Source organism: Astatotilapia calliptera, chromosome 16 (assembly GCF_964374335.1).
Source record: "Astatotilapia calliptera chromosome 16, fAstCal68.1, whole genome shotgun sequence".
NCBI classification, from domain to species: domain Eukaryota; kingdom Metazoa; phylum Chordata; class Actinopteri; order Cichliformes; family Cichlidae; genus Astatotilapia; species Astatotilapia calliptera.
The window spans coordinates 28340604-28412692 of NC_137437.1; the positions used below are offsets into that span (position 1 = coordinate 28340604).

The window sequence follows — 72089 nt, forward strand, 5'->3', positions numbered from 1 at the left end:
TATTTTAATTTATATTTAATTGTGTTGTGGTTTGCAGTGTTTTGTGTTGTTTCACGTTAAATTTGTTTCAAAGGAAAAAGCTGAAAATTTAAATAGTTAAAAGTTTAAAATGTAAATAGTTGTTTTTTGTATTATATGATTTATTTATTAAATTTTATGTGGAGTGAATAAATAAAGTATATTCATGGTGGCCATTAGAGACAAAGCACGTACAAAGTCCAAAACACATACAAACTCAGAAACACGTACGAACTCAGAATACGTACAAAAGACATCAGAAGTGCTCCAGGATGCTAGGGCGCAGTGTTGAGCTTTTGTTACCTAGTGGCTACACAAGCCAGGAAGTATCAACAACCGGATTTGGTGTGTGGTAGTAACAGGTAAATGAACTTTTTTTTTTTTTTAATTATTTGAATAAATATGAGTGCTTGTCTATAAATACACAAACAATACACACATGCTTTCAATTGTGTAATTTAAGTGATCTGGGTAGCTCTGTTTTGGAAGTTCGGTTAACGCTAGAAATGTGTTTTGGAGTTTGTACGTGCTTTTTGGAGTTTGTATATGCTTTAGAGTTTGTACGTGCTTTGTCTCTAGGGGCCATATATAAACATATATTAATAAAATCACTTTTTTTACATTAGTAATTCCTTTTCTGCATAATTTTATATTATTGTTAATGATAAATTAATTAAAGCAACAAAACAACCTGAAGAGCCGGTTCGGAGCCAAAAGAACCGGCTGTTTTTAGTGAGCCGAGCCGAAAGAGCTGGATCTCTAAAAAGAGCCGGAAATCCCATCACTAGATCTGACACACCAACTCGAAAACTGAACGCGATGGTCCTGAAGGAGTCCCCGGTGGCAAGGAACCTGGACAAAATTGTTTAAAATTAGTATTATGTGTACTGCAGTTACAAAATACATTATTGAAATTCCAAAATTACAAATTACAAAACATAAATCTTACATAAAACATTTTGTAATTATAAGGATAATTACATGATATATATTAGATATAATCTAAAACAGTCTGCGGTGATTATATACAAATATTCAACTATCCCAGAATTAAACCAGGTCTAAATAAAAAGGAGTGAGTATCACTACAAAGGTTAACTCAGTGGTCCTAATGCTACAGTTTGATATCAGCAAACACCGAGCGCATACATTGATATGACACCACAGCCATGCTGTCATTGCAAACACTGATAACAGCATAAATCGAATTAAATCAGGACTTCATGAGACCGTCTGAGTATCACTAGAAATATTATAAACAGTCGTCTCTGTACCACAGTTTGCTATCAGTAAACACCGAGAGCATTCACTGTTAGCATAGCACATCCATGTTAGCAGTGTATAAACAGATGGTTTAGCATATATTAGCACAGGTATCAATAAAGGACTACTGTATTAAATACTTTTACTAACCTCAGGCAGATGGACAGGCGCTCTGCAGGTGGGATTGAGCGCCTGTAATTGGTGTCTAGGCGGGCGATTCTGGGACCAACGCGGGCAAGCAGGTCATCAAACTGGCCGAGTGAAAGACGGTGATATCGCTGGAATTGGCCGTCATCCAGGCGCAGCTCCTGGAGCAAATGGTGAAACTCACCAAACTGCTCACGCCTCTGGAGGACCTGATGGACCCAGGTATGGCGAGGACGTCTTTTACGTCACTGGTCTGCTCTCCACAGTACATAGAGAAGGGAGACTCTCTCTTCAAGCGCTAGCTCGACAGCTGCCATCTTGCAAAGATACCGTCTGGCAAAACTTCCTCCCACATTCCCCGTTCACGCACGTCAAAATGGATTTTTCTTGGACACGCGTTGAGGCGCGAATGTGCACATGTCAAATTAGGGGCGTTTGGGGCGTTTTTGTTCGCGTCTATCGCGTTCTAGTGATGGGATTTCCGGCTCTTTTTAGAGATCTGGCTCTTTCGGTTCGGCTCACTAAAAAGAGCCGGCTCTTTCGGCTCCGAACCGGCTCTTCAGGTTGTTTTCTTTCTCTAGTTAATTTATTATTAACAATAATATAAAATTATGCACAAAAGGAATTACTAACGTAAAAAAAAAAAAGTTTTTATTTATATATGTTAATATATAAATATATGCGGTGGCCCCTAGAGACAAAATGTACAAACGCCAAAACACATTTCTAGCATGAACTGAACTTCCAAAGCAGAGCTACTAGATCACTTAAATTACACAATTGAAAGCATGTGTGTATTGTTTGTGTATTTATACACAGGCACTCATATATATTCAAATAATTTAAAAAAGGTTCATTTACCTGTTACTACCACACACCAAATCGGTCGTTGGTACTTGCTGGCTTGTGTAGCCACTAGGTAACAGCTCAACACTGCGCCCAGCATCCTGGAGCACTTCTGATGTCTTTTGTACGTGTTTTGAGTTTTTATGTGCTTCTGAGTTTTAACGTGCTTCGTTTGTACATGTTTTGGAGTTTGTACGTGTTTTTACTTGTTTTGGAGTTTGTACGTGATTCAGAGTTTTTACATGCTTTGTCTCTAGGGGCCACCATAAATATACTTTTATTTATTCACTCCACATAAAATGTAATAAATAAATCATATAATACAAAGATCAACTATTCACATTTCAACTTTTAACTATTTAAATTTTCAGCTTTTTCCTTTTACAAATTTAAAGTGAAACAACACAAAACACTGCAAACCACAACACAATTAAATATAAATTATAATATGAAAACAAAAAGAACAAGCATATTCTCTGTCATATGGACCTGCATGAATAAACTTTCAGAATCCTTTATCATCTGCAACTGAATATAGTTGTGGATGATTACTATACCTTTCTAATGTGACGTTGTTGCCCCTGGCTCTCTTTATCTCTCTCTCCCTCTGGCTCTTAACACCCACTCACATCCTGGGCTATCTGACCAGTGTTGCCAACTCCTCAGTAAGGAAAATCGCCATTGGTTGTCCTAAAAGTCGCTAGAAGTCGCTAAATGACGTCATCGCCTAATTTGCATAATTGGTCATGCTAATCTAATTGTAACCTATGTTGTTGGAGAGAGAAATAACATCGTGGAAGAGACATAAAGTGAGTAAAAAATGTCCTAAATGCATTTAGAGTTTATTTAGAACTACAAATTAAATTTATTTTAGCAATTATTGTTTTTTTTTAATGTCACAATTCCAACCTTGCTCCTTTACCCGGGCTTGGACCGGCAAAAGTGACCCGAAATAGGCACTGTGGTGGAGCTACTTTGTGTGTGTTTGTTTATAAGTAGTTTTAAACCTCGTGATCCACAAAACAGCACAAGAGTAAAAGAGTAAAAGAAGAACTGACTGCGTTATAGCACCCGCTGCTTGTTGAGAATAAAAGCGATACGCGCTTTCACGTCTTTTTGTAGCGCCTTTTTTTTTAGAAAAAAAGTTGCTAAGGGGTCTGAAAACTCGCTAAATATAGCGACAAAGTCGCTAAGTTGGCAACACTGCATCTGGCCTCAGGAAATCACATGATAGGGTGGGGCCAGGTTTCACAATGAGCTCACCCGAAACCCTGGCTGATTGTGACCCACACCTGTTTTCACACCTTGGCACATGTGATTAGGTAGAGGATCATCAGGGGGTCCTTGTCCCTCTTTGGGGGGGTACTCTCACTGGGTTTAAATCTGGGACTCTCCACCATTTGACTCTTAGAACTGAAGAAGCCTCTCGGATGAGAGGTGAAACGCCTTCAAGCAACTAAAAGAAGTCCAGACGCTTTTCTTTCCAAGCTCCTTAATTTTAAGCATTATATTTTTGATCTAACTATTACAGAAACATAAAATCATATTTTGAAATCACCAGTACTGTTAATCTAGGGCAACTGTTGCATAAAGCTTAACAACAGTGGTTCTGTTCTGTTTTTAAAAAGTCACACCTGACTTGACTAATTCACTGAACGGACATACACGCAAATTCAATCCAAGCTCAGATTGAGATATAGTTTTTGAGATTGTTTTTGTCAATCTCTGCAGTCCTCAGTGAGGATGTTGAATATTTAGGTTAAGTACAAGGAACAAATGTGGAATTCACATATATATATATAGAAATATTTATAGAAATAAATAAATAAACACAGTTTGTTAAATTATTACGTTATGTCTTAACAGTAGCTTAACCAATATTGCATGAATTACATCATTTTTAAATCCGGTAAATTGCCTCTGCTTCTGCACATCTCCGATAAATTGCAGCAGTAATTTTATGGCCAACCTTTGCAGACAGGTAAGAGAGCGCAGACTGTCATTAGCATCACAGCGCATTCTTTTATCACACATTAGGTGATCAGTCAAACAGCTCACAGTTCACACTGAGCATAGACGGATATTAAGAAATATCAAACTTTCTTGAACGGACATTAACAAATAAATTCAATCGTAACTATAGCATCAAATCACATCCGTCGCTTTACATCGTAAGGTAGAGATTCCACCATATTAGAGAAAGAATCCCACCAATCAGACAGCCCACTATGAGCAAACAATCAGCAACAGTGGGAAGGAAAAACTGCTGCAACCTCTGCTAGAATCTGTCAAGACTGGTTGGGGGTTAGGGCAACAGATGCAAGTCTTCAGAGCAGTGGCAGCGTGACTTTTTTGTATATACCTGAACCTGATTTACCTTTTAATTTGCTTACTTTTCAAAACACATTGTAGGTAAAATACAATCCTTGAAATAGTAATAACACAGTATCCTCAGCAAAGATGAATTAAACAAGTTTTATTTTAATGGAAGTTTACTTCAAGTCTTCAGATTTTTACTGTCTTTTATTTGATTACTTTAAAGTATATGATTACATTAGAGTAATTAAATAAAGACAGTTTTGATGGAGCTCCTGACCCAGCCCAAGCTCTCTATGAAGACGAGGAAAAACTCCCCTCGGGGGGCCAGATTGACGGGAAGAAACCTCGGGAAAGCCCATTCAAAGAGAGATCCCCTTTCCTGGGATGGCTGGGGGGGTTACAGGAATTCCAAAACACTGAAATTTAAAGTGGGCCAATTAAAAAAATTATTTCCTGAAAAAAAGCAAGGTAATTCATACATCACACATAAATGATAACGTCTGAATTGTGTGTGTTTGTGTGTGTGTGTGATATGCTTATCTCAGCCACGTGTGATGCTGTAGCTCCTCCAGCGTTGGCCGCGTCTCCGGGACTTTGGTTAAACACGCGTCCAAGAAATCCCGGCAGTCTGGAAAGAAAGGAAAGAGAAAAAACATGAAGATGATAGTTCCAGTGGTCCAAGCCATCAGTCAGTCTTGAAGTGTGACGTTTTCTTACTTTTGGACAGATGTCTTTTGAATTTCAGGCGCTTTTTGAGGAAGCTCGTGGTGTTAAAGTCCCCCGCATGAAGCGCTTCGTACAGAACCACTCCCATTTGCCATACCGTGGTGGGTCCACACCTGTAGCAACTGCGCCCGTACCACTCGGGAGGGGAGTAAATTTCTGTACCTAATAAACAGAGACAATTGCAATTTCTTCTAAAACAAAAGGCGAAAATTGTGACATCTGTGAAGAGCAAGAGCAGAATATGTTACCATAGAAGACGCGGTACTGCGACTGCTCCTTAACAAAGCAGCTCAGTCCAAAGTCGATGATACGAACACGCGGTACATCTGAGCCGGTCTCAATTAGAATGTTCTCACTCTTGATGTCCCGGTGAAAGATGTGTTTATCCTCCAGGTGCTTCGCAGCATCAACCAGCTGCTTCAGAATGACCTGGAAATAGAGCAGGGCGATATGACCAAAAATATTTATCAAGATATACATTTGAAAAGTTGCGATAACGATATAACTGACGATATAATTGACACTAGACAAAATACTTTACAACTCTACAACTTTATTAGTGCAAAAAACCCCATCAATGTATTTTCACTTAAACAAGCAGCTGTTTTTTTATGTCCATTATAGTTATATAAAAATGTAACAGTGCAAATTCCTCGCTGACAGTTTAACCAAAAGGCATTTCCAGTGGAAATTGGCCGACATATCCTCAGCATAACCATGTATAATATCCACAAAACTTAAAAAGAGGTTATACACACACAATACGGTAATATAATGTTGAGGTGCAGTACGTATCACTCCGCGAGGCGCCTGTCTACGATAGCCGTAATGCTCCGACAATCCATCGAGCGGTGCAGCTTTGTAGCTTAGCAAAGTTGCCGTGTACATAAAATCGTTTTGAGGTCAGTAAACACAACCAGAATTCATCAATAAGTCACACGGGATTATAAGGGGCACTGTCGAGTTTCAGAAAAATCAAAGGATTGATTTTAAGTGTGCCGTATTTTCCAAACAACACGGTAATAACGACGCCCCGCTAGCATTCGCTACCAAAAATTGTGCTTTGTTGTGTATCTGACGGACAAAAGCTAAACCAGTTCCACACCACTAAAGTTGCAGCATTTTTACAAACCAGTTCTGGTTCATCCGTTTCATTCAACGATCCACTTTTGCTCTTCTCTTTCTGCGTCACCGCCATGTGCGTATGTAAACAAGGGCACTGCGCATGCGCGTTTTACCCATATTCTATCGTGATATTTCATTTTCCTATCGTTGCCCAAATTACCCCGGTATTACCGTGAACGGTATGATATAGCCCAGCCCTACCTGGAAACGATGAAAAAGACAATAATCAATCAATGGGTTAATGTTTCTCTAACACTCTGTGCTTTGATTGAATGATGTAGAGTCTAAGACTCTTCTAAGGCAAGTCAACTTGCCTTGGCCTTGTCCTCTGGCAAAAATCCTCCATTTTCTTCTATATATTTATCCAGGTCCACAGCGGGGACAGGTCTCTCCATCACCAGGATCAGCTCTCTGCCAAAGTCAAACCACTCCAACAGAGACACTGGGGCTGATGTTTCCACTGATCCATCTGCTTCAGCTGCAAGCTTCAGCATGATGGCAACTTCCACTGACACATTCTTCCCGTTATCATCCTGAAATATTTCAACAAAGTGGATGATGAGGCACAGACGTTCCACAGGTGAACGCTGCATGCAATCCACTAATGTAAAAGCAATTCAAGTTTTGCATATTTACCTTCACTTTGCAGTACACGTTCCCCTTTGGGATGTGTTTGATGGCCACCTAAAAGACACAGGGCATTGATGAGCATTTCCTCAGTATGACATAATTAAAGGTGTAAAACAGCTTACGATATTATCCCTTATCTGCGTTACTGCCTGTCTTACTACCACCATCTGAACACTTACTGGTAAATGATCCTTTATGCGGTAGCCAGCAAATACTGCTCCGCATCCTCCTTCTCCAAGCCGGTGCTCCTCCACGTATCTCGCTTGGAAGTCACCTAAACAGACAAACACAAATTGGGTTTTACTACAGCTGTCACACAAATTACTCTCTGCTGTACCCTAAATGTTCATTTTGCTCTTCACCTGAATATAAAAGCCAAGCTGCTTGCTACTCACGTTTCTGTTCAGCCACTGACTTTTTGGCAACAGTTTTGGTTTTGTCCTGGTCCACTTTCTTTTTCTTAGGTGGGTCCCTGGTGTCTCCCGCAGCTTTCCTTTTGCCAGCCTTTTTGTTTTTACTGCAGCTCTCTGAAATCTCTATGCTGCAGTCTGCAGATGTGGAAAACACCAAAAGCACGTCAGCTTATTAGATAATAGACACAAATATCTCCCAAACGCTAATATCTTCAAACTAGCAACCAGATGTACACTTAATCTACCTCTCACTCAACTAATTAGCCTACCTTTACCAGTGTCCAACCAGGAAGATGCCTGCCCCTTGTCACCGCTCACATGGTCAAGAAGTTTACGCTTCTTTGCTGTGTTGGCTGTCCCCGCTTCATCTTGTTGGACCTTTCGCTTGACTCCCCTGACCACATGAGCATCTGAGCTGGTGGAAGGACCAGCCTGCTCAGAGGCCCTCCTTCTTTTTATGGGGGTCGTTTTTTCAGGACTGGCCTTTCTTTTAGCCATCCTGCTCTTACAATCTATAAACAACAACAACACATTAGTGAAAAAGAGCGCTCGACATCAGGACTAGAAGGATTTTGATGTCACTGAATTTTAAATTATTTTTTTCTTACAATATAATAACAAGTTTATCCTTTTGATAAAAAACACACCAACACGAGTCCATACTAGGTCTACTAAGTCTAGATACTGATGACACTTGTTGCTCTGTTTTCACTGCTCAGTCCAAGAATAAACTTGTCACATTATTTTACCAAAAGACAAAGTGCCCCAGTAACCTTTCTTTGATTAGACATGTTGCACTTAGGTTAGTTTCAATCAAAACCAGGATTTAAATCCTCTAAAAATGAATCGTTTTATACACAGAGCCTCAACATTGTTAGAAATGTACATTCTGTTATTTGGGGGATTTTTTTTTTTTTACTTACTTTGATCTCCTGGATCTTTCTTATCTGCCTCAGTCGTAACTTTTCTTGTTTCCCTTTTCATCTTAATTTTTTGAGAACTTTTAAAATAGAAAATGTCACCTTAATGAGTGAATAGTCCTTCAAATGTCTGGATGCTTGACTTTTCTAACTAAGCTGTATAAGTCAGTTCTGTAAGTGAGCTTTAAAAGTAAACTCCGGAGACTATGGCAACACAACATTAGAACCTTGCCTTTTAGTGACATCACTAAAAGGCAGTGTCCCAAGTAGTTTAAAGAAAAACACTCTGGCAGACAAAGCCATAATATTTCATATAATTCAGTAATTTCACATTAAACTTTCTTTCATTATCCTTTCATTATTTGTTTAAAGACTTGATGTGTGGATGCTACTATGAAGACTTCTAGTTGAGCAAACACTAATAAACACTGACTAGTTTATCTGAGATAAAATATAACACTTTTTTATTAAGTCAGTGTTAACTCTTTTTTTTCTGTTAGGATCATTCAATAGTACAAAGCGAGGGTAGGTCCACGCAGCAGGAAGTGATCATCAATTTCTATCACTTTGTCAAAGGCTGAGCGTAGGGTGTCACCAGTGGAAAATCTTCTGTGGGGCGAATCATTGGAATCAGCGTCGGACAACCCTGCATCACCGCAGAGCGCCACGCCGACACTACACACTACTTAATATCGTGATCAGAACCCCACTTACTGCCCCAAAAGTTTATTAAATCCCTGCCAACGTGTTCCTAAAATTAGAGGACGCCACAGGTACAAACTGACTGCAGCCTTTATTCCATGTGTTTTGTCTGTGAATGCCCCCATGTACACATTTAACCTCCACCCACTCCAACACCAATAATGTCCCGGGGCAAAGCGGGGTTTGGTGAACCAGGAGCTGTGCGCAGCCCGTGTCCACCAAAGCCTGGTGTATACCCCCTTGACACCTTATTAGAATGCTGTACCTCCATGACTGCCTGGCATGCTCTGCTCCTTCTGCCCTGGCAACCAGATGATCCTCAGCCAGGGTGGCTTGCTGGTTGATGGCAGGGGACCCCTCGGGTGGGCCACTTTGTCCAGCAAACCAATGACTGTAGAAAACATGGATGATCTAACAGTTCTCCAAAAGTATATAAAGTACTTACCTAAAAAGCAGTTAATGTCATGTTGCATTTATTTATTGTTATTACATTGTTTTACAGCAGCTAATTAAAAACCATCATCTTAACTACATGTTTTGTTTTTTTATTCTTTGTTGTTATTGTTTTTTTTTTTTTTTGGAAGTTGTCCTGTAGGTGATGGTGTAGCACAGAGACTGAACTAGTGGCCAGCTAACATAAGAAGGATGTACTTGAAATGTACTGTATTTGAAACTTGCATCTCATCTTTGCAGCGTTCACTTTGAAGAGAATGTCTTTACCAAGGACTCACAGGTTAAGTAACTTTACAATTTTCCTATTACAATATATAATTTTAGAGCACGATTACAGCTCTGCCATCTTGATTGCAAATTAAATACATCTGGAATACGAACAGCTGATCGGATCGGCAAAGCGTGTTTCTGGAATATTATGTTTTTGTTACTGCAAGCGCTTTTAATGCAATTTTTGCAAAGCTATATGTGGAAGGAAAGCGTGACCTAGGACAAGCTGATGGCATAAGATTTAAGTACAACTCTGGTTTCATATGCAAAAAAAATTATTGTGCTAGCTTACGCGGTTCCCGGTTCTACAGGGATTTCAAAATAGTTACGCAAAACAGAGCGTGCCTGCTCCGACCGACTTTAAAGGGTTAAACATGTAACAATCAAATTGCATCTTTCCATTGCCAGCCTTCTCATTTTGTACAAATCCAGCCAACTCTTCCAAGTTTGTGTATTTTTTAAACCCTTACAAGAATTGAAATGTGTCCCAAATATCTGTATCCCATCAGAGGCTAGTTTCTTAAAGGAGAGGTAATAGCTGCTCCACCATAGGACCAGTAGGACCTCCAGCACACAATGAACACTTAATTAACATTAACACATTTATTAAAACACAATTTTAAACAATAACCCTTTTCTTTTAGTGTGTTTCAATTTGTTCCTACCGCTCCATTGGAACGGTGTACTATCCAGTAACAGCATCCAGCTGGCAGAAGCATACACCTGCAGCAAGGAGAATCTACCAGGCAGGATAGCACAGCGGAGTCATCAGATCAGGATTATCATGAAGTGGTTCATCCAGCAGGAACAGGATACCAAAAGGGGAGAGAAAAAACACAGAAAGCATAGTCATGACTAACTCAGTGTCACTAACAGCTCATCTAGCAGTCTTAACAACTGCTAGACGGGCGACCGTGGCTCAGGGGGTTGGGAATCGCATCTGTAACCGGAAGGTCGCCGGTTCGATCCCAGGGCTCTCTGTCCTGGTCGTTGTGTCCCTGGGCAAGACACTTTACCCTACTTGCCTACTGGTCTTGGCCAGAGGGGCCGATGGCGCGATATGGCAGCCTCGCTTCTGTCAGCCTCGCTAACAAAAACATCGCAGTTGTGGATTTGAATCTCGCTGCAGCATAATAAGACCCAGAACATTCAGTTTGAACATGTGCTGCAAGCTAACTCCCCAGAGGAGTTCATGCAATGGCCTGTCGGATTCGGCTCATGACTTCTACTACCGAATTATGTGTATGTATCCTCTCTTGATTTATTTCCAAAGTTTACTCACTTGATTTGGATTACTGAATGGAACCTAATCATTTTATTAATCTATACACACAGAAATAGCCACACAAACTAAATTAGTTGGTCAAATTTTATTCAGACACTTGGTGAAATAATCACACAATGTGGTCCTTCTAGGGCTGGGCGATATATCGAGTTTTTTAAAAATATCGATATATTTTCATACGAGATATAAGATGTGGCAATATCGTTTATATCGATATAGCCTATGTTACGTTATAATTATACTTGTGGAGCCGCAGGTTTGCCTCTCTTTCGTCCACTTTTGTCTCTACGCAACGTTACTCGGCCTCGCCTCTCCTTCACTGAACACAACTCCGCCTCCCCCATAGCTTCACCTGCAGGCAATGACAAGATGAAAGCGGAAAATCTCCGTTAGCGAGTTACCGCGGATGGCCCCGTGCGTGGGGCTGGACGGCGTCAACGTGTTAGCGAGCTAACCGCGCTAACGACATGCAGCCCGGAGGGGCTGCACGGCCTAAAATCCTTTCATTTTCTCAAAACTCGACAGTGCGCCTTATGTATGAATTCTGGTTGTGCTTACTGACCGCGAACCGATTTTATGTGGTACACAGCGCTCAGCAATCTGTCAAAAAATGTTTTAATATGACTTTGCTAAGCTACGGAGCTGCACGGCTTGATGTCGGAGGATTACGGCTACCGGGGAGGAGCCTCGCGGAGTGATACGTACTGTGTGTGTATAAGGACCACAAATGGCACCTGTTTAGAGACGTGGTGCAGCTGTGAAATCTGTCTCTTTGTTATTACGCTCAGCGTCTATTAGTTTACATTTTGACTGCACAATTGTGAGCTTTTTGTTATGCACAAAAACAACATTGTTTTCTTTTATTTATGGACCATGATTATTTAATAAATGCTGATAATTTATTTTTGAGTAATTTCTTCATGTACATCTACGCTGTATGTAAATAAAAGTGCCCGTGTGACATCTGGGACACAGTGTGACTAAGAACTCTCTTTTTGTTCTTAACTTATGGCTTAAAAAAAAAAAATCGAGATATATATCTTATATCGCCATCCAGCTAAAAAATATCGAGATATGAATTTTGGGTCATATCGCCCAGCCCTAGGTCCTTCTAATGACAGCAACATACTGTTGTTAGGAGGTGGTGGGATTGTCACATGCAGTGAGCTAGCATGATTTACTTAAAGCTGATGTGATTCCCAGATTGGATGAACTATTTGCATTTTCCTCATCATTATTTTTATTTTGGTTTTCTGATTGCTGATTGGTAGTGGTTGCCAGAATTATGCTTTCGCTTAAAATACAGTGTTAGCCACTAGTGCCTCAATTTCTTGGTTGTCTAAGAAATTCATCCTATCAGAGCCTTCAAAAACAAAAAATAAAAACAAAAAATATACTTTACAAAACATAATTCCAACTAGAAAGTGCATTTTCTGAAGAAACTGCAGTGTGAATGCTTGAATCTGAATGTATGTACTGAAATGAATAAATTGCTGAATTTTGAGTTTAAAATATTGAATGAGATAAAAAAAAAACAAAAAAAAAAACCCGAATTTAACCTGAAAACAAAGGTGCTGAACTGCTAAAAGCTGAAGGTTACACAGAAGAAGGAGTTGGAAAAAAACTGAAAATGTTTAAAATGTAAATTAGAAAACCCTAAGAAATGAGAAAAGAACATTTAGAGTCAGAAAACATCTGAATGAATATTAAAAGGTCATATTCTTTGAATCACTGAATGACTCAAATGTGATCCCTCCGCTTGGATCCACACAGTTTAAAAAGTTTACATCTCTGAGCTTTGAAAGACAAGATGTTGGAAAGAGAACAATAATGGCGACAATTTGAGGGTAAAATGATGGCTGTAACACTGTGGACACAGCAGCAGTTGAAAGAGAAGTGCTTAAGATGAATCTTGGACAGTGGCAGGCAGAGCTCGTTAAGCAGGCAGGTGTGAGCCTGGTTGCTATAGTGACCGCACCCAATGGCTCCATACACACGTACACAGACATGCACCTCACTTTTGCTGCTTAAAATGAACAGAAAAGTCAGGCCGAAACAAATCGTTCCCAAATGAAAAGTAAAAGTCGTATTGACAAAATTCTTTCACCGTGAGCGACAGCAGCTTCTAGTCTACTGAATTCTCAGTTTTCATGCCTGTGGAGTTTATTATATGGACGTGGTGACAGTGGAAAGACACCATGCTCTTCTGATTTTCAAACGAACCTTCTGAGCCATTTTAACATTAGAGTCTATGGAAGAGTTGGAGGGAGGAGGCTGTGCATTGGTGACATTTATGAAAGAACCATAAGACCTAGTACAATAGTAAACACATTGGATGAAAGAGGACAGCGATGGCTACGTTTTGAGGGTAAAATCATACCTGTAGAGCAAACGCTGCGGACACAGCAGCAGTTTTAAAAAAGATTTTAAGATTAATTTTTTTGCTCCTCTCACTCTAGCAGTTGAGCTGTCTCACTCTAGCCCCAACATTCCGTCCCATACACACCCATTATAAATTTTGAAACGGGTGAAAAAACATCATGAAACTTAAACTGGAACTGAAGAAAAAGTATAATAGATATTGAAAAGATAAATACAAGTTGAATAGTTGAATGTCTTGTCTTCGTTTTAAAGTTTGAATGGTGGCTCTATGCCAATGTATGTGGAAGTAGTAAGAGTTTAAAAATGAGTAAGTTGAATGAGGATTTGAAGGGTCTCCCCATTGAAATACATTATAAATTTTTGTTGAATAAAGTTGAATAAAATTAGAAATATAAATGTTAAAAATATGAAAAATAGAAGCAGTGTTGTCCAAAAGAATAGGAATCTAACGGTGTTTGAATGGTTTTTCTAAGTTGAACGGTTTTGAAGTTATAGGATTACAAAAAACGTACGGAATACAGAATAAAATATAATAACTAGAAAGTGCATTTTCTGAAGAAACTGCAGTGTGAATGCTTGAATCTGAATGTATGCACTGAAATGAATTAATTGCTGAATTTTGAGTTAAAAATATTGAATGAGATAAAAAAAACAAAAAAAAAAAAACCGAATTCAACCTGAAAACAAAGGTGCTGAACTGCTAAAAGCTGAAGGTTACACAGAAGAAGAAGTTGGAAAAAAGCTGAAAATGTTTTAATTGTAAATTAGAAAAACCTAAGAAATGAGAAAAGAACATTTAGAGTCAGAAAACATCTGAAAGAATATTAAAAGGTCATATTCTTTGAATCACTGAATGACTAAAATGTGATCCCTCCACTTGGACCCACACAGTTTAAAAAGTTTACATCTCTGAGCTTTGAAAGACAAGATGTTGGAAAAAGAACAACGATGGCGACGTTTTGAGGGTAAAATGATGGCTTTAACACTGTGGACACAGCAGCAGTTGAAAGAGAAGTGTTTAAGATGAATCTTGGTACAGTGGCAGAGAGAGCTCGTTAAGCAGGCAGGTGTGAGCCTGGTTGCTATAGTGACCGCACCCAATGGCTCCATACACACGCACACAGACATGCACCTCACTTTTGCTGCTTAAAATGAACAGAAAAGTCAGGCCGAAACAAATCGCTCCCAAATGAAAAGTAAAAGTCGTATTGACAAAATTCTTTCACCGTGAGCGACAGCAATGTCTAGTCTACCTAATTCTCAGTTTTCATGCCTGTGGAGCTTATTATATGGACGTGGTGACAGTGTAAAGACACCATGCTCTTCTGATTTTCAAACGAACCTTCTGAGCCATTTTAACATTAGAGTCTATGGAAGAGTTGGAGGGAGGAGGCTGTGCATTGGTGACATTTATGAAAGAACCATAACACCTAGGACAATAGTAAACACATTGGATGAAAGAGGACAGCCATGGCTACGTTTTGAGGGTAAAATCATACCTGTAGAGCAAACGCTGTGGACACAGCAGCAGTTTTAAAAAAGATTTTAAGATTAATTTTTTTGCTCCTCTCACTCTAGCAGTTGAGCTGTCTCACTCTAGCCCCAACATTCCGTCCCATACACACCCATTATAAACTCTGAAACGGCTGAAAAAACATCATGAAACTTAAACTGGAACTGAAGAAAAAGTATAATAGATATTGAAAAGATAAATACAAGTTGAATAGTTGAATGTCTTGTCTTCGTTTTAAAGTTTGAATGGTGGCTCTATGTCAATGTATGTGGAAGTAGATACAGTTTAAAGAGGATGAAGTTGAATGAGAATTTGAAGGGTCTCCCCATTGAAATACATTATAAATTTTTGTTGAAAAAAGTTGAATAAAATTAAAAATATAAATGTTAAAAATGAGAAAAAATAGAAGCAATGTTGTCCAAAAGAATAGGAATCTAATGGTGTTTGAATGGTTTTTCTAAGTTGAACGGTTTTGAAGGAGTAGGCTTTCAAAAAACGTACGGAATAGATAATAATAATAATAAAATATAATAATAAAGATTACAACAACAATACTGTGAATGCTTTTCAAGCATTCACACTAAATATAATAACTAGAAAGTGCATTTTCTGAAGAAACTGCAGTGTGAATGCTTGAATCTGAATGTATGCATTGAAATGAAATAATTACTGAATTTAAGTTAAAAATTTTGAATGAGATAAAAAAAAAACCCGAATTTAACCTGAAAACAAAAGTGCTGAACTGCTAAAAGCTGAAGGTTACACAGAAGAAGAAGTTGGAAAAAAGCTGAAAATGTTTTAATTGTAAATTAGAAAAACCTAAGAAATGAGAAAAGAACATTTAGAGTCAGAAAACATCTGAAAGAATATTAAAAGGTCATATTCTTTGAATCACTGAATGACTAAAATGTGATCCCTCCACTTGGACCCACACAGTTTAAAAAGTTTACATCTCTGAGCTTTGAAAGACAAGATGTTGGAAAAAGAACAACGATGGCGACGTTTTGAGGGTAAAATGATGGCTTTAACACTGTGGACACAGCAGCAGTTGAAAGAGAAGTGTTTAAGATGAATCTTGGTACAGTGGCAGGGAGAGCTCGTTAAGCAGGCAGGTGTGAGCCTGGTTGCTATAGTGACCGCACCCAATGGCTCCATACACACGGACACAGACATGCACCTCACTTTTGCTGCTTAAAATGAACAGAAAAGTCAGGCCGAAACAAATCGTTCCCAAATGAAAAGTAAAAGTCGTATTGACAAAATTCTTTCACTGTGAGCGACAGCAATGTCTAGTCTACCAAATTCTCAGTTTTCATGTCTGTGGAGTTTATTATATGGACGTGGTGACAGTGGAAAGACACCATGCTCTTCTGATTTTCAAACGAACCTTCTGAGCCATTTTAACATTAGAGTCTATGGAAGAGTTGGAGGGAGGAGGCTGTGCATTGGTGACATTTATGAAAGAACCATAACACCTAGTACAATAGTAAACACATTGGATGAAAGAGGACAGCCATGGCTACGTTTTGAGGGTAAAATCATACCTGTAGAGCAAATGCTGCGGACACAGCAGCAGTTTTAAAAAAGATTTTAAGATTATTTTTTTTGCTCCTCTCACTCTAGCAGTTGAGCTGCCTCACTCTAGCCCCAACATTCCGTCCCATACACACCCATTATAAACTCTGAAACGGGTGAAAAAACATCATGAAACTTAAACTGGAACTGAAGAAAAAGTATAATAGATATTGAAAAGATAAATGCAAGTTGAATAGTTGAATGTCTTGTCTTCGTTTTAAAGTTTGAATGGTGGCTCTATGTCAATGTATGTGGAAGTAGTAAGAGTTTAAAAATGAGTAAGTTGAATGAGGATTTGAAGGGTCTCCCCATTGAAATACATTATAAATTTTTGTTGAATAAAGTTGAATAAAATTAAAAATATAAATGTTAAAAATATGAAAAATGGAAGCAGTGTTGTCCAAAAGAATAGGAATCTAACGGTGTTGGAATGGTTTTTCTAAGTTGAACGGTTTTGAAGGAGTAGGATTACAAAAAACGTACGGAATACAGAATAAAATATAATAATAATAATAATAATAATAATAATAAAGATTACAACAACAATACTGTGAATGCTTTTCAAGCATTCACACTAACTAGAAAGTGCATTTTCTGAAGAAACTGCAGTGTGAATGCTTGAATCTGAATGTATGCACTGAAATGAATTAATTGCTGAATTTTGAGTTAAAAATATTGAATGAGATAAAAAAACAAAAAAAAAAAAACGAATTTAACCTGAAAACAAAGGTGCTGAACTGCTAAAAGCTGGACGTTACACAGAAGAAGAAGTTGGAAAAAAACTGAAAATGTTTTAAATGTAAATTAGAAAACCCTAAGAAATGAGAAAAGAACATTTAGAGTCAGAAAACATCTGAATGAATATTAAAAGGTCATATTCTTTGAATCACTGAATGACTCAAATGTGATCCCTCCACTTTGATCCACACAGTTTAAAAAGTTTAAATGCCTGAGCTTTGAAAGACACGGTGTTGGAAAGAGAACAATAATGGCGACAATTTGAGGGTAAAATGATGGCTGTAACACTGTGGACACAGCAGCAGTTGAAAGAGAAGTGCTTAAGATGAATCTTGGTACAGTGGCAGGCAGAGCTCGTTAAGCAGGCAGGTGTGAGCCTGGTTGCTATAGTGACCGCACCCAATGGCTCCATACACACGTACACAGACATGCGCCTCACTTTTGCTCCTTAAAATGAACAGAAAAGTCAGGCCGAAACAAATCGTTCCCATATGAAAAGTACAAGTCGTATTGACGTAATTCTTTCACCGTGAGCGACAGCAGCTTCTAGTCTACTGAATTCTCAGTTTTCATGCCTGTGGAGTTTATTATATGGACGTGGTGACAGTGTAAAGACACCATGCTCTTCTGATTTTCAAACGAACCTTCTGAGCCATTTTAACATTAGAGTCTATGGAAGAGTTGGAGGGAGGAGGCTGTGCATTGGTGACATTTATGAAAGAACCATAACACCCAGTACAATAGTAAACACATTGGATGAAAGAGGACAGCCATGGCTACGTTTTGAGGGTAAAATCATACCTGTAGAGCAAACGCTGCAGACACAGCAGCAGTTTTAAAAAAGATTTTAAGATTAATTTTTTTGCTCCTCTCACTCTAGCAGTTGAGCTGCCTCACTCTAGCCCCAACATTCCGTCCCATACACACCCATTATAAACTCTGAAACGGGTGAAAAAACATCATGAAACTTAAACTGGAACTGAAGAAAAAGTATAATAGATATTGAAAAGATAAATACAAGTTGAATAGTTGAATGTCTTGTCTTCGTTTTAAAGTTTGAATGGTGGCTCTATGTCAACGTATGTGGAAGTAGTAAGAGTTTAAAAATGAGTAAGTTGAATGAGAATTTGAAGGGTCTCCCCATTGAAATACATTATAAATTTTTGTTGAATAAATTTGAATAAAATTAAAAATATAAATGTTAAAAATGAGAAAAATAGAAGCATTCATGTCCTAAAGAAGAGGAATCTAATGGTGTTTGAATGGATTTTCTAAGTTGAACGGTTTTGAAGGAGTGAGATGCCAAAAAACGTACGGAATATATAATAATAATAATAATAATAACTAGAAAGTGCATTTTCTGAAGAAACTGCAGTGTGAATGCTTGAATCTGAATGTATGCACTGAAATGAATTAATTGCTGAATTTTGAGTTAAAAATATTGAATGAGATTAAAAAAAACAAAAAAAAAAAACGAATTTAACCTGAAAACAAAGGTGCTGAACTGCTAAAAGCTGAAGGTTACACAGAAGAAGGAGTTGGAAAAAAACTGAAAATGTTTTAAATGTAAATTAGAAAACCCTAAGAAATGAGAAAAGAACATTTAGAGTCAGAAAACATCTGAATGAATATTAAAAGGTCATATTCTTTGAATCACTGAATGACTCAAATGTGATCCCTCCACTTTGATCCACACAATTTAAAAAGTTTAAATGCCTGAGCTTTGAAAGATACGGTGTTGGAAAGAGAACAATAATGGCAACAATTTGAGGGTAAAATGATGGCTGTAATACTGTGGACACAGCAGCAGTTGAAAGAGAAGTGCTTAAGATGAATCTTGGTACAGTGGCAGGCAGAGCTCGTTAAGCAGGCAGGTGTGAGCCTGGTTGCTATAGTGACCGCACCCAATGGCTCCATACACACGTACACAGACATGCGCCTCACTTTTGCTGCTTAAAATGAACAGAAAAGTCAGGCCGAAACAAATCGTTCCCAAATGAAAAGTAAAAGTCGTATTGACAAAATTCTTTCACCGTGAGCGACAGCAATGTCTAGTCTACCTAATTCTCAGTTTTCATGCCTGTGGAGCTTATTATATGGACGTGGTGACAGTGGAAAGACACCATGCTCTTCTGATTTTCAAACGAACCTTCTGAGCCATTTTAACATTAGAGTCTATGGAAGAGTTGGAGGGAGGAGGCTGTGCATTGGTGACATTTATGAAAGAACCATAACACCTAGGACAATAGTAAACACATTGGATGAAAGAGGACAGCGATGGCTACGTTTTGAGGGTAAAATGGCGGCTGTAGAGCAAACGCTGCGGACACAGCAGCAGTTTTAAAAAAGATTTTAAGATTAATTTTTTTGCTCCTCTCACTCTAGCAGTTGAGCTCTCTCACTCTAGCCCCAACATTCCGTCCCATACACACCCATTATAAACTCTGAAACGGGTGGAAAAACATCATGAAACTTAAACTGGAACTGAAGAAAAAGTATAATAGATATTGAAAAGATAAATACAAGTTGAATAGTTGAATGTCTTGTCTTCGTTTTAAAGTTTGAATGGTGGCTCTATGTCAATGTATGTGGAAGTAGTAAGAGTTTAAAAATGAGTAAGTTGAATGAGAATTTGAAGGGTCTCCCCATTGAAATACATGGGAAATTTTTGTTGAATAAAGTTGAATAAAATTAAAAATATAAATGTTAGAAATGAGAAAAATAGAAGCAGTCATGTCCAAAATAATAGGAATCTAACGATGTTTGAATGGTTTTTCTAAGTTGAACGGTTTTGAAGGAGTTAGATGCCAAAAAACGTACGGAAGATGATATAATAATAAAGATTAGAATAACAATACTGTGAATGCTTTTCAAGCATTCACACTAATAATAACTAGAAAGTGCATTTTCTGAAGAAACTGCAGTGTGAATGCTTGAATCTGAATGTATGCACTGAAATGAATTAATTGCTGAATTTTGAGTTAAAAATATTGAATGAGATTAAAAAAAACAAAAAAAAAACGAATTTAACCTGAAAACAAAGGTGCTGAACTGCTAAAAGCTGAAGGTTACACAGAAGAAGGAGTTGGAAAAAAACTGAAAATGTTTTAAATGTAAATTAGAAAACCCTAAGAAATGAGAAGAGAACATTTAGAGTCAGAAAACATCTGAATGAATATTAAAAGGTCATATTCTTTGAATCACTGAATGACTCAAATGTGATCCCTCCACTTTGATCCACACAGTTTAAAAAGTTTAAATGCCTGAGCTTTGAAAGATACGGTGTTGGAAAGAGAACAATAATGGCGACAATTTGAGGGTAAAATGATGGCTATAACACTGTGGACACAGCAGCAGTTGAAAGAGAAGTGCTTAAGATGAATCTTGGCACAGTGGCAGGCAGAGCTCGTTAAGCAGGCAGGTGTGAGCCTGGTTGCTATAGTGACTGCACCCAATGGCTCCATACACACGTACACAGACATGCGCCTCACTTTTGCTGCTTAAAATGAACAGAAAAGTCAGGCCGAAACAAATCGCTCCCAAATGAAAAGTAAAAGTCGTATTGACGAAATTCTTTCACCGTGAGCGGCAGCAATGTCTAGTCTACCTAATTCTCAGTTTTCATGCCTGTGGAGTTTAGTATATAGACGTGGTGACAGTGTAAAAACACCATGCTCTTCTGATTTTCAAACCAACCTTCTGAGCCGTTTTAACATTAGAGTCTATGGAAGAGTTGGAGGGAGGAGGCTGTGCATTGGTGACATTTATGAAAGAACCATAACACCTAGTACAATAGTAAACACATTGGATGAAAGAGGACAGTGATGGCTACGTTTTGAGGGTAAAATCATACCTGTAGAGCAAACGCTGTGGACACAGCAGCAGTTTTAAAAAAGATTTTAAGATTAATTTTTTTGCTCCTCTCACTCTAGCAGTTGAGCTGCCTCACTCTAGCCCCAACATTCCGTCCCATACACACCCATTATAAACTCTGAAACGGGTGAAAAAACATCATGAAACTTAAACTGGAACTGAAGAAAAAGTATAATAGATATTGAAAAGATAAATACAAGTTGAATAGTTGAATGTCTTGTCTTCGTTTTAAAGTTTGAATGGTGGCTCTATCTCAATGTATGTGGAAGTAGTAAGAGTTTAAAAATGAGTAAGTTGAATGAGGATTTGAAGGGTCTCCCCATTGAAATACATTATAAATTTTTGTTGAATAAAGTTGAATAAAATTAAAAATATAAATGTTAAAAATATGAAAAATAGAAGCAGTGTTGTCCAAAAGAATAGGAATCTAACGGTGTTTGAATGGTTTTTCTAAGTTGAACGGTTTTGAAGGAGTGAGATGCCAAAAAACGTACGGAATATATAATAATAATAATAATAAAGATTCGAATAACAATACTGTGAATGCTTTTCAAGCATTCACACTAATAAAGATTCGAATAACAATACTGTGAATGCTTTTCAAGCATTCACACTAATTAGTGTGAATGCTTGAAAAGCATTCACAGTATTGTTATTCTAATCTTTATTATTATTATTATTATTATTATTATATTTTATTCTGTATTCCGTACGTTTTTTGTAATCCTATAACTTCAAAACCGTTCAACTTAGAAAAACCATTCAAACACCGTTAGATTCCTATTCTTTTGGACAACACTGCTTCTATTTTTCATATTTTTAACATTTATATTTTTAATTTTATTCAACTTTATTCAACAAAAATTTATAATGTATTTCAATGGGGAGACCCTTCAAATCCTCATTCAACTTACTCATTTTTAAACTCTTACTACTTCCACATACATTGACATAGAGCCACCATTCAAACTTTAAAACGAAGACAAGACATTCAACTATTCAACTTGTATTTATCTTTTCAATATCTATTATACTTTTTCTTCAGTTCCAGTTTAAGTTTCATGATGTTTTTTCACCCGTTTCAGAGTTTATAATGGGTGTGTATGGGACGGAATGTTGGGGCTAGAGTGAGAGAGCTCAACTGCTAGAGTGAGAGGAGCAAAAAAATTAATCTTAAAATATTTTTTAAAACTGCTGCTGTGTCCACAGCGTTTGCTCTACAGCCACCATTTTACCCTCAAAACGTAGCCATCGCTGTCCTCTTTCATCCAATGTGTTTACTATTGTCCTAGGTGTTATGGTTCTTTCATAAATGTCACCAATGCACAGCCTCCTCCCTCCAACTCTTCCATAGACTCTAATGTTAAAATGGCTCAGAAGGTTCTTTTGAAAATCAGAAGAGCATGGTGTCTTTCCACTGTCACCACGTCCATATAATAAACTCCACAGGCATGAAAACTGAGAATTCAGTAGACTAGACATTGCTGTCGCTCACGGTGAAAGAATTTTGTCAATACGACTTGTACTTTTCATATGGGAACGATTTGTTTCGGCCTGACTTTTCTGTTCATTTTAAGCAGCAAAAGTGAGGTGCATGTCTGTGTGCGTGTGTATGGAGCCATTGGGTGCGGTCACTATAGCAACCAGGCTCACACCTGCCTGCTTAACGAGCTCTCTCTCTCACTCTGCCAAGATTCATCTGAAACACTTCTCTTTCAACTGCTGCTGTGTCCACAGTGTTACAGCCATCATTTTACCCTCAAATTGTCGCCATTATTGTTCTCTTTCCAACACCGTATCTTTCAAAGCTCAGGCATTTAAACTTTTTAAACTGTGTGGATCAAAGTGGAGGGATCACATTTGAGTCATTCAGTGATTCAAAGAATATGACCTTTTAATATTCTTTCAGATGTTTTCTGACTCTAAATGTTCTTTTCTCATTTCTTAGGTTTTTCTAATTTACAATTAAAACATTTTCAGCTTTTTTCCAACTTCTTCTTCTGTGTAACCTTCAGCTTTTAGCAGTTCCGCACTTTTGTTTTCAGGTTAAATTCGTTTGTTTTTTTTTAATCTCATTCAAAATTTTTAACTCAAAATTCAGCAATTAATTCATTTCAGTGCATACATTCAGATTCAAGCATTCACACTGCAGTTTCTTCAGAAAATGCACTTTCTAGTTAGTGTGAATGCTTGAAAAGCATTCACAGTATTGTTATTCTAATCTTTATTATTATTATATTTAGTGTGAATGCTTGAAAAGCATTCACAGTATTGTTATTCTAATCTTTATTATTAGTGTGAATGCTTGAAAAGCATTCACAGTATTGTTATTCTAATCTTTATTATTAGTGTGAATGCTTGAAAAGCATTCACAGTATTGTTATTCAAATCTTTATTATTAGTGTGAATGCTTGAAAAGCATTCACAGTATTGTTATTCGAATCTTTATTATTATTATTATTATATTTTATTCTGTATTCCGTACGTTTTTTGTAATCCTATAACTTCAAAACCGTTCAACTTAGAAAAACCATTCAAACACCGTTAGATTCCTATTCTTTTGGACAACACTGCTTCTATTTTTCATATTTTTAACATTTATATTTCTAATTTTATTCAACTTTATTCAACAAAAATTTATAATGTATTTCAATGGGGAGACCCTTCAAATCCTCATTCAACTTACTCATTTTTAAACTCTTACTACTTCCACATACATTGACATAGAGCCACCATTCAAACTTTAAAACGAAGACAAGACATTCAACTATTCAACTTGTATTTATCTTTTCAATATCTATTATACTTTTTCTTCAGTTCCAGTTTAAGTTTCATGATGTTTTTTCACCCGTTTCAGAGTTTATAATGGGTGTGTATGGGACGGAATGTTGGGGCTAGAGTGAGGCAGCTCAACTGCTAGAGTGAGAGGAGCAAAAAAATTAATCTTAAAATATTTTTTAAAACTGCTGCTGTGTCCACAGCGTTTGCTCTACAGGTATGATTTTACCCTCAAAACGTAGCCATCGCTGTCCTCTTTCATCCAATGTGTTTACTATTGTACTAGGTGTTATGGTTCTTTCATAAATGTCACCAATGCACAGCCTCCTCCCTCCAACTCTTCCATAGACTCTAATGTTAAAACGGCTCAGAAGGTTCGTTTGAAAATCAGAAGAGCATGGTGTCTTTCCACTGTCACCACGTCCATATAATAAGCTCCACAGGCATGAAAACTGAGAATTAGGTAGACTAGACATTGCTGTCGCTCACGGTGAAAGAATTTTGTCAATACGACTTTTACTTTTCATTTGGGAGCGATTTGTTTCGGCCTGACTTTTCTGTTCATTTTAAGCAGCAAAAGTGAGGCGCATGTCTGTGTACGTGTGTATGGAGCCATTGGGTGCGGTCACTATAGCAACCAGGCTCACACCTGCCTGCTTAACGAGCTCTGCCTGCCACTGTACCAAGATTCATCTTAAGCACTTCTCTTTCAACTGCTGCTGTGTCCAGAGTGTTACAGCCATCATTTTACCCTCAAATTGTCGCCATTATTGTTCTCTTTCCAACACCGTATCTTTCAAAGCTCAGGCATTTAAACTTTTTAAACTGTGTGGATCAAAGTGGAGGGATCACATTTGAGTCATTCAGTGATTCAAAGAATATGACCTTTTAATATTCATTCAGATGTTTTCTGACTCTAAATGTTCTTTTCTCATTTCTTAGGGTTTTCTAATTTACATTTAAAACATTTTCAGTTTTTTTCCAACTCCTTCTTCTGTGTAACCTTCAGCTTTTAGCAGTTCAGCACCTTTGTTTTCAGGTTAAATTCGTTTTTTTTTTTGTTTTTTTTTTAATCTCATTCAATATTTTTAACTCAAAATTCAGCAATTAATTCATTTCAGTGCATACATTCAGATTCAAGCATTCACACTGCAGTTTCTTCAGAAAATGCACTTTCTAGTTAGTGTGAATGCTTGAAAAGCATTCACAGTATTGTTCTTCTAATCTTTATTAGTGTGAATGCTTGAAAAGCATTCACAGTATTGTTATTCGAATCTTTATTAGTGTGAATGCTTGAAAAGCATTCACAGTATTGTTATTCGAATCTTTATTATTATTATTATTATATTTTATCTATTCCGTACGTTTTTTGTAAGCCTACTCCTTCAAAACCGTTCAACTTAGAAAAACCATTCAAACACCGTTAGATTCCTATTCTTTTGGACAACACTGCTTCTATTTTTCATATTTTTAACATTTATATTTTTAATTTTATTCAACTTTATTCAACAAAAATTTATAATGTATTTCAATGGGGAGACCCTTCAAATCCTCATTCAACTTACTCATTTTTAAACTCTTACTACTTCCACATACATTGACATAGAGCCACCATTCAAACTTTAAAGCGAAGACAAGACATTCAACTATTCAACTTGTATTTATCTTTTCAATATCTATTATACTTTTTCTTCAGTTCCAGTTTAAGTTTCATGATGTTTTTTCACCCGTTTCAGAGTTTATAATGGGTGTGTATGGGACGGAATGTTGGGGCTAGAGTGAGGCAGCTCAACTGCTAGAGTGAGAGGAGCAAAAAAATTAATCTTAAAATCTTTTTTAAAACTGCTGCTGTGTCCGCAGCGTTTGCTCTACAGGTATGATTTTACCCTCAAAACGTAGCCATGGCTGTCCTCTTTCATCCAATGTGTTTACTATTGTACTAGGTGTTATGGTTCTTTCATAAATGTCACCAATGCACAGCCTCCTCCCTCCAACTCTTCCATAGACTCTAATGTTAAAATGGCTCAGAAGGTTCGTTTGAAAATCAGAAGAGCATGGTGTCTTTACACTGTCACCACGTCCATATAATAAACTCCACAGACATGAAAACTGAGAATTTGGTAGACTAGACATTGCTGCCGCTCACGGTGAAAGAATTTTGTCAATATGACCTATACTTTTCATTTGGGAACGATTTGTTTCGGCCTGACTTTTCTGTTCATTTTAAGCAGCAAAAGTGAGGCGCATGTCTGTGTGCGTGTGTATGGAGCCATTGGGTGCAGTCACTATAGCAACCAGGCTCACAGCTGCCTGCTTAACGAGCTCTGCCTGCCACTCTGCCAAGATTCATCTTAAACACTTCTCTTTCAACTGCTGCTGCGTCCACAGTGTTAAAGCCATCATTTTACCCTCAAAACGTTGCCATCGTTGTTCTCTTTCCAACACCGTGTCTTTCAAAGCTCAGACATTTAAACTTTTTTAAACTGTGTGGATCAAAGTGGAGGGATCAGATTTTAGTCATTCAGTGATTCAAAGAATATGACCTTTTAATATTCTTTCAGATGTTTTCTGACTCTAAATGTTCTTTTCTCATTTCTTAGGTTTTTCTAATTTACAATTAAAACATTTTCAGCTTTTTTCCAACTTCTTCTTCTGTGTAACCTTCAGCTTTTAGCAGTTCAGCACTTTTGTTTTCAGGTTAAATTCGGGGTTTTTTTTTTTATCTCATTCAAAATTTTTAACTTAAATTCAGTAATTATTTCATTTCAATGCATACATTCAGATTCAAGCATTCACACTGCAGTTTCTTCAGAAAATGCACTTTCTAGTTCTATTTTATTATTATCTATTCCGTACGTTTTTTGTAATCTATCTCCTTCAAAACCGTTCAACTTAGAAAAACCATTCAAACACCATTAGATTCCTATTCTTTTGGACATGACTGCTTCTATTTTTCTCATTTTTAACATTTATATTTTTAATTTTATTCAACTTTATTCAACAAAAATTTCCCATGTATTTCAATGGGGAGACCCTTCAAATCCTCATTCAACTTACTCATTTTTAAACTCTTACTACTTCCACATACATTGACATAGAGCCACCATTCAAACTTTAAAACGAAGACAAGACATTCAACTATTCAACTTGTATTTATCTTTTCAATATCTATTATACTTTTTCTTCAGTTCCAGTTTAAGTTTCATGATGTTTTTTCACCCGTTTCAAAATTTATAATGGGTGTGTATGGGACGGAATGTTGGGGCTAGAGTGAGACAGCTCAACTGCTAGAGTGAGAGGAGCAAAAAAATTAATCTTAAAATCTTTTTTAAAACTGCTGCTGTGTCCGCAGCGTTTGCTCTACAGGTATGATTTTACCCTCAAAACGTAGCCATGGCTGTCCTCTTTCATCCAATGTGTTTACTATTGTACTAGGTGTTATGGTTCTTTCGTAAATGTCACCAATGCACAGCCTCCTCCCTCCAACTCTTCCATAGACTCCAATGTTAAAATGGCTCAGAAGGTTCGTTTGAAAATCAGAAGAGCATGGTGTCTTTCCACTGTCACCACGTCCATATAATAAGCTCCACAGGCATGAAAACTGAGAATTAGGTAGACTAGACATTGCTGTCGCTCACGGTGAAAGAATTTTGTCAATACGACTTTTACTTTTCATTTGGGAGCGATTTGTTTCGGCCTGACTTTTCTGTTCATTTTAAGCAGCAAAAGTGAGGCGCATGTCTGTGTACGTGTGTATGGAGCCCTTGGGTGCAGTCACTATAGCAACCAGGCTCACACCTGCCTGCTTAACGAGCTCTGCCTGCCACTGTACCAAGATTCATCTTTAGCACTTCTCTTTCAACTGCTGCTGTGTCCACAGTGTTACAGCCATCATTTTACCCTCAAATTGTCGCCATTATTGTTCTCTTTCCAACACCGTATCTTTCAAAGCTCAGGCATTTAAACTTTTTAAACTGTGTGGATCAAAGTGGAGGGATCACATTTGAGTCATTCAGTGATTCAAAGAATATGACCTTTTAATATTCATTCAGATGTTTTCTGACTCTAAATGTTCTTTTCTCATTTCTTAGGGTTTTCTAATTTACATTTAAAACATTTTCAGTTTTTTTCCAACTCCTTCTTCTGTGTAACCTTCAGCTTTTAGCAGTTCAGCACCTTTGTTTTCAGGTTAAATTCGTTTTTTTTTGTTTGTTTTTTTTTATCTCATTCAATATTTTTAACTCAAAATTCAGCAATTAATTCATTTCAGTGCATACATTCAGATTCAAGCATTCACACTGCAGTTTCTTCAGAAAATGCACTTTCTAGTTAGTGTGAATGCTTGAAAAGCATTCACAGTATTGTTGTTGTAATCTTTATTATTATAATATTTTATTATCTATTCCGTACGTTTTTTGAAAGCCTACTCCTTCAAAACCGTTCAACTTAGAAAAACCATTCAAACACCATTAGATTCCTATTCTTTTGGACACTGTTGCTTGTATTTTTCTCATTTTTAACATTTATATTTTTAATTTTATTCAACTTTATTCAACAAAAATTTCCCATGTATTTCAATGGGGAGACCCTTCAAATTCTCATTCAACTTACTCATTTTTAAACTCTTACTACTTCAACATACGTTCACATAGAGCCACCATTCAAACTTTAAAACGAAGACAAGACATTCAACTATTCAACTTGTATTTATCTTTTCAATATCTATTATACTTTTTCTTCAGTTCCAGTTTAAGTTTCATGATGTTTTTTCACCCGTTTCAGAGTTTATAATGGGTGTGTATGGGACGGAATGTTGGGGCTAGAGTGAGACAGCTCAACTGCTAGAGTGAGAGGAGCAAAAAAAATAATCTTAAAATCTTTTTTAAAACTGCTGCTGTGTCCGCAGCGTTTGCTCTACAGGTATGATTTTACCCTCAAAACGTAGCCATGGCTGTCCTCTTTCATCCAATGTGTTTACTATTGTACTAGGTGTTATGGTTCTTTCATAAATGTCACCAATGCACAGCCTCCTCCCTCAAACTCTTCCATAGACTCTAATGTTAAAATGGCTCAGAAGGTTCGTTTGAAAATCAGAAGAGCATGGTGTCTTTCCACTGTCACCACGTGCATATAATAAACTCCACAGACATGAAAACTGAGAATTTGGTAGACTAGACATTGCTGTCGCTCACAGTGAAAGAATTTTGTCAATACGACTTTTACTTTTCATTTGGGAACGATTTGTTTCGGCCTGACTTTTCTGTTCATTTTAAGCAGCAAAAGTGAGGTGCATGTCTGTGTCCGTGTGTATGGAGCCATTGGGTGCGGTCACTATAGCAACCAGGCTCACACCTGCCTGCTTAACGAGCTCTGCCTGCCACTGTACCAAGATTCATCTTAAGCACTTCTCTTTCAACTGCTGCTGTGTCCACAGTGTTAAAGCCATCATTTTACCCTCAAAACGTCGCCATCGTTGTTCTTTTTCCAACATCTTGTCTTTCAAAGCTCAGAGATGTAAACTTTTTAAACTGTGTGGGTCCAAGTGGAGGGATCACATTTGAGTCATTCAGTGATTCAAAGAATATGACCTTTTAATATTCATTCAGATGTTTTCTGACTCTAAATGTTCTTTTCTCATTTCTTAGGTTTTTCTAATTTACAATTAAAACATTTTCAGCTTTTTTCCAACTTCTTCTTCTGTGTAACCTTCAGCTTTTAGCAGTTCAGCACTTTTGTTTTCAGGTTAAATTCGGGTTGTTTTTTTTTATCTCATTCAAAATTTTTAACTTAAATTCAGTAATTATTTCATTTCAATGCATACATTCAGATTCAAGCATTCACACTGCAGTTTCTTCAGAAAATGCACTTTCTAGTTATTATATTTTATCTATTCCGTACGTTTTTTGAAAGCCTACTCCTTCAAAACCGTTCAACTTAGAAAAACCATTCAAACACCATTAGATTCCTATTCTTTTGGACACTGTTGCTTGTATTTTTCTCATTTTTAACATTTATATTTTTAATTTTATTCAACTTTATTCAACAAAAATTTCCCATGTATTTCAATGGGGAGACCCTTCAAATTCTCATTCAACTTACTCATTTTTAAACTCTTACTACTTCAACATACGTTCCCATAGAGCCACCATTCAAACTTTAAAACGAAGACAAGACATTCAACTATTCAACTTGTATTTATCTTTTCAATATCTATTATACTTTTTCTTCAGTTCCAGTTTAAGTTTCATGATGTTTTTTCAGCCGTTTCAGAGTTTATAATGGGTGTGTATGGGACGGAATGTTGGGGCTAGAGTGAGACAGCTCAACTGCTAGAGTGAGAGGAGCAAAAAAATTAATCTTAAAATCTTTTTTAAAACTGCTGCTGTGTCCGCAGCGTTTGCTCTACAGGTATGATTTTACCCTCAAAACGTAGCCATGGCTGTCCTCTTTCATCCAATGTGTTTACTATTGTCCTAGGTGTTACGGTTCTTTCATAAATGTCACCAATGCACAGCCTCCTCCCTCCAACTCTTCCATAGACTCTAATGTTAAAATGGCTCAGAAGGTTCGTTTGAAAATCAGAAGAGCATGGTGTCTTTACACTGTCACCACGTCCATATAATAAGCTCCACAGGCATGAAAACTGAGAATTAGGTAGACTAGACATGGCTGTCGCTCACGGTGAAAGAATTTTGTCAATACGACATGTACTTTTCATTTGGGAAGAATTTGTTTGGGCCTGACTTTTCTGTTCATTTTAAGCAGCAAAAGTGAGGCGCATGTCTGTGTACGTGTGTATGGAGCCATTGGGTGCGGTCACTATAGCAACCAGGCTCACACCTGCCTGCTTAACGAGCTCTGCCTGCCACTGTGCCAAGATTCATCTTAAGCACTTCTCTTTCAACTGCTGCTGTGTCCACAGTGTTATAGCCATCATTTTACCCTCAAATTGTCCCCATTATTGTTCTCTTTCCAACACCGTGTCTTTCAAAGCTCAGGCATTTAAACTTTTTAAACTGTGTGGATCAAAGTGGAGGCATCACATTTGAGTCATTCAGTGATTCAAAGAATATGACCTTTTAATATTCATTCAGATGTTTTCTGACTCTAAATGTTCTTTTCTCATTTCTTAGGGTTTTCTAATTTACATTTAAAACATTTTCAGTTTTTTTTCCAACTCCTTCTTCTGTGTAACCTTCAGCTTTTAGCAGTTCAGCACCTTTGTTTTCAGGTTTAATTCGGTTTTTTTTTTGTTTTTTTTTAATCTCATTCAATATTTTTAACTCAAAATTCAGCAATTAATTCATTTCAGTGCATACATTCAGATTCAAGCATTCACACTGCAGTTTCTTCAGAAAATGCACTTTCTAGTTATTATTATTATTATATTTTATCTATTCCGTACGTTTTTTGTAATCCTACTCCTTCAAAACCGTTCAACTTAGAAAAACCATTCAAACACCGTTAGATTCCTATTCTTTTGGACAACACTGCTTCTATTTTTCATATTTTTAACATTTATATTTTTAATTTTATTCAACTTTATTCAACAAAAATTTCCCAAAATTTCCCATGTATTTCAATGGGGAGACCCTTCAAATTCTCATTCAACTTATTCATTTTTAAACTCTTACTACTTCCACATACATTGACATAGAGCCACCATTCAAACTTTAAAACGAAGACAAGACATTCAACTATTCAACTTGTATTTATCTTTTCAATATCTATTATACTTTTTCTTCAGTTCCAGTTTAAGTTTCATGATGTTTTTTCACCCGTTTCAAAATTTATAATGGGTGTGTATGGGACGGAATGTTGGGGCTAGAGTGAGACAGCTCAACTGCTAGAGTGAGAGGAGCAAAAAAATTAATCTTAAAATCTTTTTTAAAACTGCTGCTGTGTCCACAGCGTTTGCTCTACAGGTATGATTTTACCCTCAAAACGTAGCCATGGCTGTCCTCTTTCATCCAATGTGTTTACTATTGTCCTAGGTGTTACGGTTCTTTCATAAATGTCACCAATGCACAGCCTCCTCCTTCCAACTCTTCCATAGACTCTAATGTTAAAATGGCTCAGAAGGTTCGTTTGAAAATCAGAAGAGCATGGTGTCTTTACACTGTCACCACGTCCATATAATAAACTCCACAGGCATGAAAACTGAGAATTTGGTAGACTAGAAGCTGCTGTCGCTCACGGTGAAAGAATTTTGTCAATACGACTTGTACTTTTAATTTGGGAACGATTTGTTTCGGCCTGACTTTTCTGTTCATTTTAAGCAGCAAAAGTGAGGCGCATGTCTGTGTCGTGTGTATGGAGCCATTGTCACTATAGCAACCAGGCTCACACCTGCCTGCTTAACGAGCTCTCTCTCACTCTGCCAAGGTTAAACCTAAAAATGTTAGATTGTAGTAAGATTAACTTTTTCAAAAGTACAATAAGACAGATTTGACAGGGTTTTGCCACAGATTAATAGTTTGTCACTAGTTAGTATATGCCAACTAAGTAGAGCATTGTGATTGGCACAAAGGTTTTTCAGATCTGGGCAGTTGGAGTCAGTTGATGACTTCAAAATCATCCTTTCTGACTGGATAATTAAAGCTCTCAGCATCTATCGGTCTGTAGTTAATTTCCCCACCTTTTAACTAACGTTTCACTAACCTAATCTCATTTAATGTCTCTGTTTATAGTCTGTATAGTTTATCTCCCCACGAATATACTCAAAGTAGTCTTAAAATAAAACCCACAAAACAGTTCAAGATTTAATACTTTTTATTTGCTCATTTAATGCCAGTTGCCCTGTTTTTCTGTATGTCACTCATTCGCTTATACTTGGGGAAAAAGGACCAATTTTTACACTAGTATAGTGTATTTTTTCCCTCTATCTCTCTATGTCTGTCACACACAGAGACCAACACACAGACATGTATATGCTCATTATTGCTGTTCAAACTGATGGTCAAATTTCCAAGCACCACCTGAACGCCTCATCTGTTTTTAACCTATCACTGGACCAACTGTCGTCATTCCGCTTTGCTCTCTGCTGTGGTAAGTACAGTACACTCAGTACTGCAGTGTTTTATTTTTATGATGGAAAAAATACATGTTTGACATTTAAACTCACATATCAAGTCCAACAGAGTTAAAAACAATTCAAAGAAGAAAGAAAGAAAAAAGAATAACCTTCGCTATCATTTATATACGTTTATTACGTTTTGCTGTTAGCAGCAGTGCTAACGCTAGCTTCAATGCTAATGCTAGCAACAATGCTAACGCTAGCTATAGTGCTAACACTAGCCTTAGCAGTTGTTAACTGACAAAAATAATATTCCTGTGATATTTCTTGCCGGTCAGTGAGACAAAAGTAAGAAATTAGCTTTATTATTGCCATTGTGGCTCAGTTTTAACAGTAAGAGTGCTAGCGCTAGCAGCATTGCTAGCGCTAGCAGCATTGCTAACGCTAGCTGCAATGCTAACGCTAGCTGCAATGCTAACACTAACTGAAGTGCTAATGCTAGCCGGAATGCTAGCGCTAGCAGCAATGCTAAGGCTAGTAACAGTCTAACAGTAGCCTTACATAAGTGGCAATACTTCAGTTAACTAGTTTGAATTGTAAAATGACTGCTGTATCAGTTGGTGTGCTATATTACTCTATAATTACCCTGCTGACTAGAAGTTCAGTGTATCATGTCGTGTGGGCTTTGTATTTCTGTTAGTCTGATAACACTGTACAGACAACTAACGTATTATTTCTCGTTTCTTTCAGGAACCTGACTGACACTGTGCTTTGCCTGGTAGGTGTGCACATACTGTAAGAGAAGTAGACCAAAATAAAAAAATTATATGACTAATATAAGCTGTAAAGTGATGGGTTCAAACTTTGTGCTAGACCTTTTAAACACAATTTTATAATAAATACACATAAGTGCAGCTTAACAATTGGGCTAAAATATTTTTTTCGTACATTTTTGTAGTCACACTACATGTGATTAATTAATGATTCACTCAATCATATTTGTATTTAAAAATATTATTGCTGAATTTAATTAAATATTTATTCTTTTAAAAAGTGCCCAATTATGCAACTTTTTGCACATGGCAGCCGACAACAGTTTAGCTTGAATATTTGTTTTGTCCTTTTGCAGTAGTCACATTTAGTTCATACAATTACCATGTGATATAATTTTAATAAAATTATTTTTTTTTCTTGTTTTTTGTTCAGAGTGTGTAGAAGAAGAAGAACAAGGACCAGATCTCCAGTCTTCTCTCTCACATCCCAACCCCCCAACCCCTCTATCCTCTGTCCTGCTCCACCTATTGTCTCTGCCTTCTTTCCATCTGTATTTCACTCTGTGGTTTGTGAGAAATTTTGCCAAACCAACAATCCTTTTGCGGTTTGATTTAAAGCCGTGTCTCTCCTGCTCTGTCTGTTCTCTCTGCTAAATTTTCTCTCTACCTGTTTTTCACTCTTGGCTTGCTGCTGAAAAACGCCAAGCCAACAAAGCAATAAAGAGTGCATATTTTGCCTCAACCTATGAACAAACTGAACAAACAAAGAAAAATCTGCGGTTTGATTTAAAGCCGTGTCTCTCCTGCTCTGTCTGTTCTCACTGCTAAATTTTCTCTCTACCTGTTTTTCACTCTTGGCTTGCTGCTGAAAAACGCCAAGCCATTAAAGCAATAAAGAGTGCATATATTGCCTCTACCTGAGAACAAACTGAACAAAGAAAACTAATTCACGGTTTGATTGTGATTTCCCAGCCGTGTCTCTCCTGCTCTGCCTGTTCTCTCTTCTAAATTTTCTCTCTACCTGTTTTTCACTCTTGGCTTGCTGCTGAAAAATGCCAAGCCAATAAAGAGAGTGCATAATATTCTCTCAACTGAAGAACAAACTGTCAAACGAAAGACAACTGTTTAAGACAAATAAAAACTGAAATATAAAAACAAAGACAACATCTCCTGGTGTGTGCCACTCTTATCTTGTGAACATATTTTCTAAAGACTAAGAAACACTTGCAGGTGTGTGAAAATGCCAAGGAAGCAGAAAAAGTCACAAGCTGCAAAACAACGCTGGAAAAAGTTTCATGAGTTTCACAAAGTACCAACATGTGAACAAGCTGAGTTTGATTTTCCTCAGAGCTCTGCAGAAGACAGTGTGTCTACAAAGACCAATTCTGACAGTGTCAAACAGGCAGGTCAACATGTTCCTGCACATGTACAACAGGTATCTTATGCTGATGCTGTAAAGAGTGGACTGCAGCATAAAGTTAATGAACAACATGAGGTGTCAAGTGCCCCACAGGTGGGTTATGCTGACTTTTTGAAAAGAGGCTGTCACAGTGATGTGGCAGGACCATCTCATGCAGAAAGAGTGAACCTTGAAAACCAGCCCTCTGTTATACATGTCTGTGCATCTCGCAGCCAGGCTCATCCTAAATATGGAGACTCCAGAAACAAGCAGTGCACATGTAACTCACTCACATTTCTTGCTTTCCTTCATGAGAATGAAAACATGACTACAGCTGACCTTAATCTGGTCTTGGATAAAGGTGATGTGATGTACAAAGAGGCCAAGAAAAGATTTCCTAAAAATATTCATTTGGCAACCGATGAGCTGCCAGACAAAGTTGATGCTCGCTGGTCTATGTATGATGTCGACATGACACAGCCTTCCCGGTATGGGACATTTGAAGAACCTCCAGAGGAAGCAGTAGATACCTTTCTCAGCTTAGAAGCAGGACTGAGCTGCCTGTTGTCAGATGTGCAGTATGCCTTATTGATTATGAGTGGATTGTGTATCGCAGTGTTCAGATCCACATCAGGCAAATATGGTTTCTTTGATCCACACTCCAGAACACCCAGTGGTCTTCCTCTATTACTACAGTCACGTAATCGTGGTACAGCTGTGATGCTGAAATTCACACTCCTCAGTGACATGATTAAGAGGATCCAAGATTCTTATGAAATGATGGAGATATCACCCTCTTGTAACTATGAACTGAAGCCTGTGCAGTTCTACAGTATGAGCACAGTCAACCTGAGTGATACTATCACAGACACAGTCTGCAGACCAACAGCTGCCACTGCTGTGGCATCTACTCACTCTGATACAACTGTTGATGAAGCAAACTCCTCTACTCCAAGGAGAAACACAACGACTGATCTGACTGAGAACATCTTTTGTCAAATGTCCATTTGTACGCCACCGGTGAAACAAAAAGAAGTTCACGTGACTCAGTTCACATCATATGAAGATCAGAATGAACCTCCTAATATACCAACTGAAGAACTATGCAGTGAATTAAGTTTCCTTCCATCAAGTGATGCTTTTTCATGTCAATCAAATGCTGCCATAACAAATGTTGCTGCCTGTGACCTTTCTGATATAGTTTTACAAAAACTGAAAAAAGTTAATAAACAACAAAGGCACAAAATGAAAAGAAGATTAATGGCATCAGAGAAACCCAGAAATCAGAGAAAAGAAAACCAAAAAAGGAGAGAACAACAAAAGTATGCTTCAAATAAAGATTACAAAGAAAAGAAAAAATCTTGCGCAAGCGAGACATATAAAAACAATCCTGAAGTTAAACAAAAACAACAACAGTATATGAAAAGACGTTACTGTGAAAATGATGAATTCAGAAAGAAACAAAAACAATATGTTAAAAAACGTTTTTCTGAGAATGCTACAGTTAGAAAGAAACAACAACAATATATTAAAAGACGCTACTGTGAGAACGATGAATTCAGAAAGAAACAACAACAATATATTAAAAGACGCTACTGTGAGAACGATGAATTCAGAAAGAAACAACAACAATATATTAAAAGACGCTACTGTGAGAACGATGAATTCAGAAAGAAACAACAACAATATATTAAAAGACGCTACTGTGAGAACGATGAATTCAGAAAGAAACAACAACAATATATTAAAAGACGCTACTGTGACAATGCTGACTTTAGACAAAAACAAAAAAACTATATAACTAAAAGGTATCAAGAAAACCCTGAATTCAGAGAGAGACAGAGATCTCGAGTGACTCAGCGTTATGCACGTGACAATGCATTCAGAGTAAGACACAGACAACTAATGAAACAACTAATGCGAGACAGGTATCAAAGTAATCTTGCATTCAGGATTATGCACAACATGAGATGTGCAATGAAAATAAAAAGGAAATACAGATGGGTGAACAGACAAACCCAAGAGAGTGACAACAGTGTGATCAACGAGGCCATATCTGTGTTCAAATCACAAATCAAAGCTGGACCATCATACCCATGTACTGTATGCTTCAAGGCTTCATTTCCAAACCAAGTGCGACCCTGCACAAGGTCAAAGTATGTCAAAAACCCACATGTAGTTGCAACATGTTTGACAGGAAAGTTTGTTCATGTTTGTGATGAAAACTGCAGAAATGAGCAGTGCAAAGTGCCTGATGAGAGAAAGAGAGAGTGGATATGTCACACCTGCCACGATCATCTTAAAAATGGATCCATGCCAGCACTTGCTGTTGCCAATAAGTTGGATCTTGCTGATATTCCAGCTGAACTTTCTGATCTCAACATACTGGAGAGACATCTCATAGCCAAGTGCATACCATTTGCCAAGATCATTCCTCTTCCCAAAGGCAGACAAAGAGCAATTAGAGGAAATGTGGTCTGTGTCCCATCAGAGGTACAGGAAACTGTTGAAACACTACCTCGACTGAGAATTAATTCTCAGGTGATCAGAGTAAAATTGAAGAGACGCTTGTCTTACAAAGGTCATCAGCTGTTTCAGACTGTAAGCTGGTCTAAACTTGTGCAAGCACTGCATAAACTCAAGCAGATTCATCCACAGTATAAGGATGTGAGCATCAGAGATGATGCTGAGCTGTGTGATCCAACTCTTCCTGATGAAGATGATGAGGATGATGATGATGAAAACATGAATGAGGACGATTATGATGAGGCTGATTTAATGGAAATTGACAGCTGTGAGAAAAATGCACTGAGTGAAGCACAAAATATAAATGAACAGGACATTGACATGTTACCCTGTGATGGTGAACAATCGCATGAACAGATGAGAGATGATTCAGAGCAAGCAGATGGACTGACTAATGGTGGTTTTGCACTCGAGTCCTGTTTGCAGCCCCCTGATGTGGCTGAGGAGATATTATGTTTCAGTGAAGGAATCTACTCTGTTGCTCCTGCAGAGAGAAACAATCCAATAAGTTTTTTCAAAACACCTAAACTGGAGGCCATGGCCTTCCCTGTGCAGTTTCCTACAGGCCAAAACACACTTGATGAAAGAAGGCTGATCAAAGTATCCCCCAGTGGGTATTTCAAATCAAGACTTTTCTGCATTGATGATCGTTTTGCCAAAGACACAAACTATTTATTCTTTGCACAGTTTGTGACTGAAATACACTTGGCTACATCCAGCATGACAGTACAGTTAAGGAAGGCAAAGCCTCTGACCAGAGATGGTAGAAAAATAACCTCAGGCATGTTACAAGATAAACATGAGGTGGAGAAACTGGTGCGAAATAAAGATGCAGTGAGATTCATGCAGCCTCTGAGAGGAACCCCAGCCTATTGGGAGAAAACAACAAGAGATCTTTTTGCCATGATCAGACAGTTGGGAACTCCCACGTTCTTTTGCACATTTTCAGCTGCTGAAATGCGCTGGCCTGAAGTGATCGAGGCAATAACAAGGCAGCAAGGTGAACAAGTGAATTTTGAAGGACTCGACTGGTCAGCAAAGTGTGACATCCTGAGAAGCAATCCTGTCACAACAATGCGCATGTTTGACAAGAGAGTTGAAGCATTATTCAGAGATTTACTCTTATCTCCTGCAGAGCCACTTGGCAAAGTCATTGACTACTTTTACAGAGTTGAGTTTCAGCACAGAGGAAGCCCACACATACACTGCCTCCTGTGGGTAGAAGGTGCTCCTGTGTTTGAGGAGGATGATGAGCAAACTGTTCTTGATTTTATAAACAAATACATCACAGCTCAGCTGCCTGATCCACATAAACAACCTGAACTGTACAAAAAAGTAACAGAAGTGCAAAAACACAGTAAGAACCACACAAAGACGTGCTTTAGGAGTTTAAGCTCCGGGTGCCGTTTTGGTTTTCCCAAACCACCCTGCAATGAGACAATGATCACAAGACCCAGTGAGGATGATGCACTGGAAGTAGAAACGGCAAAGAACAAGCTCAGACCACTGAACCAGCTGCTGAATGAACCTGAAACTGCTTCCATGAGTTTAGAGCAGCTCTTGGAAAGATGCAAGTTGACACATGCAGAATATGAGAGATACCTGAATAAAATGAACATGAGGAGTACGATCATACTAAAGCGTGATCCAAAAGACTCTTGGATAAACGGCTATAATCCACATCTGCTTGAAGCCTGGAACAGTAATATCGACATAAGCTTTGTTTTAGATGCTTTTGGTGCTGCAAATTATTTAATGAAATATATATCAAAAAAAGAGGGCGGGCTATCTGAGTACCTGAAAACTGTCATTGAGAACTCCCATAAGGACAGTGTAAATGAGTGCGATGAAATGAGAGCCGTCATGCAGGCATATTCAAAGAAGCGAGAGATCAGTGCACAGGAGTGTGTTGCTCGTGCATGTGGTCTTCACATGAAGCAATGCTCACGTGCTGTAATATTCATTCCAACTGATGATAATCCTGTGAAAATGAGTCGTCCCCTGTCAGTTCTGGACAACACAACACCTGAGTCTTCCAATGTTTGGATGACATCTTTGAATGACAAATACAAAGCCAGACCTGAAACACCAGAGTATGAGGAGATGTGCATGGCAGACTTTGCTGCTACTTGCAGGATTGTCTATGGCCAACAGAAAAAAGGTAAAGATGTTTTGCCCCTTCTCAATGAGATGGGGTTTGTGCAAAGGCGCAAAAACAATAAGCCTGCTATCATCAGATTTCACCGCTGCTCACAAGAAAAACATCCAGAGCAATATTACGGAAGACTGCTTAAACTGTACCTTCCTCATCGTTCAGACCACGAACTGAAAACACCATCGTTGCCAACCTATCAGGCTTTCTATGGTGCTGGCTGTGTACAGCTACCAGGTACTGACCATCTTGAGTACGTGCAACACATTGTCAAAAGAAACAGAGAAAAATATGAGAAAAACAGTGAGGAGATCGAGAGCGCTGTTGAGGAATATGAGCAGAACAGAGGTGTGACTGACGAATGGTGTAATCTGGCACCTGAATCAGATCTCGTAAGGTTGCCACTTGTCGAACAAGAAAGAGAGCGAGACAATGAAAATGAACAGGAAGATGTGCCCGACTACAGCCGTCAGGCTGATGCTTCAACAGAAGTCAGAGCCATCAGGGAACCCCCTGCTATTGATCCCACATTGTTACGTCAGATGTTTCAGAATCTGAACAAGAAGCAAGCCTGCATATTTTATGCAGTTAGAGACTGGTGCATTAAAAGAGTCTGTGCTCTAAATCCAGAGCAGTTTTTCTTTTATATTAATGGTGGTGCTGGAACAGGAAAATCACATCTTATCAAATGCATCTACTCAGAAGCATCTAAGATACTGAGCAAAGTGCCCAGATATGCAGACGACGTTGACATATCAAAACCCACCGTCCTGTTAACTGCTTTCACTGGGACTGCAGCTTTTAACATTTCTGGAACAACACTGCATTCTCTTCTCAAGCTGCCTAGAAGCTTAAAACCTCCCATTCAGGGACTTGGCAATCAGCTGGATGAAGTCAGATCAGAACTTTTGAATGCTGAAATAATCGTCATTGACGAAGTGTCTATGGTGTCAAGACATCTGTTTGCATATGTAGATGCAAGACTCAAACAGATCAAAGGGACTCGGAGACCCTTTGGAGGCATGTCAGTCATTGCTGTCGGAGACTTCTATCAGCTACCCCCAGTGCGACAGTCTAAACCTCTCTGTGTGCACGACCCGTCTGAGATCGACCTGTGGCGGGAGCATTTTCAGATGATCACTCTGACTGAGATTATGCGTCAGAAAGATGATGTTGTCTTTGCTGAGATGCTGAACAGAATTCGTGTAAAAGGAAAGTTGGATGAGCTTTGCGAAGCAGATAGAAATTTGTTGTTACAGGCCATAACTGAACCAGCCCATTGTCCGACTGATGCATTGCACATTTTTGCAACTAATAAAGAAGTGGATGCACACAACTCTTCAACACTGGCTCTGCTCCACACTCATATCATTGACATCCATGCAGATGATTATAGAAAAGATCCTAGAACTGGCAGAATGGCACTTCAAGACAGACCATTGAAAGGAGGTAAAAACGAGTTACCAGACACACTGAAAGTTGCAGAAGGAGCTCGTGTCATGCTCACCAGAAACATTGACATACAAAATGGTTTGGTTAATGGAGCTTTTGGAATACTACTTAGAGTAGTTTACTCTGAAAATGACCAACACATCATCAAGCTTGGACTTAAAATGGATAATGAGACATCTGGAAAGAATAACCGCACACCAGCAGACGACATGGTGTACATTGAGAGAGCAGAGGAGAATCTGAAGCAGAAAGGAGTGGTACGAAGACAGTTCCCAGTGAAGCTGGCCTTTGCATGTACAATACATAAGGTACAGGGTATGACAACTACATCAGCTGTTGTCTCTCTTAAGAGCATTTTTGAGCCCGGCATGGCCTACGTAGCTGTCAGTAGAGTGACGTCTCTCAGTGGACTGTATCTTCTTGATATGGAGGAGAAAAAAATATTCACCAACCCAGAAATCACTGCAGCGCTTGAGAACATGAGACAAGCCAACCTTGATGACATGATGCCTCTTCTACACGTGAGGCAAACACTGAGCAGGTCAGAGGTTTTCACCATTGTTCATCATAATACAGAGGGACTGCCAGCTCACATTAATGACATCAAAAGTCACCATGAATTGTGTCTAGCAGATGTTTTGTGCCTAACAGAAACACACCTGCGGGGCTCTTTTGTCGCAGAGAGTCTCCACTTGGAAAATTACAATTTGTTCAAACGCAACAGACACCTGTCCTACACAAACTTTCCCCAGATGGCAAACAGAAGTGGTGGTGGAGTTGCTGTTTATGTGAAAAGTGACATTCAAGTGCATGAAAAACAGTACATCCATAATGTAACTGACCTTGAATTTCTGGCTTTAAAGGTTGAAGCACCAGTCAGTGCTCTGATTGCAGTTGTATACAGACCTCCAGACTACACTCTGAGGCCATTCCTGAAAAACCTGGTAAGCCTATTAGACTCATTGGAGATCATGGACTGTCATCCCATCATAGTTTGTGGTGATTTTAATGAGAATGTTTTATCCAGTGCAAACAAACTAATCCTGGAGCTGTTTGAGTCTAGGGGATACGCACAGGTCATCACTGCCCCTACCACAGAGAAGAACACACTGCTTGACCTAATTTTCATTTCTCAGTCAGATCGATGTCTCCATTCTGGAGTCATGAAGACCTACCATAGTTACCATGACCCAGTATACTGTGTATTGTCCTGTGATGATTCATGATCTAGATCTTTGAATACAGTAAGTAATATCTATATTTTTGAATGACTTAAGAAAGTAGAGCGATATTTAAAAGTTGACGCCCTGCATTGCAGTATAATGTTTGAATTGTTTACATAAAATACAATTACATGAATTAAGTAATGATATCAGTAAAAGATGACAATTTTATTTATTACAGAAAATCTAAAATTCACTAACAGTAACCTATAAATGTCAGAAAAATCAAATATAGCAGTTTGAAACGAACAGTGTAGGCATATCCTCTCTGCAGCCAGGCTTCAACATCCTGCCAGGCTGCCCCAGTCTCACTGTGGCTGGGAGGGAGGGAGGGTGGACCAGAGGATTGCCTACACAACACATAAATGTTCAACAGCTTCTTCATTGTTTCTGAGAGAACAATAATGACTAAAGGTTGCTTTTTAAAAAAACAAACAAACAAACAAACAAACCTAATTACAGCAATAATGACAGTTAAGCCACTTTATGTGTGCCTCTATTTTGAAATAATATTTACAAAAATATTATTATTTTGGTTTGTTATAAACTTTAAACTTTTTCAAAAGTACACAATTATATTTTTGGACAAATTTTTCTATGAAACATAAATTTTTATGAGCTTTTATCATGTTTCTGGCCAGTGCAATCATCAGGGTGGGTCTGGGTTGATAACTGCACATTTCTGGCCAGAAATGTTTCAGCAGTGTTACATATGTAGTGCATATGTTACACTTGCTTTCTGTTACCAGCTGATACCCTACATTTGTATAGACATTTGATGGTGTGAGGTTGGGGAGTTGAGTGGGAGGGGGGGGGGGGGGGGGAGGGTACGGTGGGAGTCGAGGGGGGGGGGTTTCCTTTCCTGTTAGGTTTCCTTTGTTTTTCTTTTTTTTTTCTTTTTAAGAGAGACACAGTCCTCCTGTGTCTTCTCCAAGCTTCACATGTAAAATCCAACAATGTGAAGCACATAGCAGCCAGAAACTGTAATGCCACAGATCAGAGAAACTTCATCATCACCATCTTCATCGCCATACGATCAGAGCGTGAGACTTCACATCTGGAGCACAGGAGAGATTCTGTGATAAGTCTTCCTTCTAGCTTGTCCCACAAGCAGTCGGTGAGATTTACTCACAACAAAAAGGGTTAATGACATTATTTCCATGAAAACATGTATTCATTCTTTGTGAAGTGTTTAAATTGTGTTTTCACTTGACCTTAGGAGTGTTAGAGTGTATTGTAATGTCTGTACTCAGGTGTTTCCCTCTGTGATCCATCCCCTTCAGAGCCGAGACACTCAGGACTGAACAGACTGCACAGTTTCTGTGACTGAGCCTCCAAAACACCTTCTTTGAAACCACTCATGATAGAAGGGCTTCATATTTGCAGCAGCACTACTACAGGTATTCAGTTTATTACAGGATGTGTTTGTTTCTTAGGACCAGCTCTGAGTGCACACTACCTAATATATACACCTTTCTGTTTATTACAAACCAACTACTCTGGATCATACGGCCAGTTGGCAGGAATGTTGCTGCAGGAAAACATCCCTGGAGATCACCATCATTGTCAGACTGACTGTGCCTCCTCTGTGCAGTGTCAAGATCCTCCCTAAATGAGTGTGTAAGTTAACATTTTCATTATTTTATTCCCTTTGACAAGACAAGTATCACTGATATTTACATTTACAACTACATATTCCTGTTTTCTGCTCTTCTTTTAAAGTCCTCAGCTATCCTGCTTCTGTGCTGCTTGCCACACATCAAACACTGGCCGGATGACAGGGAGGATCCACTCTGAAGTCACTGGACATGATGAGGATCATATGGGACTTCATAGTTTCACAGAAACGTTGTGCTCTGTGATTACAGGTTTTAAATGGACATAATGACTGCCTCTCTCTGATCAACAGGCTAAAGGATTGTTGTCATTGTTAGTGCTCTGTACAATGTATGCTTATTTAGTATTTCATCACAGAGCAAACCTTTTTTTCTTTAACATATTTTTATTTTTTTATTTGTGGGGATAGGTTAATTGATTAATCCAAATTGTCACTAGGTGTGAATGTGCGAGTGAATGTGAGTGTGAATGGTTGTCTGTCCCTGTGTGTTGGCCCTGTGACAGACTGGCGACCTGTCCAGGGTGTACCCTGCCTTTCGCCCTATGACAGCTGGGATAGGCTCCAGCGCCCCCCGCGACCCTGGAAAGGATAAGCGGAAGCGAATGGATGGATGGATGGATATTTTTATTTTGTTCTAATGTTGAATTAACTGTGGGGATTTTTTTTAAGTGGGCACTCGGGATGTCATATGACCAGAAATGTGGTAACTGGAATTCAACAGTATGGAAGAAAAAATCTGCTAAGAACAAAACACACACAAAACCCCCCAAGAAAATTCAAATTCATTCCATGTAATCCAATCTAAAACATTTTAAACTGCTGAACAGCAACACAAACAGCGTTAAAAAACAGTGTTAACAGAATGATTATGATGATTTTGTACCAAAGTTTCAGGTCACATGGCACACCTAGTGTGTAGTGTGGGGTATCAGCTGGTAAGTATAGGTTTTTTTTTTCATATTTGTGTCCTTAGAGTTCAGATAGATAAAGCCTTGTGTATAATAATTAGTCATAACCACAACTCAAAGTCAGGGACTAACTAATTTTGGGACTTTGTGTCTGAGCCCAGGTTAAAACAATGTGTAAAAAAGCATTTAGTGGCATGGCTGAACAATGCTGTATTGATACTTATTTATCCATGTTCACAAAAAGGACTAATGTGTTTATTTGATTATTTGCATGTGTTAAACTGTGTCACCACCTTACGCTTTCATTTGACTTTACTCAAAAATCTCTATACAGTTCTCTTTTACCACTGTGTGGACTCTGTTTACATTAAAACATAAAGAAGAATGAGTAATAAAAAGATGTGTAGACAGATTAAGTAGGACGATAGAAACAGCTGTTTAGCCATGTTCTAAGAAACCAACACAATTTAAAGGTTCAGGATTGTGGTTTTAAAAGTTGAATTTTCATGTATTTCATATCTTGCTTATTATTTTTTATTTAGTTATTTAATTTAGTTATTTTTATTTATTCTACTAGTCCTTTTCAGAAAGAAGCTGTAAAATATGACTTAAGATTTTTATGTTATTTTCTATGACATACAAAATAAATTGATGTATGTAATACTATTAAACATGATATACACATGTGTATATGTCTGAAAAACATTATGCTGTATATTAAAGTTTGTATTTTCTCCAGAATTTTTGTTCAACTCTAAATTTTCTTTTGTCATTACTCATCTTTTTATTATTTACATTTTAAACATGTTTAGCTTTTTTCCAACTTCTTCTGTGTGAACATCAGCTTTCAAAAGTTCTGCACTTTTGTTTTCAGGTGAAAATTTCTGTATTTTCCAGCTCATTCGGAATTTTTAACTTAACATTCAGCAATTAATTCATTTCAGTGCATACATTCAGATTCAAGCATTCACACTGCAGTTTCTTCAGAAAATGCACTTTCTAGTTATTAGTGTGAATGCTTGAAAAGCATTCACAGTATTGTTATTCGAATCTTTATTATTATTATTATTATATTTTATCTATTCCGTACGTTTTTTGTAATCCTACTCCTTCAAAACCGTTCAACTTAGAAAAACCATTCAAACACCGTTAGATTCCTATTCTTTTGGACAACACTGCTTCTATTTTTCATATTTTTAACATTTATATTTTTAATTTTATTCAACTTTATTCAACAAAAATTTCCCAAAATTTCCCATGTATTTCAATGGGGAGACCCTTAAAATTCTCATTCAACTTATTCATTTTTAAACTCTTACTACTTCCACATACATTGACATAGAGCCACCATTCAAACTTTAAAACGAAGACAAGACATTCAACTATTCAACTTGTATTTATCTTTTCAATATCTATTATACTTTTTCTTCAGTTCCAGTTTAAGTTTCATGATGTTTTTTCACCCGTTTCAGAGTTTATAATGGGTGTGTATGGGACGGAATGTTGGGGCTAGAGTGAGGCAGCTCAACTGCTAGAGTGAGAGGAGCAAAAAAATTAATCTTAAAATCTTTTTTAAAACTGCTGCTGTGTCCGCAGCGTTTGCTCTACAGGTATGATTTTACCCTCAAAACGTAGCCATGGCTGTCCTCTTTCATCCAATGTGTTTACTATTGTCCTAGGTGTTATGGTTCTTTCATAAATGTCACCAATGCACAGCCTCCTCCCTCCAACTCTTCCATAGACTCTAATGTTAAAATGGCTCAGAAGGTTCGTTTGAAAATCAGAAGAGCATGGTGTCTTTACACTGTCACCACGTCCATATAATAAACTCCACAGGCATGAAAACTGAGAATTCAGTAGACTAGAAGCTGCTGTCGCTCACGGTGAAAGAATTTTGTCAATACGACTTTTACTTTTCATTTGGGAACGATTTGTTTCGGCCTGACTTTTCTGTTCATTTTAAGCAGCAAAAGTGAGGCGCATGTCTGTGTACGTGTGTATGGAGCCATTGGGTGCGGTCACTATAGCAACCAGGCTCACACCTGCCTGCTTAACGAGCTCTCTCTCTCACTCTGCCAAGATTCATCTGAAACACTTCTCTTTCAACTGCTGCTGTGTCCACAGTGTTAAAGCCATCATTTTACCCTCAAAACGTCGCCATCGTTGTTCTCTTTCCAACATCTTGTCTTTCAAAGCTCAGAGATGTAAACTTTTTAAACTGTGTGGATCCAAGTGGAGGGATCACATTTTAGTCATTCAGTGATTCAAAGAATATGACCTTTTAATATTCTTTCAGATGTTTTCTGACTCTAAATGTTCTTTTCTCATTTCTTAGGTTTTTCTAATTTACAATTAAAACATTTTCAGCTTTTTTCCAACTTCTTCTTCTGTGTAACCTTCAGCTTTTAGCAGTTCAGCACCTTTGTTTTCAGGTTAAATTCGTTTTTTTTTTGTTGTTTTTTTTAAATCTCATTCAATATTTTTAACTCAAAATTCAGCAATTAATTCATTTCAGTCCATACATTCAGATTCAAGCATTCACACTGCAGTTTCTTCAGAAAATGCACTTTCTAGTTATATTTTATTCTGTATTCCGTACGTTTTTTGTAAGCCTACTCCTTCAAAACCGTTCAACTTAGAAAAACCATTCAAACACCGTTAGATTCCTATTCTTTTGGACAACACTGCTTCTATTTTTCATATTTTTAACATTTATATTTTTAATTTTATTCAACTTTATTCAACAAAAATTTATAATGTATTTCAATGGGGAGACCCTTCAAATCCTCATTCAACTTACTCATTTTTAAACTCTTACTACTTCCACATACATTGACATAGAGCCACCATTCAAACTTTAAAACGAAGACAAGACATTCAACTATTCAACTTGTATTTATCTTTTCAATATCTATTATACTTTTTCTTCAGTTCCAGTTTAAGTTTCATGATGTTTTTTCACCCGTTTCAGAGTTTATAATGGGTGTGTATGGGACGGAATGTTGGGGCTAGAGTGAGACAGCTCAACTGCTAGAGTGAGAGGAGCAAAAAAATTAATCTTAAAATCTTTTTTAAAACTGCTGCTGTGTCCACAGCGTTTGCTCTACAGGTATGATTTTACCCTCAAAACGTAGCCATGGCTGTCCTCTTTCATCCAATGTGTTTACTATTGTACTAGGTGTTATGGTTCTTTCATAAATGTCACCAATGCACAGCCTCCTCCCTCCAACTCTTCCATAGACTCTAATGTTAAAATGGCTCAGAAGGTTCGTTTGAAAATTAGAAGAGCATGGTGTCTTTACACTGTCACCACGTCCATATAATAAACTCCACAGGCATGAAAACTGAGAATTAGGTAGACTAGACATGGCTGTCGCTCACGGTGAAAGAATTTCGTCAATACGACTTATACTTTTCATTTGGGAGCAATTTGTTTCGGCCTGACTTTTCTGTTCATTTTAAGCAGCAAAAGTGAGGCGCATGTCTGTGTACGTGTGTATGGAGCCATTGGGTGCGGTCACTATAGCAACCAGGCTCACACCTGCCTGCTTAACGAGCTCTGCCTGCCACTGTACCAAGATTCATCTTAAGCACTTCTCTTTCAACTGCTGCTGTGTCCACAGTGTTAAAGCCATCATTTTACCCTCAAAACGTCGCCATCGTTGTTCTTTTTCCAACATCTTGTCTTTCAAAGCTCAGAGATGTAAACTTTTTAAACTGTGTGGGTCCAAGTGGAGGGATCACATTTTAGTCATTCAGTGATTCAAAGAATATGACCTTTTAATATTCTTTCAGATGTTTTCTGACTCTAAATGTTCTTTTCTCATTTCTTAGGTTTTTCTAATTTACAATTAAAACATTTTCAGCTTTTTTCCAACTTCTTCTTCTGTGTAACCTTCAGCTTTTAGCAGTTCAGCACTTTTGTTTTCAGGTTAAATTCGGGTTTTTTTTTTATCTCATTCAAGATTTTTAACTTAAATTCAGTAATTAATTCATTTCAGTGCATACATTCAGATTCAAGCATTCACACTGCAGTTTCTTCAGAAAATGCACTTTCTAGTAATAATAATAAAGATTCGAATAACAATACTGTGAATGCTTTTCAAGCATTCACACTAATTAAAATAGTTAGCTGGGTAAAATGCCACATGTTTTATGTCATGGTACAGTTAGTGCGATTCTTGATTCTTATGATAAAATGTAATTATATTTTAATCCCACAAGTTTCTTTTTTCTTTTTATGAGAGCTCACACACTTAAAGGATAACCCAAAGTCACACACTTTACAACAGCAACCTCATTTTATAAATGCAATACACTAAAAAACAAGGGGAATAAAAGCACAACATTAAGAGCTTTTTACAGAATAAATTGCATGACTGTAGAGCTGGGCGATAGAACGATAACGATATGTATCGCGATATAACTTTTACTCGATAGAGAAATTAAGCTATCGCGATAGACCTCGCCGCTCTTGTCCTCTTAAAAAAAAAAAAAAAAAAAGGTCAGCCGATCCAAATTCAGTAGCGCAGAGCTGAACCAATCACAGCCGCAGCGTCTCGTCGCGTGACTTGTTACGTACAGCACAAGTGCCAAGCCTCACGTGTGTTTGTTTGGGAAGCAGCCAGCTGGTAATGGAGCCAGCGCGTAATGGAGGAAATGAGTGTGCCGACTAGAAAAATCAACCGAGCGTGACCGAAGAGAAAACAGATGATGGTTCCAATGCCGGAGAGATTGTCGAACGGAAGAGCCATAGAAGTTCCGTAGTTTGAAGGTATTTCGGTTATTTCAAGTCTGACAAAAAACAGAGTAGCGTGCACTGTAAATTGTGCCGAAAGCAAGTCTGGAAATACAATAAACTGGTGCATGCGTCACACTGTGCGCCACGTTATTGTTTCGGTGAAATGAATTTCTACAATACTGTTACTGTTAATTCTACTCTCTGCAGTGTTTAAATGCTTACATATACACACAGTTACTGTCCGTCCACACATACGACTCGGTTCTGCTTCTATGCCCCAGCTTTGTTTACTTTTTCCCACCGAGGCTTCTAGACTTCTGATTGGCCAACATTTCTGCACGGTTAGGAATCTAGCGCCACCTGCTGCTTTGGCATGTTCATAGCAGCGTTTTCCTTCATTTCTGCCTTTACGTGTGAACGGGATTATTTTTTAAAACGAAAACCGAAAATCTCCGTTTTCAAAAATACCCGTGTACGTGTGGACGTAGCCTCAGTCTCTGACTGGAAGCGCTAATTCGTCATTCGGCTTTTGTCAGACTAAAGTAACTGTTAAAACTGTTTGAAAAGCTAAGCTATACAACAAGGAGAGATTGAGAGTTTCCTTTTAGTTCTCAGTTTATTTGATATTGACAAAAGTTAGTCAGTTTTGTCTGTTCTTCTGTAAAACAAACTAAGATTTATTTTTAGAATTAATATTTTGTTTCTAAGTGGAATTGACAATTTAGTCTGTTTCGTTTGTTCTATTTTGAAACTTAAACGCTTTAGCGGCTGCCTTTTGTGTAGTTTGCAATATTTGCCTTTATTTATCTGAAAAAGTCTCATGTTCCTTAAGTACATCTACCCTGTTGAACTTATTATGGGAAATAAATATTTAAATAAAAACAAGCTGCTGATTATTTCACATTTTACTTGTGAGCAACGGCACATTTAAATCTTACAAATATAGTTATTTGGCTGATATCGTGATAGATATCGTTATCGCCTGAAATGAAAAAAACATATCGTGATATGAAAAAATCTCATATTGCCCAGCTCTACATGACTGCAGTGAGAAAGCAGTAACATCACGACAATGTCAGTAGGGACTGGGGAGAGGGTTTAAGGAAGGATTCGAGTGCCGGTCTTACAACTGCAGCACAGAGCAAATTCTGCATCTTCAAGTTAGGATTTTAAGGGGGATAAGGGGCGGGGACACCAACTGATCTGCAACTTCTACTAAAGCTTTAGCATAGGAGTAATACTAATGATTCTTGACGCCAGCGAGGCTGACAAAGTGGTGTAATTGTTTTTTGTTAAAGATAGAATTTCCTATTACTAACATCATTTAGAAACTAGGGTTTGACTCGTGTGTGAGACCGTAATTTTCTTTACTTTTCTTTATTTATGTAACTTTTGTTTTCACTGGCAATTTAGTGTTAGTGGACAATCACAAGGATGATTCAAGCACCTGTTTTCACACCATAGGACTGATCGTGGATGCAAGCTGCAGCAGAAATCTGAGCAGTCTGCTGATCGAGGGCTTAAGGAATCACTGAGGTGTGTAAAATTCACATTGCATAGCATCTGCTCTCAATGTACAGGACAGAGCTCATAAAGTGGATCTTGTGTCTGCCTCCCCAATGAAAAGGGCGCTGCCATGTAAACGAGTAATGTAATTCAATCTGGACGACACAGCAGCTTTCATGTCTGGAAGCGGACAGCAACCACATCTGCAGGTTCCATCTCTGTGTAGCCTAGCCTAATTTGTTTATCATTACTGGGTTGGCTTTCATCTGTGGGTTCGGAACAAGTGTTTCTGGCAGCCTCAACCTCCACAGTAATGACCTACTCAGTCTTCCTCCAGACGCCGTGGTATCCAGTGACCTCCCTGTCCGGCATATGACTGTCCCCTCTGAAATCACTCTGAGACAACACACACAATGACGTTCTATGGTTTAAAACAAATAAGAGACGCCTTTTTGTTCAAGTCAGGGTTTTGTCAGAAAAGTAAGGTAGACTTTAGAAACACTGTAAACCCGAATAAGTTACCAGAACTCAAAAAAATTGAGGCAATCGATTGCCTCAATTTTTTTGAGTTGATCAACTCAAAAGTCAAATTTTGAGTAAAAGTTTGGATTACATGGTACTTGTATCTTTTGAGAACGGTCAACTCAAATATTTGCAGTTAATATGACTTAAAGTTTCAAGTTTACAAATTCAAAGAAATAAGTCCACAGAACTTATAAAAAATAAGTACACAACCACAACTATTTTTATGTTAACAAAACTCAAATGTTTATTAGTTTGTGTTGTCATTATTTTAAGTACACGTTAGTCAAATATGTTGACTACTTGATACTTAAAAACATGTGACCCAAAACTTAAAATTTTTGAGGCAATTGATTGCCTCAATTACACTGAGTATCGGTAACTTAATATGCAAAAGTCATAAACATCTGCCATTGAACAGTATCTTGCCTGCTCCCTTTTAGCACTATGTTGAAATTAAATACATTAAAAAAAAAAATTAAATTAATTAAAAATAATTAACAAAAACATTTATAAATTAAAATAAGTAGACCAAAAATTGTTTAGTCAGGAAAACTGTCAGAGTAATGAAAAATAATGCCAAATAATAATTAATAATATCAAAATGTGCTTTTGGCTCTCTGGCTAATATCTGAATAAGACAACAAGGCAGCAATTTGAGTGAATTACAATGCTATTTGTTTTACATTAACTAGTATCAAACAGTGAAATTTAGGTCATCTTGCGCAGCCCACAATGTTTTGGAAATAGTATTACGAAAAACATTAAAACATACAAAACATTAGTGTTGCTTTGCATTATGTTAATGAGAACAAAGGCACATTGTATAGTTTGGACCTATTGGCTGAACACCTGTAGAGTAATGCAATAATGTTTTGAGGCATTATTTAGATGAAAGGAGAGAACTTTGAACTAGCCTTTTATAATGCTTCACCCTGCATCCTTCTTTCAGATGAGTTCCTACAATAACCAAGTCATTCTTGAGGGTCTGTAACCTGGGTGACAGTTTACCACTTTCTAGACCAAATAAAATCTTTTGAGTAAATTCTAAAGTGTTGGTCAGGCCTTTGGGGTAGCTGAGGTGAAGTGCATAGATCAGTCCAAACATTACCAGGAAGGCTTCACCAAATCTGGGGAGACTGAACACGGCATCACTTACAATGACGACAGAGATTTTCACAGGTTGGTAGTGAACTGGACTTGTTGTGTCATGGTCACTGATGACAGTGAAGAGGGCCACTTCAACACCATCAAGCTCCAACTCATCAGATTCATCCTGAATTAATGAAAAAGAGATACTAATCACAATCTAACCCAAGAAATACAACAGACGACATATAATTTCTCATTTTACCAACTCCCACTGAGATCAAATACCTCTTTTACAAGGGAGACCTGAGTCTCACTGTAAGAGGTGAAAAACAGAAGATCCATGTTCTGCACACATAAATCAGCTAATTCACCAGAGAATCAAGTGGTGTGAGATAGACTGAAACTAAGCTAAAGGAAATACACAGGAAAATGTTTTACTAAACATCTTATCACTTTCAACAAAACACCAATTCAGTTCATTCGTAGTGAGGAGACAGAAAAGACCATACATGGAAACCTTATGGGTAGACTAAACAAAGATAAGTCCAAACAGTGCATCAAAATACATGTTTGTACTTTGATGCACTGTTTATATACACAGTAGTATCTGTTAGATACTTAAGGACACTCACAGTGCAGGTTCTGAAAAATCCAGAGACATCCTCGCGCAGATAGACAGGAAGGGCGTGGAGAACGGTAGTGCGCTTGGTGTGGATATCATGGATTTCCTATTTCCAGATAAAAACAGAATTGTATATACTGGTGAGTTTACTGAACAACAACAAAAACAACAGTCAAATCAGAACATATGTCCACAAATAACCTGTTCACATCTTTAATACAGTCAGACAAATAGCAAACACAAAGTGGAGTAATAGCAAAATTCAAAAAGCTCATTTAAATCATTGAACCTGTCCAATGTTCCACTGGTTCAACCTATGAAATGTGTAACAATCTATTATTACCTGTTCATTGTGAATTCTTAGAATTTCAGCCAGGGCATCTGCTGTCTTCCCAGTTTTTGATGCCCTGGCTGAATAAGGTCATCAGTCGAGGAAGATGGCGGTCAAGTTCAGCGTAGAATGTATTGGGCAGGTTCTGATTTGTAATCCGCTGAAACTCTGCATACCACTACTAGTGATGGGTCGTTCGCGAACGGAATGGCTCTTAGAGCCGGCTCTTTGACGTGAACGACGCGAGCCGGCTCCTTATCGCGAGCCGTCACGTGGGTTTTTTTTTTTTTTCTTTCTCTCAGCCTCTCTCTCGCACTTTTTTCCGCTTCACTCTGCACGCGAGCCTTGTGCTTTACGCTGGGCAGAGGGGGGAGGGGCGGTAGTTACACTCAGTAGCACAGGAACAGAGCCAGAGAGAGAGAAAGAGAGGCAGGGACAACAACATTAGAAAGGTATAGTAATCATCCACAACTATTTTCGGTTGCAGATGATAAAGGATTGAGAAAGTTTATTCATGCAGGTCCATATGACAGAGAATATGCATGTTCTTTTAGTTTTCATATTATAATTTATATTTAATTGTGTTGTGGTTTGCAGTGTTTTGTGTTCTTTTCACTTTAAATTTGTGAAAGGAAAAAGCTGAAAATTTAAATAGTTAAAACTTGAAATGTGAATAGTTGATTTTTGTATTATATGATTTATTTATTACATTTTATGTGGAGTGAATAAATAAAAGTATATTTACGGTGGCCCCTAGAGACAAAGCACATACAAACTTCAAATCACGTACGAACTCTGAAGCATGTACAAACTCCAAAACACGTAAAAACACGTACAAACTCCAAAACACGTAAAAACTCCAAAAACACGTAAAAACACGTACAAACTCCGAAGCACGTAAAAACTCAGAAGCATATAAAAACTCAGAAGCACATAAAAACTCAAAACACGTACAAAAGACAACAGAAGTGCTCCAGGATGCTGGGCGCAGTGTTGAGCCTTTGTTATCTTGTGGCTACACAAGCCAGCAAGTACCAACGACCGGATTTGGTGTGTGGTAATAACAGGTAAATGAACTTTTTTTTTAATTATTTGAATATATATATGAGTGCCTGTGTATAAATATACAAACAATACACACATGCTTTCAATTGTGTAATTTAAGTGATCTAGTAGCTCTGCTTTGGAAGTTCAGTTCATGCTAGAAATGTGTTTTGGAGTTTGTACGTGTTTTGTCTCTAGGGGCCACCGCATATATTTATATATTAACATATATAAATAAAACCACTTGTTTTTACGTTAGTAATTCCTTTTGTGCATAATTTTATATTATTGTTAATAATAAATTAATTAAAGCAACAAAACAACCTGAAGAGCCGGTTCGGAGCCGAAAGAGCCGGGTCTTTTTAGTGAGCCGAACCGAAAGAGCCGGATCTCTAAAAAGAGCCGGAAATCCCATCACTAACAACTACAGCAGAAGAACAATACAGTTCAATTTGAAGAATCTCGCACATCTTTATAAAGCAGCAAAAAGCTGCCACATGAGTAAGAATTACAATCTTCATTTTAAAGAGAGCTGATCCATATTACCTCAGACTCCATTTTTAGAGCAGGCCAGAGGTCCAAGAGCTCCTTCACAACCCTAACCCTGAACATATAGTTTAAAATATAGCGTTTCTAACAAGAAAACTGCTTGAAAGCACTCTCACTGCAGACAGGCATCTCCGTTGTGTAACTGCAGGGACAACGGGCTTGTTTGGACCCAACTATTCTGAGTCATGAGAGGGGGTTTAAAAATTTAGAGAGATTAAAATACTTTGTTTTATACTAGGCGACCAGGCGCCACCTCTAGAACAAGTAGTATCTAACTTTTTAAACAGCCTGCGACCCTCATTACAACAACTTAATGCTAGCTCTGCAAGCGCAAAGTTTCCTTCGGGGAGAGCAGCAAAGCACATAAAAAACACGGACCGACATTTCTGCTATTCTTTTCGACACGCACCCAAAATACAACTAAATATTCGTATTTTAACAATAAACTAATATCAACATTGAAAACTTACTGTAAGTCCAGTGATGCTAGTTGCTGCCGTTAGGTCCAACTTTCTCCAGTCGTCCGTGTTGCCTCTTTGGTGCTGTTCCCGCCCATATACCTTCACTTCTTCTGTGTTTCCTATTAATGCTCATTAGCGCCGCCTTCCGCTTCGGAGGGTGAATCAGAGATTAACTCGGAATAAAAATTGATTCCTGCAGCTGCTCAACACTTACGGAAAAAATTAAAAATATATATGTAGGACACATTGATAAAACAATGAATATTAAAATAAATACATTTTGTCTTCCACTAATGCATTTAAGACAATTTGATTTTACTTATTTGGTGAAACACTTTGAGATTTTATTGTATTTTAGCATGTGCTACATAAATTAAGTTTATTATTAAATCCTACTTGAAACAACAAAAATAACAGGACTTTACCATTCTTATATGTCCTAACTTAACTGTGTTACGTTGTGCTTAAGTTATGATTTTAAGTGATGCTTACTTAATATAGAAATAGTTCAATTCAATCAAATATTATTAGTTTCATTTACTCAAAAAGAAGAACATGTTATACGAACTTGACATATTTAAGTTAACAGAACTTTTTAAAGACTTTGAGTATACACTACTTAATCTGTTTAATTACTTTGAACATTCGGGTTTACAGTGAATGCATGATTTGAGATTATTTGCGTTGAAGACATTTTTATTTCTAATAACTATGTTATTGTTTTTAACTTTGTTAAGAGAGGATACATACAGATACATCCAGCTCTAGATAAACATGGCATTTACGATAAGTTTCAGTCCGGTTTTTGTTGATTTCACTGCACAGAGACAGCTCTTCTTAGGGTCTCAAGTGATATCTTGATGAATAATGATGCAGGAAAATGCTCTGTTCTACTCATGTTGGACCTCACATCAGCTTTCAACACAGTTGACCATCACATCCTCATTGAAAGGCTGAAAAATTGGGTTGGTGTATCTGGAACTGCATTAGAGTGGTTCTCCTCTTATCTCCATCACCAATCCTTTTTCTGTGGCAGTCTCCAATTTTAGGTCATCCTCTACTTCCCTTACTTATGGTGTCCCTCAAGGGTCAGTTTTGGGGCCTTTATTGTTTTTAATATATCTTCTCCCCCTCCAGCATACAATGGGCTCTTCTTCATTTCTTATCACTGTTATGCTGATGATATTCAGTTGTACATTTCTTTTATCCCCAAGGATTTATCTAAGCTTCAGCGTCTGAATGATTGCTTAGATTTGATCAAACGTTGGATGGCTGCAAATTTCCTCCAACTCAACGAGGGGGAAACCGAAGTCCTTGTATGCGCCCCTGATAGATTTTTATTGCAGATAGTGATATCTGCAATATACACTCAACAAAAATATAAACGCAACACCTTTGTTACTGCTCCCATTCCCCATGGGATGGCCGTAGAGACCTAAAATTCAGTCCAGATACACAATATAACCATCCCTCCCAAACAGTGGTCACAAATCAGTCCAAATGTGTGGCAGTGTGGAGATAATCCATCCCACCTCACAGGTGTGCCACATCAGGATGCTGATCTGACATCATGAGTAGTGCACAGGTGTACCTCAGACTGCCCACAACAAAAGGCCACTCTGGAATGTGCAGTTTTTTGCGCTATTGGGGGTCTGGGGACCCAGAACCGGTCAATATCTGGTGTGACCACCATTTGCCTCATGCAGTGCAACACATCGTCGCATGGAGTCTATCAGATTGTCAATTGTGGCCTGTGGAATGTTGGTCCACTCCACTTCAATGACTGTGCGAGGTTGTTGGATATTCGTGAGAACTGGTACACGCTGTCGTATACGACGGTCAAGCACATCCCGAACATGCTCAATGGGTGACATGTCCGGTGAGTATGCTGGCCATGCAAGAACTGGGACATTCTCAGCTGTCATCTGCCCTGAACAATGTGAACCATGATTCATCCATGAAGCGCACACCTCTCCAACGTGCCAGACGCCATCGAATGTGAGCATTTGCCCACACAAGTCTGTTACGGCGACGAGCTGGAGTCAGGTCAAGACGCCGATGAGGACGACGGGCATGCAGTTGAGCGTCCCTGAGACGGTTTCTGACAGTTTGTGCAGAAATTGTTTGGTTGTGCAAACCAATTGTTCCAGCAGCTGTCTGGGTGGCTGGTCTCAGACGATCTTGGAGGTGAACCTGCTGGATGTGGAGGTCCTGGGCTGGTGTGGTTACACGAGGTCTGCGGTTGTGAGGCCGGTTGGATGTGCTGCCATATTCTCTGAAACGCCTGTGGAGACGGCTTATGGTTGAGAAATGAACATTCAATGCACGGGCGACAGATCTGGTTGACATTCCTGCTGTCAGCATGCCAATTGCACGCTCCCTCATTGCTTGTGGCATCTGTGGCATTTTGCTGTGAGACAAAACTGCACATTCCAGGGTGGCCTTTTGTTGTGGGCAGTCTGAGGTACACCTGTGCACTACTCATGATGTCAGATCAGCATCCTGATGTGGCACACCTGTGAGGTGGGATGGATTATCTCAATATGGCAGATGTGCCCACTACCACACATTTGGACTGATTTGTGACCACTGTTTGGGAGGGATGGTTATATTGTGTATCTGGACTGAATTTTAGGTCTCTACGTCCATCCCATGGGGAATGGGAGCAGTAACAAAGGTGTTGCGTTTATATTTTTGTTGAGTGTATATATATATATACAAATATAAATAATATAAATATAAATATATATATATATATATAATATAAATATATATAAATATAAAAATATATTTATAGATATTACGAACACACTGCACCCATCTTCTGATGGCTGGTTTAGCAGGATAATGTGCCATGTGACAGATATTTTAAATGTGGTTTCTTGGTTTGGCCTCCATAGCCACCAGATCTGAGTCCAGTAGATCACCTTTAAGATGTGGAGTCTCATCATGAATGTGCAGACAACAAATCTGCAGCAACTGTTTGATACTATCATGCCAATATGGACCAAAATCTTTGAGGAATGTTTCCAGCACCTTGTTGAATCTATGCCATGAAGAATTAAAGCAGCTCTAAAGGCAAAATGGCGTTCAACCCAGCACTAGCAAGGTGTAGCTAATGAATTGGCTGGTGAGTGTAGTTCTGTCTTGCAATTCTGAATCATTTTATATGTATTTTGACTTGCAAAATGTTGATTATACTCCTGAGCTATGGTTATTATTTCTGACCCCAGGAGATTTTTAAATTTGAAAAACCTGTACACTCTGCTACCTTAGATTGTAATTCCATTCCATAAAAACAAGGAAAGTGATATTAGTCTGCACATCTTCCCTGTTGGCAAGTAAAAAAAAAGAGGCAAAATGCTCATGGACAATGTCAACTAAATGCATCGAGAAAGGAGCAGAGAATACAGCAGACGCTCATTTGGAAGTTCTCTAAGAGTCACAAATGCTGTAAGAATGAAAAAAGAATGACTAAAACCAAATGCCATACAGACCATTTTCTCCCAGGAGGAGTCCAAAGGCCCCCTGAGACTGAATCAAAAACGGTTTTAGAAATGTGAAAGACTGGAAATATTAGATGTTCTCAAGCTGGCAGGAAACAATCCATTCTGAAAGTCAACCAATGGTCACGAGCCTGGTCATGGAGAAAGTGACAACCTGCCAGTAAGCCCAGGAGTCTGTATATTGACAGATGCAGCTACAGCAACCAGTGTTTAAGAACAGTGTTTACGTAATATAGATAAAAAAAGGCAAGGGGAATTATATGATGGTGGCAGATGCTAATCTGTGAAATTACTGTTCATCCCCATGCTAAGGTGATTGATCTTGATCCTGAATAAGTATAAAGTGCGTGTATCATTTAATAAGGTCCACAATAACTGAAGGGCATCTCAGTGGTTTCACAAGGATAGTCAAATGCTTGTGTGTGGGAAATATGATGTGTGTGTGTGTGTCTATGGTTGTGTGTGGGTTTTATTCTCAGATATTCAGCTGATATCGGTTGACTCATGTCTACTAACTACTCTAGGCCGAGGCATTCCTCATTGTTCTGTCAGTGGTATGGTTTACATTACCTCCCTTTCACACAATAAGCAGATTCTACTTCCAACTTGCGTTCTGCATGTCTTAGATTTTTAGAAATATTATCTTCATTCCTTCCCCTCTTTCGTGTCTAGCCAGCCCTCATTAGTTTCGGCTGATGTGGATCGCTTCACCTGTATCACATCACTAATCACCCTTGTGTGTATAGTCCACTCTTTCTATGTTTCTTTGCCAGTTTGTCTGTTTGTGGTCTTTGAGTTTTCCTGGGGTTTGCGATTTCCTGCTTTTGGATTCCTATGCTACTTTTTTAAATTTGGTGTTGGTTGGTCTTTGCATTAATCCTTTTTTTCATTTAGACTACTTCCACATCCTGTGTTTGAAAAATCTGGAAAAGCAGACGTCTTCCATGCAGAAAGCATGGGAGCTGACATTTTTTTATTGTATTTATATATTTTTTTTGTTTTTAGTTCCTTTTGTTACTATGTACAAATGTCTTTCCATCTGATGCAATTTTCCATTTTAGTTTGTACACACATAAGCTGGTCATGAATTGGCAGGCACAGCATACTGGGTGTAAATGAACCTTGGGGCTCTGCTGGGTCTCACCTCCCACTTCTTAATGATAGTTTGCTGAATTGTTCAGTATACATTACACAGAAGAATAAAAATTTATAGGCATATCAGTAACAGCCAAGAAACACACTTAGTGCAAAAATAGTGCAAACATATATATGTTAACTTAAATTTGTAATTGTGTTTTTGAAATGTGGAGTAGGAATTAAGTGTTTTAAAGTCTCTGAGCTGCATAATGGGAAATGAGTGTTCACATCTGCACAAATAAACTACACCAAGGGGGAAAGAGTTTGATTTAAACTGAGTAATCAGTGCAGGTGTGATAACACCCTTAGTTTCTATTTCTTCAATTTTGAGCTTTTTTCAATTTACCTGGTACCCAAAAGCTTTTTTACATAAGCAGTCCTGTAATATGATGTTGCTCAATTCAGTGTTTTGTATGTCAGCCGCTGAGTGAACAGTGTATTTACAGCACACTAGAGTATCAGTGTAATGCCTATTTAAGCTGACATGGACATGAGGAACCTACCAACAGCAGATGCTTGCTGTTTCGCTACGTTAATGTTAAGTTAACAAAAACCAAATGATCCCTCCATAATTTAGAAGTCCCGCATATATTGATAACAGGTTTCTGCTGGTGGTAAAATTGCTGTTTAAACACGCAGACTTCATTAGATAAACCTGGCTTTGTTTTGGCTAATGTTGGCTAACATTAGCCTACATGGTTAAAAAAAAAAAAAGTAGTAAAATCCAAGCTAGCTGGCTAACTGTAGCTTGCAGCTTGATGTTATTCTCCTTTAAATCGTCTGTGAAGCCACATTTGTGTAATGGTTTTTAATGTGGATTTCATTTCTAAGAAAGTGTTACCTTAAACCAAGCATAAGTGTTGAGTTTATAAAAATCTCATATTTTAAGATAAATCTAGACAGTAGCAACAGAAAATGTCCTATAATCAATAAAAGATGCCCTTAGTTTAAAATCAAGTTACAAACCAGAATTTGTAGAAGGATAGCAGCGCATCTAAACACTCTGAGGCCCATGTAATAATAGTTGGCAACCCTAATCCTACATAACTATTTTTGAAAAAAGGAAAAATGAATACAACAAATTAATAAAACAAAAATCACATATTCTGAATGTTTAGGGCAGGGGTCGGCCGCATGCGGCTCTTTAGTCCTTATAGTGCGGCTCCGCGTGGTTTGGGAAAATAAATTAGAAGTATTTAGCTGAAGTGTATTTTATTTATGTTAGTTCTTTTTTAACTTGTAGTTCTAAGTTGGAAGATTATTGTGATATTGAAATATAAAAATATAATTATATTCTATTATTTTTTCATCGCTCAAAATAAGCGTCACACTCGTGGAAGCCGGTATACCCGCCAACTTTCAACCCCAGGTAGGCCAATTATGGATCTTCAGATCCACATTATGTCAGCAGCTGTTCTCCACCGTGAACTATGTTAAAAACAAACACCGCTCACACCTCACAGATGACAGCTTACAGTTCTGCGTAAATCTGAAAGTGACTTCGTACAGCTCCGATTTGCAGACGCTGTGCGCAGAGGTTCAGGAGCAGAAGTCCCATTGTAAACATATCACAGCAGACCCGACGATGTTTGCATGAACATGCTTTACAGCTTCTCTTTATTGACCACTTTTCACACATGGCTGCTGTACACACACAGCCAGCTGTAGCTTTGCAGCTCGCAGCCCGACACATACCAACACAACAGCATAGATAGCACAGACGTTAAGGCGGCGAGGCGTGATAGTGGGTGCCGCTCACGTGCGTCCGCCTCCCCTGCAGTGGCACTGCAGACCACGCCCCGCCACACACATTAACCAGGTAAAATACATATCTAGGCAGAATTTTGCAAATATCTATTTTTCATTTTTCCGCAGCATAGTGCTTTTTTTTCCAATTATTTTTTAAAAGTCAGGTCAAGGCTCCAAAAGCACAAAGGCGATATAAGGGTGGCAGCTCACAACAGTTTTTGTTTGCTACATGGATCATTTTAGTTCAGCTGGGTGTCTTTCCTTTTGTTATATTTCTTTAAGAGTTCAAAATGTGTTAATTACATAAATAAAATTTAATTTTCTCTGTATCACTTCATGGATTTCATAAGCAGCACACCTTAGTTGTTCACACAAAGCATAAAGGTAAAAAACAACATATACAATGTTATCTTCATTTTAGATGTCAAAAAGTATTTGCAGCTCCAAGTGTTTTCTTTTGCGTGGAAACTGGGTCCAAATGGCTCTTTGGGTGTTAAAGGTTGCTGACCCCTAGTTTAGGGTAAGAGTTTCTCAGCTCAACGTTACTTAATTTTAATGTTAATGTAATTTAATTGAATACAGAGACACAGAGAGTTTCATGATGACTGTTCTACAGACAGAAATTGCCACAGTGGAAAACAGGAAGGATAAATAGAAGCTTCATATTTCCTGGAGCTGTTGCACAGAAACATAGCGAGGCCTGACAGAGTTACTATAGTAACAGATGAAGGCCCGTGATTACATTGTCTAAAGAGAAGATTATTTGGTGATAGGGATAAATTTAGTAGCTTTTAAATTAGAAGGCAGACATTCAGGCAGATCAGGTTCATTAAAAAAAGTCTGGCCTGATATACATGCACTTCTTCTTGAATTATATTAAACATTGTTACAATCATTTTATTTCTTTGTCCAGTCTTAAAATGATGTTCCCACATCTGCTCACATCAAGGTGCATGTTTCCACTCCATCCCTGAGACCCCTTCAAACAATTTATTGCAACATCCTGTGTTTCATTACTAGTGACAGATTTATGACCCTGGGCTCTAACTTCTACCAAATTTCAAGATACTTTCTGCATAATAGAGAGTTACTCTATCAGCTCAGTTTCTTGTTTAAGTTCTCTCTTCAAAAGCCTCCCCTGCTGTCCAGCACAACTTCTAAACCTTTGCTGCACTGTGAAGTACAAAAGCAGCTCATTTTAGACGTCCATCACTCTCTCGCAGCTCTTGGAAGTGCAGCTCGGAGGCATTTGTGGCCTGTTTTCAACCGAGCAGATTACAATTAGAGGTCCTGGCACCGTGACGGCAGTTATTTCCATATCACTTTTACTGTTTTGATTGAAGTCTAATTTATTTCTTATGAGTCTAAGTTTAGCACTTCATAAGGGGGTCTCCTACAAAAATGGATTCTTTGAACTCCGCGGGACTGACTATCCAAACTAAATTGCAAATGAAGAGTGTATATTTCATGTTCTGCTGACATAAAATGGAACTTGTTGATATTATGTTATTAGCTCATGTTGAAAAGTAAAGACCTAATAAATGTTTGTTTTCCAAATAAGCCTCCTAAGAATGATGAAAGTGGCCTCTTTTTGTATTTTTTTATGCAACGTAATGTTTACTTGATTGATAGTTAATATGTATAATTAGGCCACATGAGAAAAATGCACAAGTAAATCATATCATGAACCACAGAAGTCTTATAAGCCATGAAAAATATAACCATTCACTGTTTGAGGCAATGGGAAAGTGTCCAAGCAATGAAGTGAAAGAACTTTAAAAAACAAAGTTGGAGACTGTAGCGTTAACAAAATCTTAAGTAATAGGAAATAATGCATTTATTCAGAACTGTTACTCAGTGTGTGTGTGTGTGTGTGAGTGTAAGAAAAAAGTTCCTTCAAAATGTTTTTATTTGTTGTTCAATTTCTTTTTTTAATCAAAAAATGAAAGAAGTAAAGATAACATCTTAAACTTTAATGTTTCCTGGTTGTAGTCCCATCCTTTTAACTTTAATCCACTTTAATTAAAGCTCAAAAGCCAGTTTTAGTTTTGTTTATTTTTTATTTAAAGGCTTTTCAAAGTTAAACAAAAAGGGAGATGTAATGTGAACAGATAAATTTGTTTAGGTAAACCTTTAAAAGTTAAACTCCTGAAGTTTAAAGTCTCTTTTTGTTCAGATAGGTGGTATTAACCTAGCATGTTATTATGCCCACTTTGGCCATGTCCACTCTAATACGTTTTGGCCTTTCGTCCACACTGAGACGTTGTTTTTGGTCAAGGAAAACTGAGCTTTTTGAAAACGCTCTCCAAAGTGGATACATTTGAAAAAAAAACCTGTTTTCGCGCAGCAGTGTGGACTGCGAAAACGGAGGCTTTCGAAAACAATGACGCATTTTAGTCATATAATGCAGTCATGTAGGGCTGCTCGATTATGGCAAAAATGATAATCACGATTATTTTCACTGAAATTGAGATCACGATTATTTGACGATATTTATTTAACCCTTTAAGACCTACTATAGAACCAAGTCCACCAGAGCTTATATTATTTTTTTACATGCTGTAGTGCCATTTGTGGGAGCATTTCAAGTTGCTATACATCAATACAACTGCTATAGCCCATATTTTAATAATATGTATGCATTAAGTCCATAGTAATTACATAAATTGCAAAAAAGTGCAATAAACTACAAAAAAAATTGAAAATCGCTTTTGTTTTGTTTACATATATTTCTACTTGGAGAAATTTAAGAGGTTTATCCCTCAAAACTTTAAATACAATAAAGTTGCAAAAAATAGTTTCCCACCACAGGAAATTTATTTTGAGTGTCTTCATAGTTTTATTTTGGAGATACAGCAATTTTTATATACTGCAGGAAAAACGAAAAACAATCCTATGATGCAAATTTGCAAAGAAAACAGCATGTGCATCATTTCACTGTGGGAAGTGTTACGAACAGCTGATAGGAACGGCAAAGCGTGTTTCTGGAATATTATGTTTTTGTTCCTGCAAGCGCTTTTTATGCAATTTTTGCAAAGCTATATGTGGAACGAAACCGTGACCGAGGACAAGCTGATGGCATAAGATGCAAGTACAACTCCTCTGGTTTCATATGCAAAACAAATTATTGCGCTAGCTTACTCGGTTCAGGTTCTACAGGGATTTAACAATAGTTACGCAAAACGGAGCATGCAGCTCTGACCGGCTTTAAAGGGTTAACAATGACTTTAAAAAAATAATATAAAATAGTGTGCAACACCACTGAAGTTTTTTTTTTTTAAACTCTCTTTTCAACCAACGGCAGTCACTCTCCAAATAACTTCTGCTTAGCTTTCCGAGCTTCCCTCGGGTCCTCTTAATCAGCGGTCTCCACCCTTTTTTGCGCCACGGACCGGTTTATGCCCGACAATATTTTCACGGACCGGCCTTTAAGGTGTCGCGGATAAATGAGGGAGGGGCTAATAATCGGCTCAGTCATTTTTAATGATCGTTGAAAGCCCAGATCGTAATCGTGATTAAAATTCGATTAATTGAGCAGCCCTACAGTCATGTGACCATATCAACTAAGATGGCGGACGGCATTGTACAGCAGTTGTTTTGTTTGCTCTCAATTAAACAGGAAGTACACAGAGACGCAGACCAGAGGGGAAGAGAATACAGACAGGCTGGGCAAAGCATGGAATAAAACACAAGGAGGAGAAACGAGGCATGGGGACACACAGATACGTGGAAGGGGACACGATGGGTAAAGACATGAGGGGAAATCTAATAAACAAAACTGAACAACCTAGGAATCATAGAATAAATAAAGAACAAAATATAAAAACACAAGAAAACTAAGAACGCTGGGTCAAAATGACCCAGGACCATGACACTACAGAGTTCTTGTTTTATCTTGTAGTCGTTTGGGTTAGTGTAGAGGTTCATCTGTCAACTGTCACATCTCTGTTGGAGAAATAATACTCACCTTCTAACAGCTTCACTCAGTCACTGGAACTGCCACAGTCGTTACTGTAACTGATATTCTGCTTGTAATGTGTTAGTTTTCATCATATTCCATAAATATCATAGCTTGTGGCTTTGTTGTAACTTGTAAAATTCCACCTTGGGCATATCGCAGACAATAAAAGAAGCCGCTATATAAATAAAACTGAAGTGAAAAGGGAATAATTTAGAGTAACGGAACAAATCAAAACATGGGAAATTCACTCAGTATGTGGGGCAGGAGGACAAGGAGTAAAAATGCTACATAGCCCTACATAAAGAGACCAAACTTACACCAAGAAAATATCTGAAGTGATCCACTGACAAGAAGATAATTCATTACATGTTGCTTTGCGGTTTGGATTAATCACTATGAAATGTCCAAAGTGAAATCCCTTGATCATGAGGTCAAATTTTTAAAAACTCAATCTAAAAACATGCCACACATGAATAGTGCTAATAAAAAGCTGGAGAAGCCAAAAATAGAGACACTCCGACATGAAACACTATCATTTCATTTATTTTGGGTATATCATTTTCGAGCAGGAGCCTGAGATAAAAGCCTAGAATAAGCATTTAAAGTGGCTTTAGGACATAAACACAAAGACTGAAAATTATAAAAGTTAAAGATACATACAGCTGAATCCTCAAGAAACCTCTTCCTTAATGTAGCCCTGCCCACTTCACACACAAAACTTGATGTTCAAACAAAAATAGTATTCACAAAATAACACACTTACCTTTTGTTTTCTCCCCCACACTACTTTTCAAAATAATAGCGTTCTACCAACCACCCCCAGCTGTTCCCAGCAGGTAAAAGATTCTCAACCAGTCTGATCGTCTCCAGCCCAGCGACAACCCAGTGATTACACTTTGTGGTAAATTGTCATGATGCTGCCCACAGTAACTCTACAGTTTTGCTTCTTAAAAGAATCAACTGCAGCCAACTTCAAATCTGTCTGAAAAGCACAAAAAGATCAAAACTCTTTCTGTATTATTTCCATCACCTCATCAAGTTTTGCTTGGAAGAGATGCCTGGCATGTAGGAAAACTCATAAACTACATTAGAAAATTAATGATGGATAAACAACATCTTCTCCCTCGCTCTCTGAAGCTCTCTGCTGGCCAAGACCACAGTAAAGCAACCCTTTCATCCACTAAACGAGGCCATAATTAGATCTATTAAGCACGGGCAGAAATAACTCAGAGGTAGAGAAAAATCCCATCAGAGCTATCGACCACCCATCCTGGCTCACAGGCCCCACTCAGAAATGGGATAAAGTATAGCTCGTCTACACACTAGAGCATAAACCTCAGTCTCATTCTGTGACTCATCAGGTAATCCTGAAATCAAATAAATGCACAGTTTTTGCGGATATAAGTCATTCTTTCATTCTTCACCTCCATAAAGATTTTCTAAAATAGAGCCATACAGTTTTTACCTCAGCTGTGTCAACTAAAGCCAGATATTGTTATTGCTGAAAAACACAGTGACCTCTACCTTTTTAAGACATGCTGATTTCTGCCTTGAGTCTAATAGTGTATCTCAGATCATATATTTGTCCACTTACACTTCCGATTTTTAGTTTACACTGACAAATATGAATACTAGAAGCTCTACTGGTCAGAAAGCCGACTGTGGAAGGCTGGACACTTCGCACCATCGATGGTCTCCATCTTGACAGGGGACCACAAGGCAACTGTCCAAACTTGGAGCATTCAGTTAACCACAGATTTAGCATATTTTCCAGCAAATTCATTCACTTGGATTTTAATCTGTAGAAATAGCTTTTTGGTCATTTTCTAGTTTCTTCACTTGAATTTCACTCTCATACAATCCTTTAAAACTGGGTATCTTTAAATTTTTATGTATAGTAAAGTAAGATTTTGTTTGTTTTTGTTTCCCCCACTGCATCCAAGAGAAATGTCACCCCACGGGACAATGTAGTAACTTTACTCCATTTAAGTTTGCAATTCATTAAACTACCAGGAAACGTGATACTGTGCTAAGGTTTAGCTGAAAACGAACGAGTTAAATTCATGTACATTAGAACTGCTGCTTGAATCAGGCACAGAAAGTATCTGTAACGGTGTTTGTGTGGGAAACGGTGAGTGTTCAAGAGCAGCCGAGGCCAAATGTTTGCGACTGAGACCAAATCCAAGAAGTGACACGAGTCGCCTCAGGGCTGGACTCCATACACGCTTTTAAAATATTTTTTCCTTCTGCAGCATGTTGACAGGCCACAGTGACGGAGAAAAAAATAAATAAATAAGTAACATAAAATATACTGTAGATGTTTGCACTGGCTGGCCAACAATAAATAGATTTAATTTCACTGGAAACTAAAAGGCACGACACAGGGATGTTGTGATATTTTCTCTTATTGTTGGGCTGTTTGTTGGCTCGGCCTCACTTGGCTGGATCGGGAAACAGGGAGAAGCATTGAACTGCCCTCATGGAAGCCTTAAAGAAATTGCTCATTTCTCAGCTGAAACTTATACCAATTTTAAACATTTGCAGTACACCTGGATAGATAAGCTTCCTGTTTCCTCTGGACATTAACATCATTAAGTAGTTAAATTTTCTTCTACAAAATCTGAAAATTCTCCCTATCAGACAGCAAAAAAGACTAATTAGCAGCCTAACATAACAAGCCTGATTTAAATCTCATTACTGTACCTGCTGGACCACATATGCACCACTGGGTAATTCTGAGGACTCAACTCATGTGAGACACTTGTGGTTTGGTCATATTCCCAAGATGTAGTTTAATATAGCTGGTGGATGCGGTTAGGATGCAGGGAAAATGCACACATAGCATACCAAACAAACTTTGTAAAACAGGAACAGATTCTATTCATTCAAGCAGTCCTGAAAAATAAGCTAAAACTGCAGTTACGCTAATGCTCACTTGAGGCAGTTAATCAGTATAAACTCCCATGTTAAAATGTCCACATTTACAGCAGAAAAAAACATGCTAACAGACACTCCCAGCTGGTGCCAAATTCTGGCTTCAGTATTGTTGCTGATATTTAAACGGCCTGTAGGTCATCATTACCATAATTCAGATATGATGTTAATAAGAAATGTATGCCACGTAACTGGCTGTATGTGGCTAGTGGTAGCTAAAGCAAACTTTACCAAGCAGTGTCTTTTTTTTTTTTTTTTTTTTTTTTTGGCCTGTCCCGTTTGGCTCTTTTGCCATCAGAATTGTTGTCTAAAGGCAAAGAAAGATGCCCAACGGATTTACTTTACCAAATTGACCATCCCAGCCTTGCTGTAATGGTCCATTTGATTCACCTTTTATTGTTTATTTTATTTTCACTTACTGAATACGGGACAGACTTGACTGGGGGAAAGAAGGGGAGAAAGAAAGAGGGAAAGAGAAACAGCTGAGAAGAGGGACGGGGGAGAAGGGCAAAAGACAAAAACCAACAGAATGAGCAGAAAGAAAAAAAAGAAATAAAAAATGCATATATCGATCACCTGGATCACCTGCTGAGAAAGAAAAAAGAAAACAAGCAGAAGAGAACAAGAGTAATAGAATAAACAACATCACAATGATATATGGGAATATGACAGTAAATACTAAATATTAAACATTATGTGTGTGCTTTGAGGTAGGAGCCAAAAAGGGTGTAGTTTGTGGGTGTGATCACCCGTGTGTACACCTGTGAGCATGGATGCGCTTGTTTTTTTTAAAAGGTTCCTTCATGTAATGATCTGCTAGAGGGTGTGGGGGGGCCACAGCCCCGTCCTCCAGGGCATGAAGCAGGTATGGAGGAGATCAAAACTCCAGACATCCAGAGGCCCCCAGAACACAAGAGACCAAGGAAGACCAACAGAGGGGCAGCCCCGCCACTGTCCCAGAAAGAGCTGAGGAGAGTCCCAGATGAGGGCTCACTCAGCAGCCGCGGAGCAGAAGCCAGGGGGAGTTGCAGTGACGCGCCCGTGAGCTCCGCCGGCAGCCAGCCGTGCCTGAGTGACCGAGCCCCAGGCCGAGAGGCCGGGGGCACCCCACCTCCGAAGTGGCCCGAGCGAGCCCCAGGCTCCAGGCCCCGATAGGCGGCCGCCAAGGAGTGAGCCGGTGTGTACCTGGACGCCCATCCCCGGACACAAAGAACCACCAACGCACCGATGTCTGAGGGAGTCCGCCACTGGCAGGAAGTGGTGGTAGGGGCAGTGTCTTACTACAGTTGGGTAAAACTATGAGCACTGAAAGCTTAAACCACACAGCCTGAAGTTATTTTGTAATGTTTCTAATCTGATTTGCCTTGTGACCATTTAAATTAAACTTAATTTAGAAAATGCTTCAAAATTCTGCAAACACTCTTAAGTTCCTTCTAGTCAATGGCAAAATGGCTGCCAAGAAGTCAGACTTCCAGAAGGACTTTAGTGGTACTGCCCAACTGTTACAAGGGCATCTTGACAAACACTGATATGCTTTTGCCTTCCAACACCGCCTGTTTTTCATTCATGTCTCAGAAACATATCTGTTAACTCTACTGAATCGCTGGTATCCTGAAGAATTACAGAGGCTCAGATAAGGGTTTTTAGAGGTTTCTTTTCTTCTTCTAAAGGGTCGAGATCGATATCTGATGTCTTTAAGCTGCGTTTAGGCAGCCGGACATCAGTCAGGGTGGAAATCAGTTGTTTGTTTTCAATCTGTGTTGACTCAGTGAGCCCTGCCAGCAGGAACTGTTCTATCTGTTGGCTAAATCTCCATCAAACAGCAGCATTGCTGTAATCAGACTTTTTACTTTGCTATTACCATGAATCAGAACAGTCTGACTTCCACTAGTGAAAATGTTTCTTTCCAGAGGTCAAAAAAACAACTTTGCCATCTGTCCTGCCCTGTGATATCTCACCGCTGTCCCACAGTTCAGGTATAAATTGGAAACAATTGCAGGAGTGCAACAGATGAAGTGTTCTTCACTGTGTCTCTGACAGCAGTGGTTTCACACGCTTCAAGTTCTGACACCCAAGTGTCAACACAACAATTCCATGGCACGGAATCCGCTGCTGTGTGACACTGCAGTCCTGGTTTTCTTTTACTGTTAGAGATACATTCATTCATTCATTCATTCAAGCAGAAGTAACTGGGGCATAACAAGATACAGCCACAGCTGCTGAGGGGCTGTTTGGCAGGTAGGCTGCAGGAGGTGTGAATGAAAACTTCCAACAGAATTCGTACCTGATTTTAATTTGACTGATCTCCCCTTTGTGATCATCCTCTTGGACATCTCCAGACAGCTTCCAGCTCCTATTTTTAGATCTCTCTTTGGAAGTTCTGTTCACACCATGTTCTCTTCTCACTCAAAAAAACCCAAAACTTGTTATATTTGTTCAATGTAAATTTTCCTTTTTTCCAATAACTTTATGAAGATCTGTTTCATTCTGTGTTCTGGTCCAGCCTCATTGAGCAGCTAGAATGGCTACCTTCTCTATTCAAACTGTGTTGAGTGGACCGTAACGTTTAAGCTTTAATGCCATCTTATTTCAGCAGTAACACTGAACCACAACACCACCGAGGCAGCAGAAGGCAGACTGACAGTCCCAGCACACCCAAAGCAGCCCACTGGCACACACTGGTAATAAAATCAAACACTTTTCGTATTTTGTAGACGTGTTGTGGGCTGTGTTCTGTTGTATTATTAACTAAATAACAGTCTGTTACTGCTGAAGGAACCGGCTGAGCATGCTGTGTTCAGTGCATTGATTATTCAAACACTGAGGGTGAGTTCATGCGGTGCAGGATTTCTGGCTTTCTCGCTGCCTGTTCTTAAAAAAGGAAACCACAG

General features: G+C 38.2%; 2 protein-coding genes and 1 long non-coding RNA gene across 5 annotated transcripts; 2 read left to right on the plus strand and 1 right to left on the minus strand.

The window, feature by feature from the left end:
* Positions 1-4109: 4109 nt before the first annotated feature.
* On the minus strand, positions 4110-56022 carry LOC113008258 (serine/threonine-protein kinase pim-1-like). Of its 3 annotated transcripts, none has more exons than XM_080290566.1 (13): positions 55921-56022; positions 53537-53632; positions 52972-53088; positions 10498-10571; positions 9375-9500; positions 7757-7999; positions 7470-7622; positions 7254-7348; positions 7081-7128; positions 6759-6977; positions 5568-5748; positions 5311-5481; positions 4110-5221 (listed from the first exon to the last, which is right to left on the minus strand). In XM_080290566.1, the coding sequence occupies exons 4-13, from the start codon at positions 10532-10534 to the stop codon at positions 5130-5132; spliced, it is 1365 nt and encodes a 454-aa protein (XP_080146692.1). In that variant the 5' UTR covers positions 10535-10571; positions 52972-53088; positions 53537-53632; positions 55921-56022; the 3' UTR covers positions 4110-5129. The 3 variants fall into 3 exon arrangements, with proteins under 3 accessions (XP_080146692.1, XP_080146693.1, XP_026001341.1); XM_080290567.1 differs by lacking the exon at positions 55921-56022 and adding an exon at positions 53870-54024; XM_026145556.2 differs by lacking the exons at positions 9375-9500; positions 10498-10571; positions 52972-53088; positions 53537-53632; positions 55921-56022 and adding an exon at positions 8411-8629.
* Positions 32783-42520, plus strand: LOC145420955 (uncharacterized). The gene is made up of 3 exons (XM_080290463.1): positions 32783-33024; positions 33743-33770; positions 34199-42520. The coding sequence occupies exon 3, from the start codon at positions 35006-35008 to the stop codon at positions 42518-42520; it is 7515 nt and encodes a 2504-aa protein (XP_080146589.1). The 5' UTR covers positions 32783-33024; positions 33743-33770; positions 34199-35005.
* On the plus strand, positions 42522-45784 carry LOC145420957 (uncharacterized). Its single transcript, XR_013902201.1, has 2 exons — positions 42522-43917; positions 44034-45784. It is a non-coding gene; the product is annotated as an uncharacterized LOC145420957 (long non-coding RNA).
* Positions 56023-72089: the final 16067 nt, after the last annotated feature.

Excerpts from the sequence above, each read along its gene's own strand:
- LOC113008258 (XM_080290566.1), bottom strand. The coding sequence starts at position 10,534 with ATGCTGTTACTGGATAGTACACCGTTCCAATGGAGCG. Across the intron at positions 5,482-5,567 it reads GCAGTACCGCGTCTTCTATG|GTACAGAAATTTACTCCCCT; the intron begins GTAACATATTCT and ends TCTGTTTATTAG. Across the intron at positions 5,222-5,310 it reads CAAAAGACATCTGTCCAAAA|ACTGCCGGGATTTCTTGGAC; the intron begins GTAAGAAAACGT and ends CTTTCTTTCCAG.
- LOC145420955 (XM_080290463.1), top strand. The coding sequence starts at position 35,006 with ATGCCAAGGAAGCAGAAAAAGTCACAAGCTGCAAAACAACGCTGGAAA.